The sequence below is a fragment of the Gavia stellata genome, chromosome 5 (assembly GCF_030936135.1).
Source record: "Gavia stellata isolate bGavSte3 chromosome 5, bGavSte3.hap2, whole genome shotgun sequence".
NCBI lineage: Eukaryota > Metazoa > Chordata > Aves > Gaviiformes > Gaviidae > Gavia > Gavia stellata.
In genome coordinates this window covers 8,712,692-8,784,433 of record NC_082598.1, presented here as the reverse complement: position 1 = coordinate 8,784,433, position 71,742 = coordinate 8,712,692, and the positions used below count along the sequence as shown (strand labels likewise).

Sequence of the window (71,742 nt, the reverse complement as noted above, 5' to 3'; positions counted from 1 at the left end):
GGTCATCTTGGCTCTCTCTGCCTAGGCTAGAAGGTTACAGGAAAGCTGGAGGCACCTGGCCAACTGTAGACATGTTACCAGCATTAGGAAATACTTTAAATGCTGTCCAACTGACCTGTGAAACTTGCTGCTACAAGGCATTACGAAGACTCTGGGTATAAGCAGATCATGGCTTGTTCCCTAGCACGTTGGATGATGTTGAAACAGCGTCTGGTGCTGGGGGAGATCCTACCCTTCTGAAAATGCGGGTTAAATCTCCGTTAAAACTGCTGCTGAGCTCTGCTGTGCTTTTGCAAAGAGCTCACAAACAGCCATTGACCACAGCTCAGTGGAGAAGTGGTAATTCATTATGCCATGATAATTGAATTGCTTGTGATTTTCTTCCCATAACCAACAAATCTAGCTGGAATCCAAAAGATAATTTCTTGCATTTATGGCTAACAAGATTAGCTGGTCAAAAGAGCCAATATTAAACAAACAAGAAGTAAGAGGTTTGGAAGAAATAGAAATCCTCAGGGTTTAAACCAGTGAATGGGGATTAGGAGGAAATTTCTCTGAGGTTCAGTTATTCCTAATCTCTTGCAGTTTGTTACATCTCCTGCCAGAGCCTCTAGCCTTTGCCCAAGAAGTACTGGCCTAGACAAAGCACCATCCTGCTTCACCGTAGGCAGGCATGGGTCTGCAGAGCACAGCCGAAGGAGAACACCTTGTTCCCATGAATCCCACAGTGGTCCTCGATCACTCGATGCCATCTCTCTGCATCCCGTTTTTGACTCATCAGCATTTGGCACCGAAGCTCAGGATTTACCCATCAAGGTGCTCCCACAGCTCTGAACCGCCTTGGTTTTCTCAGTCCCTCTGACTTGCTCATTTAACACTGTTTTTATTGGAGATTTTATCGTCTAATACAGAGCCCAAGTTTGCTTTCCTGGGCCAGCAGCACCATCTACAGCCTGCTCCGACATGTGCAGTCCGCTTCTGCCTGCGGGAACATACCTCCTCCTTCCATCTGCAGCTGAGAAAAAAAGAGAGACAAAAATAATTTACACGTGTTAGGGTGGAAAAGAGAGGGTGGCAGACTGAACAGCACCTCTGGGGCTAGAAAAGCTAATATACAGTCATATACAGCTGGTGTATTGTGTACTAAAAGAAGGGAGGTAGGCTTTGTACAGTTAGAGGCAAAAAGGATGGGATTGGTAGCTAAACATGTCTGCTGTCATCTCGTTCTCAGGTAGCACTGTACGTATTTGGAGCAGAAAGCTCTTCAGCCAGGGGGTATATGAGCCTTGCATACTGCTTCCATGATGTAAAATGGAGGAAACAACTTGGGCAGAGTTATAAAAGCAGCTAGTGACAGAGCCAGGACCGGAGCCTGCGGCCGCTGCTTACAATTTCCCAGCCAACAGCAGGGTCATTGTTACTTTTCCAAAGGCAAACGAAGAGGGTCACTGCCTTCAGTGTCCTAAAAACATCCACCCAGTTCAGAACAAGGGCCCATGGCACAGTCCCTCCATGCACCTTGACATGCGGTGGTGCTGTGCAGTGCTTCCAAGGGCCACTTAGGGGGCAAACTTATAACCTGCAGCAGAAAACAGTGTGAAATCCCTCTAACACGCCACTGGAAGAGAGCTAGAGAAACCCAGGGCATAGTCTCTTGCAGGTCTCTGCAACAGGAAGGAATTTGTAAGATAAAGCTCTGAAATAATGCTGGCAAGCAGAGTGTGCCCCATGCTCAGAGGAGAGCAAAAGTGAAAAACCCCTACGTCCCTCTCTTCCGGACTAGGGGAAAACCCTTCCTCATGACCCATCACTTTAAACTCACTAGGCTGTCCTTTGAAGGACTCAGATGGATAGGGGACCCAGTACCCTAGAAATGAGCGTGGGGTACTGTGCTGCCTTCCCCAAAATGATCTGGAAACGTCATATCCTGAAAAATGGTTAGCCAAAGCACTGAGGTTTGTGCAGGAAAGGGCAGTCCTGCATGGCCCCGGTGCTACACAGCACCACTGAGGACACTACAGCAGCTGTGTACATCTGCATCATGATACACACAGAAAGGCGGGAGGAAGAGCCGGGTGCACAAAAAAATGGAGCAAAATGTCCTAATCTATCCTGTCTCATTTTGCAACAAACCTATGTTTTGCTTTGCTGTTACAGGAGCCATGGACCAGAGAACCCAAGGGAACAGATAGATTTCTCCCTCGTCTCCTCTTCCTTCCTCTCCTTTGCAGAAAGCAGGATCTGCTGTACTGGCAATAGCCGAGTTAGACCCCACCAACACTTGTTGGACAAAGCTCTCTGGAGCACAGATTGTACCTTGTGACTACATCCGTACTAATAACTTAGATGGGACCAAGACACAGTCCATAGTCCCATGGGTGTCCATGGCCTCCCACAAGATGCTGGGGCACAACAAGGCAACATGGGCCAGGAACAGCTTTCCCAATAGGTAATTTGGATGAAACTCTCTGCCACGCCTGAGGAATTGCTTTGAACACTTTGGAAAAAGCCGCTATATGCAGTAGGACACCGCAGTCTCGAGTACCCAGGAGTTGCAACAACCAGGTCCCAGAGCCACAACTGCAAAGCAAAAGTTTCCGGCAGGAGGGAGCAGAGATTTCCCAGGAGATGCTGAAGTACCAGGACCACGCGCCTTTGATCTTGTTCACTCTGTCTCTCTTTCTGAGCAACAAGGGACTGTATGGGAATAAATTAGCATATTAATGGAGATGCTAATTGCAGCTGAATCTGGGATGGACTAAAATCTGCACGTTCCTTTTAATTATGAATTCTACAGCCCAATTTGAACCATGCTTGGAACAATTAATGAGGGCAAGTATTATTTTAAAGATCAACCAACCTGTCAATGGTTTTGATATTTAGATTAAAATATTAAGGCAGATAACAGGACAGATCCCAATCGCTATATCACAGCATAATCCAGATTACCTCCCTTATGGTGGAGGAGCCATTGAAAGTAACTGAGGTCAGGATAGGGCCTGGTATTTGAAAATGTGTCTTTTTAATAAGAGGCAGAAATACACTTCTGTTCCCATTTCTCCTTGGCTGAATAATGCTGCAGCGATAAGTAACTGGCATTTCAATGCCTGTGTGCAGTGACCACATTCTTGAGTGAACACAGACCTATAAAGTGTCTGTAACTACAAGCCCTACAAACTGGTATATATATGTATATATACACACATGCACACACATATATGTGCTGCTTTGTTACCACTCCTTCCTGTGCAGACAAGTTGCGGGGGGTTACCAGTTTTCTCATTCCAGTTTTCCCAGCCCAGGAGGGCTTCACAATGGGGTTTAAACCTCTCTGGCTTTTTCTTTTATTTTTAGGCAGCTTAATGAAGGAGGTCTAAAAGAATTGAAACGTTCCCTTGCACCCACAGTGTTATACATGGCCCAGAGCTTTGTCTTGCACCTGCTACCACTGAAGACAGCAGCTGTGAAGCAGTATCAAAGATGGGCACTGTCTTCCTCCTTGTCCATCCTCTTGTTAAAATAAGCTACCATGGATCTCCCAGTTCAGATAATGGGAACATAATATGGGGGGTCCACCTAGTCCAGTCCCCTTTGGGAGCAGATACTTCCCAGAAAGGGATAGGAAAGCCTGTGGCAGGCAGCAATGAGATAACCTTCCTTGTAGGAGCCTGTCTCGGGAGGGGATGATCTGCAGCTACAGTTATGAAGGTTGATGTCTCTGAAGAACTCTTGAGGGCAAGAGGAGAGGTAAGAAACCAGGTGCTGGATCTTCCCCATCGCCTTACAAGCTCTGCTCCTTTGCTTCTTCAGGCTGAGCTTCCAGCCCTTGCAGTGTCTTACAGCAATGAGTTCCACAAGTCATACCAGCGCTCCTCACTACATCCACTATTTTGTATGAATTATCCCCAGGCTTTGGTTATTTAGTGTAGTCTAAGTGTCCAGTCTGCCTTCTCTTGTCAGTCCACCCTCTTGCCAGTAGCTTCCCCCCTCCCTTTTTATTGGTTATGGTTGCCAAAGAGTGAGGGTGTACCCCACTGGAGACCAGTCAAGCCACCCGAGTCTCACGTGTCAATGCATAATTTCAGAATTTGCATTGACTGAGTCTTTCTTGAGCTTGAGATATTTCCAGTGACAGAGAAGCTGTGATTGCCCTTAGGAAATCATTTTAATTAATCACACGGTTTCCTCTTTTTCTACTGTCTTTCCATTAAACCCTCTGTAGGTCCCAAAAGCACTTCACTCGGTTCCTCTTCAGCCTTTGGCTGCCTGAGGTCTCAGCCCCAAGGCCAGACGCTGGTCTTACTGGCACAAGAGCAGTGTCTAAAGCTACTACATCCGATTTCTCCAGAATGCCACCAGCAAGAGGCTGGTCCAAATCTCTCCTTTCCCCATCCGCACGTGGTCTTTTCTTCGTGGCTTTCTGTATTCGTCCCAGACACTTCATACCTTCATCCACCCTGAAATGTTTGCCTGGAAAGTAAGCAGTTTGGCAAGTTTCCCCATTATAGCCTCTTCTCATTTCTTTCTGGGGCTTTGTTCAGGAGAGAGTGGAAAGCTCCAGGGGCTTCTGTCTTGGATCACAGCTCAAACATGAAGATGATTTAATTGTGGCAAAGCCCAGAGCCCTTATAGCATCTTAATTTGGGATATTGCTCTACTCCTAATAGAAAGGCTCAGAGACTAGGTCCAGGCGTGCACATACTTCCTTATATACTGAATTTAATTTATGGTGTGTTGTCATATAAAGAGCTGTTAAATGGAGTGCTAATCTTCTTCGTTAAGGGCGAGCTGTAATAACACTGGGGTATGAACAGGCTTGTGCACTTGAATCAGCTAAGTCGCATCTCTGCCGGCCTTCTCCCCTGTAGAGAGTCAGGGTGGGAAGGTATAGCACTGCTGATGGCAGTGTATGAAAATACGTGTTTTCTGATACATTAGATATTGCATGCATAGGAAAACTTGCTTTTCAGTTTTGTGATACACAAGTATATGCAAAGTCTGGCTTTGTTTCTTTGGCAGAAAACTTATGGCTGGCTGAAATCTCCAGGTGGGACTGGAGAGCCCCCAAGGACCCCAGGACCATGGTCCTCAGAAGGCACTGCTCCGCAAGCTGCAAGCCCCGCAGTTAAGTACACAGGTAAGACGCTCAGCTCGTGAGCAACAAAACAGCAAAAGCCTCAAGACATCACAGTGGGGTGGAAAAGCTCAAAAAATACATAGTAAGAACGCCAAATTGATTAGTTTTTTAGGAGTTTTTAGGTACATCTGGAAATTTCCTGAACCACGATACAGATTTAAACAAATGGGCAATCTCTCCCGGAACAAAACCCCCACCAGTGTGCCCAGCGCTCCCTTTGGGGAGAGGCTGAGAGATGGACCAAGGCACGAGCGGCTGATTCTGGTTGCATCCTGGTTGCAGCGATGGGAAATGCGCGCACGTGAGGAGGGCACTTTTTCCATAGGTTGCAGTTTTAAATATTCATGGGTTGGCAGTTTTGGATTCCTCAAAGCCACAGACCTGACCAGGTGCTGTTTATAATGTTTATCAACATAAACACACAAGGGTAATGTATTGTACTGTAGGATATTATACCTCTTTAAATGAAAGTCAGTTTAATTTCTGTCTGCTGGTATGTCTGGCCCTGTGATGATGATCTCTGTGATGAAAATCAGGGCTTCCCTCTAAGATTTCCACACTGCTGCCATTTTACCACAGATACGCTGGAGGGGGCACAGCAATGATGCTATTTGAACACATATACATCCCATCCACCACTACTGAAAGCAGAAGTACCAGTATACAAGAATACCAGTCACACAAACCTTTGCTGGTGAAGCTTTTCTCATGACTACTGGCATTTCTGCAAGAAGAAACACAATAAATACAAAGAGGCTGCCATTTACTGCAAAAGCAGAGCTTTTAACCAATGGCAATACGCAGCACACAAAAAAATGTCAGAAGAGCTAAAGATCCTAAAAAATTTAGCCAGGCCCAAGTCTACACAGCAAAGCACCATGGGATTTTAGTTCCATTTAAACCTTTACCAAAGAGGTATAGAAGCAAGTGCCTAAATTACAGCACAGGCCAAAAGAAATATGACAAAAATATGTGAAAGTCAATGGAAACATGTTGGGAGTTGAAGGGCTCGTTGCCCAACATTGGCTGCTCCCTAAGAAATGGTTTCTTCTGTTTTTAAACGTGCTGCAGAAGCAGCCAAAGAAAACCTGTGGATTTTCATAAAGAAAACCAATGAGAGCAAACGTCTCTCCTCTCCTCAGTGCTCTCACACGAGAAGAATTTTGCATTCAAGGCCTCATGATAAATTTTTCACGTCAGGTGCCTCCTTCACCCTTTGGCTGGCAGATCTCCAGCCAGGCTGCCCAAAAAGACATCAGGCTGGCCAGACATTTGTGCCCCATCTTGTCTAAACAAGCCCTAGGTGAAGGTTTAAAAGAAACTGCTGCTCAAGCCCAGGAATAACAGGAGTCTGCTGAGCCATAAACTACTAGCCCCAGTTCCTCTGCTCTCCTGGCCAGGTTCAATGGACAAGAGGCGTCACGGGCTATCCTGGAGCCCTGCATCCACTGATCGCCTTCCTGGCGGCTCTCACTCAACATATGTGGACACAGGGTGCTCCCTGCTTTCTCCTGGGTGGGTCCTCTCGTTCTCTGGGCACCCGGACACATAACAAATCTCCTTGACCAGACCTGCCAGCTGCATTCACAGCGTGGTCTTACAGCAACAGAGACACCTCTGCATCTTCAGAGAAATCCCATTAGCTACGACACGTGAAGACCTGACTGTGCTTTTTGGTGGCTTAGTAGATGCCGTAAATGACACAAAAACACACCTCGACAGAGTCTGGTCCTGTGGGCTGCCTGACTAGGTGTGCTGCCATTGACCTGGGAGGGAAAAAGACCAACTCCACACATCAGCATGACAGATCCAAAGTCTGGAAGCAAAATCCAAAGAGTGGTGGAGAAGAAAGGAGGAGGGGAGCTGCTCAGTGTGCAGCGCAGACAGACCAAAACCAGAGGTCACCAGTGTGGCAACAGCTTCCTCTCTGCCATGACAACATTGTAGATAGGTGAGGGGGAGAAGCATCGGGACGTGACCCTGCTGCAACAGGTCTGTGAGGAGGGCTGAAACAGCCCCCTTCCAGCCCTGCAAGCCGTGGGTTTTGGAGATAACCAGGAAAGATGATCTGGCAGAACTGGGATATTACTGGAAAAGTAAAGAGGTGTCCCCAAATGTCGGCTGCAGCAGCCTTGGTTAGCAAATGGATGGTCAGATCCTGCAAACCACAGCTGTCTGCCCAGAAATGACAGGAGGAACACAGGCTTCCCAAGGGAAGAGCTCAGAGAAAGGAGCAGGAATTCAATGTGTCCATGCCTTGAGTTGTAGCTACAACCAGCACCTCTGCAACTATTTCTCCTTATAATGATTTGGCAGCATTTTTCACGGCTCAGAGTCCTTCGACAGTATTGCCTACAGTCACAGGCTGACTGCGTCATTGCAGAGCCCTGGAGACCAACACACTCAGCCATGGGGCCGGATTGGATCTGGCGACCTCGCTTTGTGCCATGCCACCTCTGAGTGATAAAACACCCCAACCCAAGGAACATGGTGCGACCACACAGACCTCCCTTCTTTTCTGTCCTGAACTCGATGAGACCAAATGCTGCACCAACAGAGTAAATATATTGCTCCTAGTACAGAGAATAAGGAGAAAATGAATGCAGAGGCTGCTAGCAGGATATAGCAACGGTGACAAACTTTTATAGACTTACTTTTTAAGTTAGGTCAAAAAGAGAGGCCGAGGGATGAAGTGACAAGGAAATGGGTATAGGCAGAGGGAAAAGAAATGAGCTTTCCACCTCTACAGCTAGAAAAGACCACAAAACAAGGTGAGGTCAGGTCAGGTAGCCTAAGATATAAAAGATATTAAATTAAGGTAAAATCAGAGTGGAGTCTGCCCAGGAACAGAGGGATAAGCACAGCCATTCCCTATTTGCAGTAACACAGGTTTATATGAGTGTGAGCTGATGCGGGTGGGCTCTGCCCCGAGCAGCGTCCTTCCCACTGACCCCCTGTCCATGCAAAGACCTCCACATTGCAATTGGACCCCATCTCCTCACAGCTGGACCCCTGAAGCTTGGGAAAAGCTCAATCCTAACCCACTGGCACCCCACAGACAGTCCTTAACCTCTGCTTATCATGGAGTCACAGTGCCGCTGTGGTGGGAAGGGACCTCTGGAGACCCTCTCATCCAGTCCCTCTGCTCAAGCTGGGTCAGCTGGAGCCGGTTGCTCAGGACCTTGCTGGCACTCCAGTTTGTCTCACCAGCACAGGGTGTCCACCTTTGGGGATGGGATGACTCCCTTGCTGTCAGCAGGGAGTTTACCGCCCTTGGGGAAGCTCCTGGTGCAAGGACGGACCTACAGCCCCACACAGAGTGGTACTGCTGTGCCCAAGACACATGCAGAAAGGCAAAACATAGCCCTGGTTAAAATCCATACCTCCACCATAGTTTTTACTCTCTTTCTTTGGATTTAAAATGAAAAATCTCCACTGTAAAGAAAACATAAGTTACATCAGCCTGTGCGTCTGTGAGATGTGACGATGGAAGTCAGCCCAGAGATGCTCTGGAGCAGTGTGTTAGCAGGCAAACCACATGGAAATGAAGCAAACCAGTGGCAGGATCCCTGGGAGTGATGGATTTCTAGAGAAAAAAACATTCAGACCAATGCGGAAGCAAGCACAGTATATATAATGGGCTGATGATGGGATAAAGTGGAGGAAACAAACGTGCAACTGATTTTACTGTCTCACTGTGATGAAAAGCATATGAATTGAGTGGGATATTGGAGAATGATGTCCAAAGGAATGCAAAGGCTGAGGAGTCATTTGATGAGCACCGAGATTCCAGCAACTGGAAGAATGAGAAGAAATACAATTGGTTGTTTTGGGTTTTTTTCACTTGAAACCGAGGGATGGAGGACGGAGTAAAGACTTCTGCTCCACAGCTGAGAACTTTGGCATCTGAATGTGAACTGGGAAGCACAAATGCTTCCTGGCTGGAGAGAGAACTCTTCATGGGACCCAAGATTTTCAGGAGGAATTACTGAGGGCAGCAGAGCTAAAGCTCCAAACAGCAAGGCCAGTGGAAATGTCCAGGGAGGGGATGTGATCGCAACCGCTCAAGCTGAGCAAGTACACAGCTTCAGGCGAAGGGAAGCCGGGAATCAGGACGGAGATATGAACAGGGGAATCATCTATCGGAGGGCAGTGCAGTGATGTAGAAAAGAAAAAAGCACTTAAATTCAGGACAACAGCACAGGGAAAAGAGGCTTACTTTGTGTCCCCAGCTAGTCCTTCCTTGCCAGAAGTCAGGCAAGAAAAAAGCAGTTTTGGTGACTGAGGCTGTGGGGCTCTCCAGTGTAATGGCTGGGTGGAATTAGATGGGATTAGAGGATTTTCCCCTCCAGTCCTCTCCCTTCCACGTAAAGATGTTTTTACTCCAGGACAAGGATAAGTCAAGGGAGAGACAATCCCGAACTGTGGTCCTGAAGCTGTGCTGCCTCCCCCATGGGAGGGAGCAGAGCAGGCCAGGCTGATCCTGGTTCTCTGATGTCCCCAGTATCCCTCGGGCACTGAGGGAAGACCCTGCACCTGACAGCTCTTCTTCTGGTTTCTGAACAGTAATTCCCAAAGAGACATCATGGAGACAGCCAGGAACCAGGAAAGGATGTCCTAAGCAAGAGCACAGCCCTAAACTACTGCAACAGTGCAGAGCAACCAAGGACCAGAGTGGGGGAAGAGGCACAAGGACAGCTCAGTGTAGAGCCAGCAGCCCCCCGGGCCTCAGGCAAGGATGGGGGACATCCCATGACCGGGTCCCATCTGTTGGCTTCATGAACGTGGACCCATGTTAACTCCCCACCACACCAAACATGAGACATGATCCTGGCTGAGACAGTTGGACTTGATGATCTTAAAGGTCTTTTCCAACCTAAACGATTCTAGGATTCTAGGAATAACCAAATGTCCCAGGCGCTGCTCCTCAGGTACCCACAGATAACCACCTAAGGAGTCGGTGGTGGTTCCCATCGCTCAGCTGGCTGTCTCCTCCCCTTCTCGGATGTCCCTGCTCCAGAAGACCTCCCAAACCCCAACATTTCACAGCACACAAGGCCAAAATAGCAGGTGCCAATTTCCCTAGCATCCCACCCTAAACTACATCCCACTACAGAGGAGCAGTAGCATTACTGTGGTCACCCTAAAGCAAGAGTGCGACCGTGCCCTTCACCCATTTGCTCCTCATGGCACGGTACGTCAGCTGCGGTACGTCAGACCGAGGACCATGGTCCCCAGCATTGCTCAGCCACTTGCTGGCAAATCTAAGGCAGCCCCATCGTTGGATGGCAGGGAGCATTTAAAAGCATATTCAGCTTTTTTATTTGACAGTGGCTTGCTATGCGCATTACGGTATAAAGGTTTTTATTTGTTCCTGTTGTTGCAATGTTTATTCCCCAAACTCTTTTAATAGTGGGCTTTTGACAAAGTGTTTCCCCAGCAGTGGGAACTACATATACAGCACAAAGCAAACACTTGCAAGATAAACATCCTTCACATCCCGTGCTGGTCCTAACCCCTCGGAGCTCGCCATTACCTCCCTTGGAGCAATTCAGCACAACTTAATCAAAGTTAAAAATGATACTGTGTGATTTTATTTTTTGTACTTGCTCAGCGAGCTTTTATTGGCAGCTGCTGCCAGGATCTGGGACTCTGCCAAATTCCCTGGTTGTAGTGCTCCAGTGTGGACAAACAAAGAAAGCCTATTTAAAGTTTCTTGGATGCAAATAAGGTAAAAACATAACAAAATAAAAAAACAATGTGTAATTATTTGTTTCCTTTATGACTCCTTTGGAGTCCTTTGAAATCAGTTCTGCTTTCCACCTACAGAAGTCACCCCAGTGAATTATTTAATATTAATAGACATTCCTGAACCAGAATGTTCCAACCAGAGGCACAAAATCCAGGGGGAAAAGGCTGTCTACCTTTGCCTTTCATATCACACTTCACACTTCCTGAGCCAAAATAACAACTTTACCTCCTTGCCTTTCTCAGTAATGTTTGCTGCTTCTAATCATGACTCAAAACAATTTTGTATTTAAATTATTTAAGCACCATAATATTAATTAAGAATTTTATATTAATTAAAGATTAAGGCCCGCGTCAACAATGCCTGCCTTTAGGTACACGCGTCGATCTCCTGACCTTCGGTGTTTCTGCATCAGGGCTGCCACCTTCTCATCCCATTTTGCCAGCAATCATTGCTCATGCGTGACACTGAGGGCCTTGTCACCTTGGTAAGGTCACTGCCATCGCACTGCGTCCTTCAACGGTTAGAAGGTCAGAAACACAAACGGCACTGCTGAATGCACAGTCTGAAATTCATCCATTTGCAGAGAACAGCCTCTCGCCCCATATGCTGTATCAGAGGGAGAGAGGGCAGAGGAGGAGAGGGAGAAGAGGGAAGAGGGACAGAGAGAGAGGAGAGAAGGAGTAGGGAAAGGGAGAGGAAAATCTCTCCCTGTTTGACAAGGCTATTTGACAGTATTTTGGAGCCAAAGTGCCTCCTGTCAACAACACACACAATGTGCTTTTGAAAAAGCAGAAGTGTACATGCAGTTCCTTGGCAATTGGAAATAACAGTCAATATACAGACAAACAGGTTTTGGAGCATATGTCTTTTGAACTCCCAAGAAACTGTAGCGTATCCATTTTTTTTGGAGGTCGCCTCCAGTTTATTATGCAGAGTCAGTCACTTGCTGGTGTGCACAGTCCCGAGTCACAATAAGCACAAGAAAAAAACCCACCCTCTCTCCCAGCAGAAGAGTCTGACAGCAAAAAAGCGCTAAAAAAAAAAAAAAAAAAGCTTCTTGTTTCCTCACCAGTGGCTGCAAAAAGGAGATTAGGGAGGAAATAAAATCCCTGTTTTGCTTCTCCCTCTCCCTCAGCAAGTTTTGGTCTGAGAGAGCCTCTTAGAACTCATTTAAGAAGCTTGGAAATTCCAAGTCTAAGTAAAATTCATGTCATTTGCAAGAATTTCTTGGGCTTGGGAAATGTCTGAAGTCCCACCTGTAAGAGAAAGCAAGAGCTGAGATGTCTGCCCTCTTCGCTGGACCACCTTCCCACCCTTACTCCCCCCTGCCTCAGCAAGTCCAGCTGCATCAGGACTTGCTCTGTTACCTGTGGACAGCAGACACGGGCAGCCTGCCCGGGCTGGGAGCCACCCGCCAGAAACTGCCTTTGTCTGTGGACACACCACGCACTTTGGGCAGCCACGGGGACATGGGGACACAGGCTGGAGACCACAGTGCCTCGGTCCCTTCCTGCTGCAATTTGGCTTCCTCCACTCTTGGAGACCCCAGCACCTGCGGTGTTTCTGCAAGGGGCATACCCCAGGACACGCATGGCTCTATGGAGCCGTTCTGCGGCTCATAAAGGTTCTGTTATCTTATTCTAGCAAGGCGGGTTTCTTAACTCCATTTATTTCTGTGCGAGGAGGTGTTGGCTCTTCGTTGTTTTTGTCAGGCTGGATGTGACTTGGAATAAGATGGAGGGAAAGAATTGGGACTTCGCCCCATGGAGCTCATGGCTCGTGTCAGATCCTCAGTCAGGTGTGAGGAGTGAAAACTCCTGGGTGTGTTCTGCAGGCCTTTAACATGGCCCCAGCCTGCCAGTCTTTGAAAGTCACAGTCCTTAAAACCCACCGATTCCTTCCTGCAATTCATTCTCTGCTCCTGCCATGACCCATCAGCAGCCCTAATCCAGGAGGGTTTCTTGTGTCGCCTCCCTAGTTCTCTTTGTAAAGGAGAGATCATCTCCCCACTGGCCTAAAAAGAAAGCTGAGAGTTGAAAGTGGTCTATTGATCCATCTGCAGAGCTGTGAAGGGGGAGATGAAAAGGAAAGAAAAGGCAATTTGCTGTGACACCAGCCTCCCGCCCTGGAGAAGTGCATTTTGTGCTGGAGGAAACGGCTGGGACGCAGGTTAGCTCTTGGCCAGAGGAAACGTTTGCTTCCACTGGAGTGACACCAGTTTGCTTCAGCCATGTATTTTTAAAGATACCTTTAGAATCATAAGTTATATTAAAATGTATTTCAGCAGAGGGAAATTGCAGCAGAGTGCAGCTTAGTGGCAGAGGGTCATCTCAACTCCTCCATGTCCCCACAAGCAAACCACAGCGCGCAGAGGAGGAACAGCGCTCAGATCTTTGTCGTGAGTAGCTGCCTCATTCCCATTGAAATCCATGAGAATGATATGTCTAAACCCCTTTGAGGATCTGGCCTTATAGCACCAGTGTATTTCTAGCTTCCCATGCATGAGAGTCATGCTGAAACGCGCCTTGGATCTATTTGTCACTATTATTGAGACGATGCTGGTTTCTGTTGGTACTAACCCAGTTCTGTAAGTTTTGCAGTGGGAATAAAGCAAGTTGAAAGGATACAGTTTTACAGCCAAGACAAAAACCTAACTCCTTCCCACATCTTGCTGCAGTTGCTGTGGATACATGGTCTTGCATTTTGGTCTGTCTTGTGTTGATTTTTCCAAGGGAGGAGGAAGAAGCAATCTTGGTTTCACCTTTTCTTGTCTGTAGACCTCTACCAGCTCACCAAAGCAGGCATAAACCAGTATCCAAGAGAATCCAAGCCCACTTACAGCATGCACTTACCTCTCATGGAGCCCCAACCCTTTGCAAGCCACAGGCTGAAAATCACGCTGGCTCATTCTGCCCTGCGCCCAACAGACAGCAGACTACCAGTGGCCTTCCCTGAGCTCTGGGGTCTATAACCATCGTCTACCATGAATTCACGACTCAGATCCTTCTTGGCATGCTTGTATAGGCCTGCGGACAGGCTCACTGCTAACACAGGGACCCACAACCCCACCTGAGCCATACCAGAAGACCTGGAACTCGAACTGGCCCATCCAGTTAATTTCTCCTGCAATCTCTGGGTTACAGCCCTTCCCTTTATATTTTACTCATTGTTAATCAAACTAAAATCCAGACTGCAATTCATTTTACCTGCAAGAATCTGCAACATAAATCCCTTTTATCCATTTCTTTAACATCCTCTGGATTTCACAGCCACAAACCACAGCAAAATCCAACTGAAAGACGCAGTCTGAAGTAATTACTTTGTTGGTTGCCAGGAGGATAAAGTTCCCATAAATAATATTCCTTACAATGCTGAGAAACTGAATATCACTGTGAGCAGAGCAAGTAATTAAGTGCACAGCAGTTTCACACCTGGACAGGCAGTACAGGTAGCATAATTCCTTGTCTCCAGCAATCAAACTGCTTTGCATCCATCCATCCGTGCAAATCAGCTGAAAAACACCTGGCAGCCATGCAAAGTGCTTTCCTGATGGTGGATCAGGACTCTTGTTTAGCTACGGCAGGACTTCTCCGAGCTGGTAAGACCCGGGAGAGCTGCAAGGGTGACTCCACATCCCCAGCAGTGCAGGGCATTGGTAGCTGAGACCAGGCTGCGTGACAGGACTACTCCTGTTTTGCAGTGGGACCTCTGAGATAAACTTATCATCGACTACCTGTGAACTACTCTCTTCTTCACAGCTCAAGGCTGGTGGCTTTCAGCACATGAAGATTTCTGGATATCACCTCCAGGGTCAAGAAACTTGGCCACCTGTACTCAGAACACTGACTCTAACTGCAAAGAAATAAATGTTGCATGCCTTTTTCTCACATATGGCTTCGAAGACCTCTCTTTTGAGTCAGTTATGCTTCTTGTGCAAGGGCGAATAGTCAGTTCTCTGCAGTCATGCTCATCCTTATAGATCCCCTATAGAACAAGGATAACTGGGACTACCAGCTCCAGCTCTGCATAACACTTGCCGCAACAAGCAGCAGCTTGCCTAGCAAGTGCTAGGATAAAAATGAATCAATGGATATTAAAAATAATCCTTAACTGTGCTTCCCAACAGACATATGCAGGCATCATCTGTAATGCTGCCAATGTCCTACGAAGCTTTGATCAGAAAGCAAGGAATGACACTTAGAGAGATGCATGTATACATACAGACACATGTGTACCTTTATACATATATGTCTGCAAATAGAAAAAGAGAAGTATGCTGCCAACATTTTTAATTGCAGTTCTTTTCCTTCTCAGGTTAGCATGGATGCTCAGATTAGACCTAACCCTGGAAATTAGGATTAGGTACCCCTAACTCCGAAGGGCACTGGGAGACTCATTTCCTTCCAGATGGGACTCTTTCCCTTTCAGGAGCCAGCCAAACACAACCAATGTTTACTCTCGAGTATAGACAGATACTTCCTAATTTTTTTCATGCAGTCTGAATGGACACAATATTCTCAGTCCATGCCAAGGACATTTCATGGTACATTCACAGCTGGTCCAGCTGTTGATCAGTCACACACATTTCTCAGTCACCTCATCCCACATCACCAGCTGGTGTCACCACCACTATCCTCCTTCGGCCTCTGCACTCTGTCGTTATCTAAACCGAGAGCACAAGCGCTTTCCCAGGGCTCCTCGGATGGGCTTTATGGTAAAAGATGAGAAGAGGAATGAAGAACAGATCCCTGGCAGACAAACTGACTCCAGGCTCCGCTTTGCATAATTGTTTCTGGAAGGACCTAGGGCACCAGAAAGAAGTTAATAACACTCAGTGCTTGTGTTCAGTCACTCCAAGTATTGAAATGTCACAAGTTTGAGCAATGGATTTGTCGGTGCCAGCTAAATAAATGGTGTGCGACAACGCACCAGCTGCTGCGGGATCTGCGATGGCCAGTCCTCCAGGATGCATGTGAGGTTCTTCTGCCTCGCTCCTGGCACTGACCGCTCGGGGTCATAACAGCAGCCACCACCTACAAACTTCTTAAAAGCCCTCGTCCTACAGAAAACTTCGGGCTATTTCTATTTTTATTTAGAAGCAGCACATTTTTCTCATTACAAATGGGTGATGTTTACTGCGCTGTCTGGTTTAGAGGTACCACTGCGCTATGAACAAAGACAGCTCCTACATCACTTGTCATGGGTAATGCAAAAAGAGCCAGATCAGTTTTAATTGGTTTTCTATTTGGAAGGGGGAGTTCTTGTACATCACCTACATTAAAGAGTTAAATCCACAGCAAATCCGCCAGCCCTGATATCCTGGATTCCAGTGGGACTAGATCTCGACTGAAGACTTCAGATTTGGGACCTAGATAGAAGTTCCATTGTTTGGAAACAACTGCTGATCAAAACACTGTTTTGGAAAGGATTTTATTTATTTACAGAAATCTCCATAGAAACTACAGCAGAGATTTTTTGACCAGATGTGATGCTTCATTGTTAATTAGTTCATTTATCGGAACAACGGCTTTTCTATCACGAGATCTGGGCAGCTAAAATTTGAAGTGCTAGCTCCAGGCTGCCCATCAGATGGAAAATATTAGTAACACACTTGGCTTTTGGAACTGACAATCTCCAAGTGTGTTGTGTAAAAGCAGCAGACACTATTAATCTCTAGCCACCACCGTGGAAACAGGCGCATAGAAACCACCACCAAAGTGGTTCCTCCAAGAGCACGCTGCTACTCAGCTCTCAGATCCCAGCACTCAAATTCAGCTCCCATCACCCAGACCATTAGAGATATATATATATATTTACAGACTAAGCCTCATCTTTACTGCAAGATCCAATAAACAACTTTATTGATTAATATTATGGATTATATCCAATGACTTTCTGCATCTAGGCTCTGGGGGCCATGGTGAATAGCAGCAATAAAACCAGGGTAGCAGCAGATGATACCGTGATTAGAAAAAGAAAGCAGCCGTTGCATCTCTGTCTCCCTGGCTTTGCTGAGCACGGTTTAGGAGCTAGGTTGAGGATCTATTTTTAGACCAGCATTTATCTCTCTTCCAACCCAAACATAGTTCTCCCTTGCAATACCGACGATGCTTTCAGACAGAACAGTGAATCATGGTGCCACGATTATAAATAAAATTATCAGCTGTCGGGCATGGGCTCCCGCACAACTCCTGAGTGCAAGCCAGGGTAACACTTGTCTCTTGCCTCCCAAACGCAGTCCCGTTGGGTTTGCTAATGGAAAGAAAGGCAGGGGATGTTGTTTTAAATGCCAAAAGACAGACAAGCAGTGGAACTTCCTGCATGATGAAACGCTGCATAACTAACTTCCCAAAAACTGTTCAATTCCTGCGTCTACCATCCAATGGTGGGTTTTTTGTTTAACAGTACCTGTTCACTTAAACTGAGGACAAATCCCAGACAAGAAATTAATGTAAACATTTGTATTCTCTTCCCACCAGGGCCTGACTGGCACCCTCCTGCCTTCTGGGACACACAGCCCATTCACACCGATTAACATGTGCTGCTTGGTCCCCAAAGCCAGCATCACCTTTCTGTTAGCTTTCTTCTCTTTTTGGCTGGTGCATTCCCGACAGTGAATAAAAGAGAACTGGCTTGAAGAACTTGTACAAAAGGAAATGGGTTGACTGAATTTGAGAAGCACAACATTTACTTGTGTCGGGAGGAAGCCATATAGGCTCTTGATTTGGAAAAAAATAAAAATTAAAAAAAATGACATGGCACTGTAGGGAAACGATTTCTTTGAGGATCAAGTTAGATCAGACAGTAGAAAGCAATCTTATTTTTAAGACATTAAAAGAAATATAAAAGCAAAAATTAAGCAGTTAACTGGGCTCAAGTATGCAATATTGCTCAGCAAGCTTGGAAAACAGAAAGAGAATAAAAGGTTTAAATGATTCATTAGATAGCTACATGCCACCCTGCCACATTTCCTCCACAAGTGTCTGAAGTCAACCCTGGCATTGTACAAAAGGGCTAGACAGCAGGTTTGGGACTAAGGTAATACAGAAATAAATACTGGAAGAGTCTGAAGATCTTCCCCCAGTCTTGCACTGCAAGTCTAAGTGGATTTAAAAAGATGCAGGAAGGAAGATTCACCACAGGTTTGTGTCCCCCGTGGCTCTTTCCTCAAGCCTAACAAGCCGTACGGCACATGAGCACTCTTGGTGCTCTTCTGCAACCCATAACATGTGTTAGCCCCATTAAATGGTCACAGCTGCTTCTGGGCCACTGAGACCTATCACACAAACATAGTCAGACAAGCTGATCCCCAGCTCCATCAACTCTTGTAGTGCTCTGACAAGTGACACTAGCCAAGGGACTGTCCTCTCACACACCAAGAGCCAGGAGAGACTCTCTGGAGATGGATAAAGTTACACCATAACACTCTTAAGGACAGCAAAACTTCACCACTGGGAAACTCTCTCCCAACAGAGAGAAAAATCAGGGTCTGACACAGGTTCTGAGTCTGCAAACTACTAGAGTGACTTTCAACCAGCAAGACATCGTTGGCAAAAACCTGGCAGCGAGTACTGAAAAGCAAATATCTGATGTAAACTGCAGTTAATTTTTCTGGCACTATCATCAAAAATAGGATGAAACGCGCAAGGAACTTCCTTCCCCTTCGCTCCTGCGGAGGATTTAGTTTGTCTGCACTAGGTGTACTGGAAAGGAAAAGAAATCTGTAAGAAAGTAGATGCTGTGACTGATCCATTTGACAAAGTCAAAACCACACGGGTATTTCAAAACTGTAAAAAGAATGGTCATGTCATGGTCTAATGACTTCTGAAAAGATGGAGAGCTCCTCACACAGCCAAAGACAGCATGCTGAAGTTAAATGTTTTAAAAGTTTGGCTTCTAATGGAAAAATAGTATTAATTTCCCTTTTCTGCTTTAAAATACTCTGTTGTTTTCTGGTTCAGGTAATAATCCGTCCTCCAAACTGAGGAAAAATAGGAGATGGTCCATTATTTCTCTGGTTTTCTTCTGTGCAATTTAAATTTTTACAAGACGGAGGGGAAAAACGATGTGTTATACCTGCTTTGGAGGTATAAATTGCAACCTTAGAAGTGAAGCTGTATGTTTAGATGTCCAGCTGAAGTCACAGAGTTTGATTCAGCCCTTGCCTGGTTCCAGTTTCACACCAGGATGATTCTGTTGAAATTTCCTCATGTCAAACTATGGCATTTCTTTGATTAGTCTGTGCTGTCAGAACAGTGCAAAAGGGCTAGGAAGTTGGTCAGAATCCAACCCACTGACTCTAGGATCAATCTGGAGACATTCCCTGAATCCAGCAGGGTTTAAGCCACGGCTTCTGAACCAGAGTCTTTAACTATGCAAGAGACTACAGTCCATGCTTGGACCACAAGAAGCATTCTGCTGAAAATTGGTTTTGGTGGAACAGGAGTGGAAATGGCTGGAAAAAGGTGACTTTGGACCATGTAGGCAAGGCTACACAGTTAAATGTGCTTTGAAAGCCTAAGAGAAGAAAAAGTCCCATCACAAAAGAGATTGATGAATATCAGTGCAGGTATATGGCACAGATTGCCTGCATGGCAGTACGGCCATGAAAAGGTGTTAAAAGCACAGACCTGTGGAAGCCCTTGATATAAACACACCAATGCTGTTAGAACACGCAAGCAGGTTCAGTACCTTTGATCCACCCCGATCAGGTCTGAAATAAAATACATCCTCCCATATACTTGAACCAGGAACAGGCTGTCTGGAGCAAGAACTGTCATCCTCTGTTTGTACAGCACCTAGCAATTGTTCATATAAATAATAAATAAAACCAAGCAAGCAGAGGCACCAGGCAGTAGCAATTTTCCCTCCTATCACCTGCTTGCAGAGAGGCCAATTCACATCAGATGAGGCTCGGTAAGTAAATGGCAATAAGGTAACAAACCAGACAGCTTGATTCTTATGTCAGTAAGCATACACTAACTGATCCCACTGAAACACACGTGTTTTGCATACAGCAGCTCACACAAGTTCATTAATGTGTATCTGGCCACCAATATTGTATGCTGTAAAGGTGAATTCTTCTGAAGAAGACTGTTCAGCATTAGAAGGATAGTAACAAGACCGATTCTTTACAATAAGGAAGGTAACATTTAAACAATACTTTTCAGCTAGTAATTACAAAGTACTAAATTCTTACAGAAGGTGTGAGCGTTAAGTTGGAGGCACATATTGTACCTGCAGAGAAAAATAAGCCATCCCTTCTGAGCAGTTTAAAAATGCAGAGGCTCCCCTGGCCCCCCAGCCTTTGGCAAGCAAAATACAGTTATCCAAGCTGAAAGCTAGGCAATGCCTTGAAGTTAAGCCTTGGGGACTCACACATTCAAAAACTGCTCACTCATCCTCTTCAGTGCTCAGGCATTTATAGCAATCTCCATTCGAGCATCGCTTTTCACATACTGTCAGTTTTCTCCTAAGTACTGACACAATCAGGAAACAGGAGAGCCCCAGGCAGATTTCACAGGCTGGGGTCACAGATTACAGTAGGAATGTGGTATGCTGTCTTTCCACGTTAAACTGAAGTGCAATTTCCCTTATCTAGTATCAACAGGCAACAGCTGGCCACACAAGGTGTGATTCTTGACATGGTCAAACATTGGAACAGGCTGCCCAGAGAGGTGGTGGAGTCACCATCACTGGAGTTGTTCAAAAACCATGTAGACGTGACACTGCGGGACACGATTTAGTGGGCACGGTGGTGTTGGGTTGATGGTTGGACTTGATCTTAAATGTCTTTTCCAACCTTACTGATTCTGTGATTCTGTGATAATAGACCAAATAAGAATTGTCAGGCACTGACACTACCCTAGCATCTGTATCTGGTATGCTGGTCTCTACAGCGCTTCTTCCTCTGTACCCACCTCCATCAGCGGACTGGGGACAGTGTCGTCTGAAAGGCCGCTATACCCAAGCAACAGAACAAATAGGTTGAAAGTCTCCCCTCCCTTCTCTCCCAGCAGCTCTCCTCCCTTCATCCAGCAAGCTACCGGACCAGAGGTATTGAACATAGTAGAAAGCCAGGGGGAATAGTAGAAAGCCATTTTACCCTGAAGAAATAAAGGAAGGTGTTGCAAATGAGTGGTTTAGGCCGCTTAAAGAATCACCGTCAAAGATATTGGCAAAAGCGATTTTAATAGTAGTTTATAAAAATGCGACTTAACAGAATTCGATGGCAAGGCTCACTCTATTACTTACTAAAACATACAAAGGAAAATCAAATGAGGATTGAATCAGAATGATATATACAGAGAGACCAGAGAAAGAAAAGGGTAAAGAGGACCCTCCCGTTGAGTCACGAGGTTCAGAATGGACCCCCTTGCTTTCTAAACTTCTCGGAGAGGAGTTCAGGTGCGGGTCAATCCAGACTTAGTCCCGGAGTTGGTCAAGGGTTCATGCCTACCTGGCACCTGCCAAACGGCATTCAGTTCATTCAGTTCAAACATTAACCCTAACCTTGCTGAAAATCAGGAGGCTACAGTGTGTGTACTCTGCGTGGCCCCTGCACTCCCTGAGTCAAAGATTACTAACGTACTGCAGTATCCAACTTCTGCTGCAGCACCAACTGGAATTTCTGAAGTGATAACAGACTTGGAAAAGTGACACATTATTTCCAGACCCACTCCCCATATAATTCACCACTCTGGCCAGTCTGAAAACCACATGGGAGATGGCATTTAACAATTGATTATCGGCGCTTAAATGCCAACACAGCTCCACTAACAGCTGCAGTACTCAATATTGCAACTTTAACAGCCACACTACAGGCAGCCGCACACCCACGGATGGCAGCATTAGATGTAAAGGATATGTTCTTCATGGTCCCCTTACAGGAAGAAGATAAAGAGAAATTAGCTTTTACTTGGGAAGGTATACAATACACCTTTAACAGACTCCCACAGGGATATAAACTTTCACCTACAATTGCACATGCTGCGTTTGCCAAACTCTTACAAACAGTCTCATTCCCTCAAGATGTGTAACTGTTCCAATATATAGATGATATTCTAATCAGAGGGACCTGTCCTGAAAAAGTGGGGGAAGCAGCAACAGCAGCGTGGCAAGCATTACATGAAGCGGAAGTTGAGATCCCACCTGAAAAATGTCAGGGACCAGGTAGAGAAGTAAAATTTTTAGGTACTTGGTGGATTGCAGGTAGTGCAGCAATTCCACCGGATACTATAAGTAAAATAGAACAATTGCAGATGCCCCAATCTAGGAACAAATTACAACAGCTTATGGGTACTTTAGGGTACTGGACAAAACATGTACCTGAATTTTCTATCATTATTCTGTACTCACTTTACTCACGCTCTCAGGAATTCCAGATAGGCCTTGGCCTTTGCCCAATGAGATGGGCAGTTAAGCATCCCTTGACCGTACCAGGAACTCTTGCATGGCTGAGGTGGGGAGCAGCACCGACTGTACCAGGCACTCCTGTTACCCAACTCAAGGTGGGTAAAGAGAGCAGGAATAATCAATCATCCCCTGACAGCCTTGGAACATCCCTTACCTGGACTGTAGCCTGAGTGGAATGGTACCACCTTTACCGGAATTCCAGTAACTTTCCAGTAACTTGCTGATGACTAAAGCAAATCATGTTATGAACCTATAAACAGTGGTCCCAAGTGAGACACTTTGAGCTCTCCTGGACCACAGCAGGCTGCAACCAGCATCTCCCTCTGAGTGGGACGCCTCTCAGACTCTCACGAACTCTCCAGTTTGTGAAATTTGGAGGACCGCCGCCAAAAGCTGGAGGTGGGATCTGGGCTGAAACCCTCTCCTCCTCGAGGCTCAACCCTCGCCTGTTGGGAAATGCTGAGACATTTGAAGTTAATATTTCACGGAACTCGATGCAAATTTTTAACAGGTATACCTTTATCTATCTATCTTTGTGTTTGTGTGCATGTGTGTGTGAATCAATCTGAATACTCAAGAGCAAGTATAATACTATCATTCCAAATGTGTAATCAAGCCACCGCTGTGATTGTAGTAAATTCTGTCAACTCAGTTTGCAAGTGGTAAACTACTCTATGATTAAGTGCTGCTAAGATTTTATGATTTACCTTAAACTGTGAATGAAATTTAGATTGCTGCTAGATACATAGAACCCTTTCGATATAAACTGTTGACCAAGTCTGAGACTAGGATTAGATGTAGCCGCACCTAGACCCTTCTTTGAGGAGTTTAGAAAGCAAGGGGGTCTATTCTGAACCTCATGACTCAACAGGAGGGTCTTCCCTACTCTTTGTATTTCTTCCACTAGACATAAACTGTTGCACAAGTCTGGGACTAGGAGTAGACCCAGCCCATCTTTTCTGAACCTCGTGACTCAACAGCAGGCTTTCTTTGTCTCTTGTACCCTTTCTTTCTTTAGACATGAACCATTGACCAAGTCTGAGACTAAGTCTGGATTCAGCCACACCTAAACTCCTGAGAAAGAGTTTAGAAAGCAAGGGGGTCTGTTCTGAACCTCATGACTCAACGGGAGGGTCCTTTTTACCCTTTTCTTTCTCTGGTCTCTCTGTATAACTCATTCTGATCCAAATTCTGGCAGGAGGGTTGGACTAGACGATCTCCAAAGGTCCCTTCCAACACCTATCATCCTGTGACTCTGTGATCCTAATTCAATTTTACTTTGTATGTTTTAGTAAGTAATAGAGTGAACCTTGCCCTTGAATTCTGTTAAGTCACATTTTTATAAACTTCTATTAAAATTGCTTTTGCCAATATCCTTGAGGGTGATTCTTTAAGTGGCCTAAACCACTCATTCGTGACAGAAGGTAAGGAAGATCCCAGTGTTCCTTGATGTAGCAGTTGCCTGAAGGCACACCCAGTGGTATACTACTACTTTGGTAGTTGTAGCACAAAAATGCCAGATAGCATTGTCACTATTGACGTGCTGTCCGTTGGCGTACTCTCATTTGACAGCTTTCTACCTTTTCCAACAGGAATTTATCAGAACAATTGCCTTATCAAGCATTAAGCACAACTAGAGAAGAGAGGGATAATCTCCACCTCTGCAATGTGCACAGCCCAGTCTAGTACAGCCGGTATTTCAAAGAGCAGCAGCTGCATCTTGTGGAAAGATTTAGCATTGCAGGCTTTTTCCTTAATAATGTGAGTTTATAAAGTTAATAATGCAAGTTCAGCTTTATATTAATCTAGCCAGAGATTCTGCTGAAATGCTCTGCCCTTTTATACCCCTCTTTTTGTGTAAGATGCATAAAGTGAAACTGCACAACACACTGATCCACTGCAAAACAGCAGTTTTTTCCAGTCAACACCCTTTCCCCTAGACCAGTTTGGCTGGCTCCTCACACCGCTGAGATGATCCAACACCAGGGGAAAAGAGCAGGCCCACCCTTTGTGGCTGCATGCTTAACCTTATCTAACCCTAAGCTACATCAGCTTATAACCTCAATACTGATAACTTTAATACAAATCAGTTTCCATAATTACACACATGTGCAAGACAGTTCACAAATTAGACCAAGTACAAGATTTCTCATCTGCATGGTTAAGCCTATTACAAAAGAACATTCCAAGACCCAGCCTTGAGTAATCCCTGGTATCCAAAATTGAGGCAGGGAGTAAACTTTGGTTTTGTACACTCTGTTTTATGACTAATTTCTTCTCTGCTACCATCTGGCACTTTCCTAAGCAGTAAGTTAAGGAAAACATAGAGCAGAACAACTTCTGCAGGAGCTAGGCATTCAATATTGCTGCTACTGTCTTCATACTGACACTCTCAGGCTAGTGCATAAATCACAAAGAAAACATCACATACTATGAACTTGAAGCATGTTAATTTAGATCTGCTCTATAGGGTGTTCCTGCTACATACGGTTGCCAATAAATGTAACAATACTGATCAGTAGCTACCTAGCCAAACAGTAGACCCGGAATCCCTTAAGCACTGCTACTCATTTTTCCACCTGCTCTGGCAGACAACCCTTACATTTAAGGGAAGGGCTCCAAGTACAGCTAAGAGCACACCCAGCAGCAACAGCTCTTCCAAGAGGAAAATGCAGCTACTAGTCAGGCAAGTGGAGTGACCTCCGGTAATATTAGAAATAAAAAGCTGTAGCTCACAATGAGATGATCCCATTAATGTCTGTTAGGTAAGAACAGCTTATCTGAGATGTCTGCTATTGCCCTGATTAAAGCTGACTTCATTATAACCTGTGACCAGCAGCCTGAATCTCTCAAGGCTTTCCATTACAGGCAAGTGGCAGTGGTGACTGGAAAGTCAATAGCAGACAGACTAATGACATGAAAAAAATAATGGGGATAAGAGTAGCAATCAATCTGTCCTGCTATTCAGTACTCTGCTTAGCTTGTCTGCAAGAACAGAATTACTCCAGCTCCTCTTAAAAAGAAACCTGAAGTTCCAGATTTTTTTTACATCACTAAATTAAAAAAATCATCATCCCACCCCTCCCTCCATGTCCTGTTTGCAAATAAATTACAAGACAACCATATAACATATTTTGCTTATTAGTCACTTTCAAGATTAGTATTTGACTTGGTTTACTGCAAACATTTAGTAAATCGTCTAAAGGTTAACCCCAAGAAGCAAATGTCTCTTACAAAGAGGGATTAGAGGTGGCTGTTGCCAGGACATGACATCCAGTCTGCTTAAACTTTCAGCTTTTGCTTCATAGCATTTGTGACAGATTAAGTTTTATTACAATCATGCAACTCTGGACTGTTGATTTAAGTGAGAGAGCAAAAAGTGCTAAATAGAGATAAGGCCGATGCCGACCCTCACCAGCAAAGCCAGGTCGTGAGTACAGAATGTTGGTGTTCTTACACAGGGAAAAGACTAACAGGGAGATTATTAAAAGTTTTTCCTTTGAGTGACATGTAAAAATGTTACGCAAGACATTGTTACCTACTGGAAGCAGCAACTGAACGTAAGTATTCATGAACTCATGAGTTTATTGACACTTCCTACAAAAGATACAGCCAATAATATGCAAGACAAGTACACATCAAGAGTTTTATTTTTTCCCACATACATAATTAAAAAGTGAGTGAACACACAAGACAGAAAGTCAGAGAGACTAGACATATTTACAAGACAGTTAAACTATCAAATTTTTTCCATCTTCAAGATCAAGTCATCACAGATTTTTGTTAGTTCGTCATTTTCTTTAGTCTGTTGAAGACAGGAAAAAAAAAGTAGTGAGTTTCAGGTATGCCTAAGCTATTCTACATCCATGTAGTGAGCAGAGTTGCAACATGTCATGTTTGCTAACACCTGGAATAGAAATTCCATTTACATGCTAGTGACTCATGCAAATTTATTCTAAAGGACAGTCTACTTTGTAGAAGGTCACATGGCAACCTTAAGAACCTCAAGAAGCAAGCCAGAATCTACTATACTGTCCCTACTTCTTCTACAGACTTTCCCATAATGTGTGGAGACCAATTGATCTAGGGAAATAAGACTTTTCAGACTCAGCCTTTTTGTTAGATACACTGAAATTCAAGATAGTGACAGTTTAGATATTAATCTTCACAAGACAGACAACTCTGTAGCATAATGCTTTGATACTTTTACTGACGTGGCAATAACTTCCAGTTTGTGTAATTCCTTATATGGTCAAACCATTTTAATAAGAGTTCTTAACATAAAATGTTAATGTATTTATAACAGGAACAAAACTAGTTCTGTGTTAAATGGCTTGTCTCATCTCTTGAGCTAGAGGCCTACTGTTTCCCCAGCTATGCGAACCTTAGCCATAAGCCTGAAGACTAAACACAAATATGGGACACTTCCCTAACAGGAATGTGTCGGCATTATCTATTTGTGATTCTTCAATGCTGGCAAAGATACAATCATGCTAGAGTAAAACTAATAGCATGCATTTCCAGCAATGTGACTTTTAGCCCTCAAAAGCTTTTTCCTTTGAAGGGTTCTAACAAAGGAAACTGATGTGCCTTTACAAAACTTTCTAAGACTATCTATGCAATATGAAACACCGCAATCAAATACAAGGATTAATGGCCTGAACAATATTGCAAGAGTTCAGTCAATACAAAAGAGTCTGTATTAGCAATAGCTTACAAATCATGTATTTATGAGCAAGCTGACCCAGACAGCTATTCAACATTCATTCCCAGATTCTGCTCTGGGACACGTTTAAGTTTAGATCACCATCTCCTTCAGTAGTTGAGAGAACCTCCTGACACAGTAGCCTAGATTGTTCCCATAGGTGGGCTGCAGAATTGATCAAACCTTTTGCTCCAGAAAATCTAAACATACAAATGAATCTTGACATAATAGAATTGTGCCTTAAATTTCAATGTCTATTTCCCAAAGCCTGTCAGGACAGCAGCCATCAAAACCAGCAGAGTTAGCCTGGCTATTTCTAGCACTGCTACAAGGCACTTCTTGACCTAGTCTAAGGCAATAGCTTGAAGAGACTCACTCAAGGCATTTTGACTAACCTTTTGTTCAAGGCTCCTCTCTAGAGACTGGATCCTCATTTGTTCTTTGCGGAGACTGGCTTGTAGTGCTGCAGTCTCTGATTTAGCTTTGCTTCGTACCTGGGCAATTTCCTCATTTGCTCTGAAATGGAAGCAAAATGGTGTTTACATCCCCTTCAGACAGCACAGCAAAACCGTTCATAGAATCACGCTAGGTTCTTGTACTTTGGATTAATCACCAAACTAAAAATGTTTTAAGCCAAGCTTCGGTGCTAATGAACCACATTCTGCAGTAACTGTGAAAACTGTATTTTTCACTCCCAGTACTTGGCTTCTCAACACGGTACTTACTGATGCAGCTTTTCTTCAGCATGTGCCTTTAGTGCCTGGTATCTTTGCTCCTCTTTTTTAATTCTAGCCAAGTATTCTTCAGCACATTTTTTCAGAGCTTCTTCATTCTGTGCCAAGAACAAGCAGCTTAGTTAGCTTATGTGATAGTAGATAGAAGAGTCTCTCCACTTTACAAAGGGGCTATTTGACTACACCAAAGTAGCAGTATTTGTTCATCAGAATAACAGGAACAACTGTTAAGCCCTACATACCTACATAGGGACTGAAGTTCCCCCTTTCAACTCTTAACATTTATTCACCCCATTTCCCTCCCAACATATGTTTATTTAGTAGCAAGCTTTACTAAAGGGGAAAGGTCATTGAAATTAAGGTCACTAATCAGTTTTGTGTGTTTTGTTTTGTTGTTTGTTTTGGTTTTTTGGGTTTTTTTAAATCAGCTTTGTCTTAGCTTGCAATTGGCCTAAGAATAGCTAGAAATTCAATTACTTCACAGAATCCATAGAAAGATTGAGGCTTTGGACCTTGACGTAAATTAATCCAACATTAAAAGCAAGAAAGTTACCTTGGTAGGCACAGGCACTAAGACACCTTATTTTATTAGCTATTATAGCAAGTTGGAACTGTTTGAAACAAGTGCTAAGATTCCCTACTAATTCCAGCTCTTGAATTTAGCAACTTTATTTCCAAGTGATGCTTCACCCCTGTGCTAAGGAAAGGGCTTCTGAATTTCATGTGGAGCAATGGAATGGACACAAGATGAAGGAAGTCTGACATGTGTTAGTAAAACAGAAATTTAAGTCTTAACACAGATGTTATGCCTGTTTCTCAAACCTAGACTGCCAGAAACTTTAACAGGCTAGTTCTAAGCTTGAGTAAATAGGGGACATTAAAGGATAACTGAAGGGAAAAAATCTGAAGGCACTTTATAAACACCAACTGAATCGATTTTATGCATTCCATGCAATAAGGAACCATAGCTTATGCTCCTCATTAGCTTCATTCCTCCAGTCTCCGAAAATGCTGCAGAATGAAGGCCTGACTTTAGCTTAAAAAACCCAACTTGGTAAAGAACACCAAATAAAGGATTATCATTTTGACTTGTAATAGCAGATCATCTTCAGCATCCATTCAACATGATGGAGGGGAAACAAGCTGTCCTTATGCAGCAGTTGCTACATGACAGTCTGTTTCTATGATTAACAGAAAAACGATATGCATGCAGGAAGAAACAGCTCATTCTTCTGTTTGAAGAAACTTTGGCTTCTAACAGAGAGATCATTATCATACTTTAAGCCAGCCACTAAATACAACAAACCAGTAATTTTTTAAATCTAAATAAACAACAACTTCACACCTCGTTTTACAGGTAATGTCTACACTAGCTAATTAATGGCTGCTCTAGAAATTCATCATTTCCTCTCCATTAAGTCTCATTTATCTTGGAAGGATATTATTTGCATTATAGCATCTTACTTTGCGGTAACCCTCTAGCACTTCTTTCTGTTTTTCAAATCGTTTGAAGAGTTCAGAGAAAGATTTCTCCATAGAGTTCAGATCTGAAATAACTTGTTGCTTCTCTTCCACCATCCTCTGCATTTCTTTCTTTGAAAATTCCTTCTGCTTCTGAGCATCCTCTAAAGAAAGTGGAGTTAACAGGGTTACACTCATGATATTATTGAATTAGCATAAAACTAGTTTATGCATTAGCATAAAAGTAGGTCCATAGTACAGACAGATAACGCTCACACCCTCAATTCTTCCTCTTAAGCAAAAAAAGGTTTCATAATGTAGGCTAGCCTCTGAAAGGACACCATATCTTTGCTTTTAAGGAAGCAGTCATACTATCTTTATTTGCTACATACTACCTCACACCAACCCTAAGGCCATTAAAGACCAATTATAAGGTGCTTGCCCAAAGCATTCTTTTTCCTGCAATGTAGTCAAAATACTACACCTGACTTTACCATAACAGGAGCCTCAAACGTTGTGATAGAAGCAAGGAATCAAACAATATTTGTTTTCATTAAATGTACACAATAGCTGGAAGATCTGGAGGAGACTGGGGTAACAAGCCAAACTAGCATAGCAAACTCTTTCAGGACAAGTTTTTGTTAGCACACCTGAGCTATGTTTCCCATAGGCTTAAAGAAGCACAAAAAAGCTGACATAATGTTTAGTCTCCTTGAAGGACTAAGTTTAAGCACGGTACAGATTTGGATATTCAGCTTTGAACTAGGAGAATGCACCTATACAACAAGAGTTTCATTTAATGTCTTCCTAGCTTTGAAGCCACAAACTTGACTGAAGCAAAGGCCAAGTCTGTTCAGCAAGAACTCCTATCGACATGTTATCACTTAAATGAGGCCCTCACTCACCCTGGAAGCACTTGAAATATTAATGCCATCAGAAGTGAAAAAGTACTAACTTCAGTTAGTAACCTTAGGCTAAGCATGCCCCACCCCTCACAAGCCATTCAAAGTGTAAATATGGAACTTACCCATCATTTGTGTTATTGTACCTTCAAACTCAGCAACTATTTTTCTGAAAAACAATGTTGAACATAGTTAGAAAAAGCAGCTGAAGTAAATAAGCAGATAAAAATCAAGAGAGATTCATACCCCATTTCCTTGTATTCCATATGAAGCTTATCATACTTCTTTTTCCATTCCTGTGTCTCCAACTGTTTCTCTTGAACCTTTGAGGAAAAAAGTAGACCTTTATTTCTTGCACAGGAAGAGATACAACATTTGATACTCAGAACAGTCTAAAGGGCACCTTAGGCAATACGTACAACTTGATATGGAGAAAAATAAGTTCTAACTGCTTAACCGATTAAAAATTAAGTGTTTCATTACAAAGTTGAGTCAAATAAGATATAGATTGATATGTAGATTCCGCATACATGATTCCCACTCTATGTTACCAGTATCCCTCAAACGGCAAGATCAGAGCCCAACTCAGCCAACCTCTTGGCTACTCTTACTCATCCTATATGTAGATTGTTGTTCCTTGGCCAGTAATGTTCTCTCAAGGAGTAATATTCTCTCAAGTGACATATATTTCCCTTTTATTTAAAAGGCAGACAAAATAAGCCACACAAATCCACTAATCTTAACAGAGGAAAAAGCAAATACCAGAAGGCTATTCCAGTCAAGATCAAATTGTTATTGGGAGTCATTTGTACTCAACACTCAACACAATCCTCCCCCTGCCACGTTTCCAAATTTAAAGACACCTCAGTTCATTTAAGAATAGCCATACGTATTTCACATCAGTTGAATTAAAGCAGAACTCACAGTCACAGTATTAAGCATTATAAGCACTCTTTGCTAAATGCTTTGTGCAAGCTCTATGAACTTTATTTTGTCCTGGTGTTTTATTAAGAACTAACACTAACAGCTGAGTGCAGTGTGGAAGGCCTTCAATGACAGAGGCCTCATATACATAAAACAGCCTGGAATTTTAAACAAGAGAAAGTGCTAGCACATGATTACTGCCGATTTCCCCTCAAAGTTGCGTGATATACTGTACTACAGTGATTTTTGGTATTTGTTTTAGAATAAAATAATTTTAAATATATTGTAATGTTTCAGATGACAAGAGCGGAGCAACAAGTGAAAAAGGAATGTACCAAAATATAAAGAGGAAGAATTAATAATAGTTAGGCTAGAAAAAAATGTTACAAAACCAAAAATGTGTGAAGATGGAAACTGGTTAGAAACTTTCATTTGCAAACTCAGAAATGGTTCAGCAGACCCAAAAAAGCATGCTTTCACAAAGTGTTGTATTTGCCCAGAAAGAAAATTTTTTTTTCCTTTCTTCTTACTCTTGAGTTGTTTCACCAAAAAAAGTTATCTTTAAATTTCATCTGTCTTCCTTTCAAGTTAAACAAAAATGCTTGGAATTACTACATTAAGTGACACACAGCTGGAGTTATCCAGTCACACCTGTCTTGCTACAACTATGTTTGCATGTTTAAAATAGTTCTTTGAAATGAGAGATTAGAGCACCAATTTTAAGATATTACAAGCTTTACCCCCTGTTATTATATAAATTTTTCATTTTAGATCAATGCACTAGGAGCTGTCCCCTGTCAAAGCTGCACTTGTTTTCCTGTACTAGACAATATGATGCATGAAAGGTGTCCTCCTAAATGACAGAAAGCAAAAGTTACTCCTAGAAAAGCTAGTATCTTTGTACTCTAAAGGGAAAGAATAACTTAAGCAGCAAATAATCACAGGTCATCTTCGTTTGGTGTCCTTAGTCTGCAGTATAGCTAGTCCGGAATTTTGAATGCTCCATTTTCTTCTGAAGTTAATTTTGAAGTGACAAGACTAGCTTTAAGGACATTTATGCTTAAGTACTCCTATTACATTATTTAGTATTTGTAATGATACTTAACCCAGAAGCCATGACTCAAGTACTCAGATTTTTTTTGAATGGATACATAACTCTTCTTGCATCATTAAGATGGGAATTCAAAAGCAGTTTCTGTAGTGACATAGTTACAGAATATACTTGAAATCCCACCGACTACTTCTTCCCTCCTCCACTAGTGTTCTTCCCCCCCAGAGTGAGCTCCAGATCTCACTTGTTTTATTAGCTGAACATACTGTCGTTCCTCCCCATCCCACAGGAAAATTATCACTGCACTGAACTGACATTACAGTTTTATCTTGTTTTAAGGAAATAATTGTATCAGAAGACGCTGCTCTGTCCCATTGGCAAGAACAGGTACTTCCTGCTTAGTTTAATAAAGAGTATTCACATCACTGATATTAAGCCTAATCATTCTATCTGATTTTATCTGATTCTATCGGCTTTTTAGTACTGACCAGTTTTAAGGCAGAACCTGACTAATAGTGAAGTTTACCATATTTCCTCAGATACTAGCTCTGAAGAGTTCTATACCTACTGCTCCTATCAAGTGCACAGCAAGCTTTTCAGAATGAGATGCTTATGTCCAGTACAATGGAAAGAATTACCAAGTATTGAGATTCATACCAGACAATCTAAACAAAAGGGACTTTCAAGGCTATGCAAAGTTCTGCTTTGGAAGGGTCACCATACCTCTCTCTCAACCAGTTCAACAGCTGCGTCCATGTCTTTTTGGCTATATTTTAGCACATCTATAATAGCATCCACTGCAGTGTTTGAGGAAGCAGCAAAAGGGAGTGGAGGAACATCACTAGTCAGGGAGTCTGGAATTAGGGGACCTGTGTCCTGTGAGAAAAAAGTAGAGTTTCAACAGATTCCTATTTTCATGCCATTGATTAGCTGTATGCAGATTATTCAATGCTTAGTCAACATTTTACTTAAACACCCAAAACAACTCCATGACTTTGTTACCTACAAAGAGAGTAAGTTATGGTATCTTTTAAAACTAGGTAGTTATCTTTATGGTGTAACAGAAGCTACTCTACACCAATTATAGCTATCAGAAACACAGCAGATGACACCACGCTGCTCCCCATCAGTAAAAAAGGCACCATTTCAGGATGAACTGCTGTGTGCAGATCTGTTCATAAAAGGCTGTTCAGACTATAAACCTTAGACTGTAGAGCATCAAGTTTAATCAAAGTAGCGCTTTTCATCCCAGCAATGCGATTAAAGTAAAAGCTTGTCATATTTTTGTGGCTTCAGCTGCATGAAAAAGATTACTTGATTAAAGCATTCTTAAAAAAGTTCAAATTCTCCTAGACTATGTGCAATGCCACCAGTTTCCACAAAAAAGATTTTTAGTACTTAAAAAAATTAAGTCCATCAAAAAATTCAACTTTGGTATAAGTGAGTATCCAACCTGGTTCTTAAGATAACAGTTTAAATAAGCATTACATATTCTGTGATCCTTAGAATATCTGCACAAGTCTTAAGTCCAGAACCTAGCCCATCCCTTTCCCAAAATACCAACATGAAACCTGACACCCTTCCGGACACCCTTACAGAAGTTGTAAATGTTCCCAGAAGATCTAGTCCTTTTGGTTTTTCTTCATTTTGAAGACTCACTGCAGGCTTTTCAGCTTCCTCAAGCAATTTACTTAAATCGGCAACAGGGCTAAAAATGAACAAACATACACCATTATATTCAAGCACTGCCTTTCTTTGTAAAGCTATTACCACAACCTAGACTAAGTCAATACCTACCCATGCTGAAGTGGAGGCTTCATGATATTCATATCTGTTTCGATAGTACCAGAAATTGGTTTTTTTGGACTGTCTCTCAATAGAGGGTCAAACTTCAAATACAGCGACTGTTTCCTCAAGGCAGACTCTTTGAACTGAAGGGAAAGAGGCATAAACTGGTAGATATGCTATGAAGCAGCATAACACACATTCCACATACACACATAAATAATCCTCTGGAGAGAGGGTGAGCCTATTCTTCAGTGGCCAAAGCATTGTTCTCAGGAGAAAAATTATGTAAGAGAACTCAGTGCCCACACACTTAAGTCCTTATGTAATATGAAGCAAACTCAATCTGCTCACAGACAGAACCAAAGGGGCAAACATTTATGAACTATTCAAAACCAGCAGAAGACACTAACATGGAAAGTTAGTATTGTAAGCTGAATGAGCAGTGCATGTCATTCTCTGTCTTCGGTCATACAACAATAAGGACAAACACAGCATGATCAGAAAAACTTCAATTCCATATATTCACTGTATATTCAGAGCCACTCCTACTCTGGACCAAAGTAAGAGAAAGAATAACTAAGCTGAACTGATTACAACATGACATGCCCAATTTAGAGACAGATTTCCTGAAACTGCCCATAAAATTCAAGAGCTTAGAAAAAAAATATTTTCAAAACAATGATCCTGCACTTTCAAAGCATTATGTTCTTGCAGTTTTGGCAAACAGAGAGGTGAAACATCATCTATCTCTGTTTCACCGCTATTGAAGGAAAATAGCACCCTTAGCAAACTGAAAGCAAAAGATCTCTGATCCTTAGCAGAATTTCTTAAAACTACATCTCCTTCTACCACCACCCCCTGCCCAGCCTTGCTGGCACATTCTTTTGGAATAGAACCTATATTTCTGCGGGCAAGTTCAAAGTCAAGTTATTTCATTAAAACAGTTATTTCATTAAAACATTTAAGGCTTGACAGTTTTGTTTTCCCTTCCTCTCCCCTCTGCCAGGGAGGCAAACAAAACATCTCAATGTCATACTTACTGATGAAGTCCCAAACTGTTCCAGATAGTCTATTTCTATGCCCATTCCTAGAACTGGAAAAGGACATTACATAATGAAGATGCAATATTGTCATATTGTCTTACAGTGACACACCCACAGACAGAAAAAAATAGGTATGTGTATAAAGCAAATAAATCCCTGCTCTCATCTCATGATAGGTTTTTCATTTGCAAAAAATACTGTATTTGGACCTAAAAAAAAAAAATCAGGCAAAGATTTTTAAGCTAAGTGAACTTACAGCTTCCATTTGTCCCCAAATACCTGTAAGAATATGCAGAATTTAACACATAGTTGAAGAACTTCTGTTGTTCTATGGTTAAAGTGGCAAGCACACTCAGATATTCTACTCCTTTATATAATGCTTCGTAAAAGAGTAGGATCAGCGATCTCACCGTTAAAATTAGCACACAGCTCAGATTTGAACAATGAAGTTATAGCCATTTCTCAATATACTGATTCCACTCAATTATTAAGATAAGTAATAGACTGCACTGCAGTCAAATTACTTGCTCATCCTTCCACACCATGCTCCTACAAGGAATAACCCCTCCAGGTGGATAAGTCACAGCTATGTAGTAAGCTTTCAAGACAGGCATGCAAGTGCAGAAAGACCATCCACACTGCAATATGAAATCAGTATTCAAGCAGTGCTAAGGCCTGCAGTAATCTAGAAGATTCACAAATACAGGCAGTTGCATAGCTCTAGTGCTCTCAATTTCACAAGTCCTTAATACCAGAAGTGATTTTAAAGGAGCATTTTTTCAGCACAGTAAGCTGCCACTGAAACTAAAAGAAAGATTGTTTCTGTACCAGCCTAAATTTCACCCTTCCAGGCAGCTGAATGCTAATAGCCAGCTTTTTGAATTTAGCTTAATCCAGAGAAAGTTAGAAATATGCTTAGGTACATTTCCCAACCCTGCTAGTCATTGTAGGTTTTACAGTGCTTTCAGAAGAGCGAGATGAGAGACAAAACTAGAATCAATGCCAAAACTGAAGTAGAGAAGTACATACACAGAAGTTATTGTAACACTATCTTTTCAGTCTGTTCTAAAGAAATGCCCTTACCTTCTGATGATGGTCTGAAGAGCTCTTCAGGTTCAGTGTTAGCTGTCTGCTCATCTGCTGTTATTTCAGTTCTGTGGGAACTAGGTTTAATTTCTTCTGCAGACATTGACTTTCTTCCACTGTCAGCAGAAACCAAATTATCTTGAGGGGGGACATTAGCTGGAGACATTTTAGATGGGCTCATTTGCTTCTCCTGATGAGAAAAACACAATCCTTTTTACTGTTAAAATAATGATTTAAATGCAATGAAAATCACAATAATGATCAAATTGGTTTTTCATAAACTAGCTGGGCAGCCAGCATAATAAACCAAGAGTAAACAGGCGTAGAAACTAAACTACCAACACTGAGTACAGCTCATATTATACAGGAGTCACTTTTTTAGAGTCCACACCCTTATGTTTGTCCTTATATGTGACTGCCTGATCAAAAAAAGATACTAAATACCAAGTTAACAATTTGGCTGTCTCTGATGTTACCTTCAAAAGACAAGTCTGCACAGTCGATATTCATTCTAGAGCTGCTAAAGATGCATAAAAACACTAATACTTAGACAAAAATATCAAATGCGGGTTTGACAAGGTTAAGTCAAAGAACTCTGTTTCATGGAACACTTTGTAAAAACTGACTATCTTTCCTATACTTTACCATGACTATCTCTCCTGGAAGTTCAGCTTCTGCTTGAACTCCTGGCTTGTCTTCTTGAGTTCTTGGCTTGTCTTCTACCACACTCTGCTTGCTGATTTCCATAAAGAAAAAAAAAAATCAAAATCCAAGTCACACAGACAGTTCTGAATTCTATATTACCAGATATACCGAAGCATTGAACAAAGTAAGCTTCTTTGAGAGTTTCTACCGCCACAGTACAGGAAGCTTTATAGAGGGTGGGGATGTAAATTCACTGTCTTGCCTGGTGACAACTTAAATGACAGAAAGCTCTCCCTCCATCAGAAGCAGTGTTATATGGGAAGCAGAAAGTCACAACAGTATCACTTATTCCTATTCACTTAACACTGTTCTCTTACTTCCATTTGTTAAGCTCATTTTTTTTTTAATTAAAGATAGGCTTTTTGTTTAATTAAGAACAGAATTACAAGCAGCCTGCTACTCTTCCCAAAGTAATGCAGTGATTATTGGTGTAAAGCACAAAACTTCTCTAATGAAGTCCAATACTTTAGTTACTGCTAACAGGACAAACTTAACTTTTCATCTTGGTAAACAGTAGCTGATCACATTACACAGGGAGCAAGAGAGCAAACATTTCTGTCAAATGAACAGCTTGTGCCAGTCTAGTTCTGGTAAGCACCTGGCTACCTATATGCTGACATTTTAATAGTTAGACTTTCTAGGAAAGGCAACACAAAATCTCAGATTCTCAAATAAAAAGCTTTATGTGGTGCCAAAAAAAAATGCAACTTCAGTGACAGGCCTTTTTATTGGAGAGAGCCTTCAGATACCAAGCACACACAAGGAAGAAACAGCACCTCAAGAGTTCAGCCAACACACTAAGCAGGTAACAGAATTGCCTAGTCCCCTCACACGCTGCATGATGTGCAACACTGCCGCCCACTTACCTGTTTTTTTGAAAGACAGCAGCAGTCAGCTGATTCTCCACATTTTACTCTAATCTTGGAGGAGTGGGGAAAGCGACACTTGACCAAGGTACTAATGTAATGCTCTTCACATATAAGCCTGTTGCCTCTCACTCCTCCAGATTTAAGAACACCTTTTGCCCAGAGCTAGTCACCTCCGCATGGTTTCCCCAATGAGATCTTTGCTGTTGCAACATACTGTTTTAAAGGCTACAAAGTGCAATTGACACAGCCAACCTCAGAGGGAGGAAACGGAGGAGGTAGGAACGAACTAGTTAAAGATACCCTCTAACTATCTTTCCCTCACATGAGTTCAAGGTGTTTCTACATTCAGCTACAGATTTACTTACGGATTTTGGGGTTCTCTTTTCTCAAGAGTTTCACAGGTACTTGGTCTGTTGTGCTGCTCCACTGAAAGAGGCTCCCTTCTTGATGAAGTACTATCCTGCTCCTCTTGCAGGTGAACTTTCTGAAGGCTAGGTTTAGAACACTTGAGGGAGCTGGAAATTTTAGAGCCTCCTCCAAATGGATTAAAGTTTGGATCATCAAGTTTGTCCCAGTCAAACTTATAAGATGCTTTGGGAACAGGAATTTCATCTTCCACATTACTTTTATTTTGCACTTCAATATTCTCTGTTTTTGTTTTGGTAACAGGAATTTTTTTGGAAGGTGGCTTAATTCCAGGTCTTTTACCTAGTTTCTTAGGAGGTGGCTTTCTAGCCATGGTATTATCAAAGTCAAACTCCAGTTTTACCGGTCCAGCCTTGGTGACACCAGGCTTTTCTGCAGGTACCCCTTTGGAGATGGCCAGCTCTTCTGCAGGCTTCAACTCTTCTGCAGAGGCTTTTTCTGCTACTGAATCGTTCTGCAGCTTCGATTCCCCAGTTTTAAAAGAATTAGTTACATCAGAACTACTGGGACCTAAGTTGCCAGATAACTGTACAGGTGGTGCAGGTGCTTCTGCTAATCCCACTGAATTATCAATTTGGGTCACATCTGTGGAAGCAGACTTCACATCCTGCACAGAGTCTCTGATTGCTTGCTTAGGGGACATCTTGGATTTTTTAGGCTCCAACTCTCTCAATACAGGTTCTTTTCCACAGAAAAGAGTCTTCTCCTCTTCACTTGAGCGCTCTGTACTTGCTGTGGCTGAAGCAAAAGGAGCTGTATCATCCAGCAGAAGAGAATCATTACTTTTTTCAGAAGTTTTCTCAGGGCTGCTAGATACTCTGACAGGAGCCTTTTGCAGATTTCCAGGAGAATGCTGCAACTGCACTGAACTTTGAAAAGGATTGATGTCATTTAAGTTATCAAAATCAAGATTGTAGGAACCTCGACTTTTCACTGGCATCTCATCATCTGGGTAAGGAGTTGTGCTGGCCTTCTCTGGCATTTGTGTATTTATCACTGTATTGTTTGCTTCAGCATCAGTCTCTTGTTGACGTGTGCTGCATTTAAAAAAAAGAGATCACACATGCTATGGCTTTTTTTAGACATCATTTGAAATCATCTTTAGAAAGATATTTGCACAAGTAGCTTTGCATGCTCAGAGTAATCTGATTTGACATAAGGCAGCTGACAGCGAAAGAATATCATTAACAGCAAGAATTCAGTTGCCAGCTAAACAGTCAGAAGTTATGAGCTGTAGTACATACGAACTATAAGGAGATCAATCCTTGAAGCTAGTCAGTATTCTTAAGCTATCTGTTCTACACAGCTACGTTACCTTACACCAGTCATCACCGGAGACTGCTCTACTCACTACAGCATATGGAGATTTCCATTTCACTAGATAGTGAAATATACATTGTTTAGGAGGAGTTATTAATAGTAAGCAGCTCAAACACAGGCACGACTAGTAGTACATCTTCATGTGGATTCATCTATGAGTCATGACAGACTCACAAGTCTAGGACCAAACTGAGCTTGGTTCTCCCATTCTAGTCATTACTTTGTCTAGTCATTCTGGCAGTTATTTTTCCCCTGAAAGTATGCACCAGCATTTCGTCTATGAGGGCCCACATACCAAAACAGAACCTGGACTTCAGGTACAATAAACTCTGTACAACAGCAGATCTGAAGAGCGAAGTAGTAAAAAAGAAAGTACTTCTCCAGTAAAAGAAAGATAAGATTCTATAGCAAAAGAAACAGGTTAAAGAGAGTTTGTGTACTCACTATTGCTAAGTATTCTACAAGTTATCGCCCTCCACTTTATTTCCCCAAGCTCTACTCAACTTTTGAGGCTTAGCCTCAGACTACAGAGAGTTAAGCCATTACTTCCTGAAACAGGATTTCCTCCCATTGTTTTGTCCCTTCGTAAAGTTATTATTTCTATGTGCCATCCATATCTGCTGTAGAACAGAACACGATTAAAAGCCACTCACTAAAAACACCACTTTGATAAACCCGAAAGCAAAGGCGGGAGATAAGAGTTCAGGAAGTCCTTCTCACCCGGTTTGAGTGCCTCTTCCCTGCAACAGTTCAGCCCCAGGCTTGTTCAACTACTCAGGCCCCTCCCATTCTCCTTCAGTGCTTAACCTAATAAATGCCAGTCGAGAGGGAGACACCTGCTTGAAACTTAATTCCTTGAGACTAGTCAAAAGTGACACCCTTCAGCAACACCCAGTCCTTTAGCTTATTTGCTACAAACAAATGCTTACATTTTAAAAGTAGAAAGGACATGTGCAGTAGAAGCTGTATCTTGACACGTACTTATGCCCTAACGAAAACCAATTCAGTGCTAGCTCTTTTAACTCAATTGAACCTTGTATGTACTAAATCTTCATTTATTTGTGTGAGCAGTAAGTTTGGGGCATAAATACAATTAAGCCTTTTAATTGCAGTGGCTATCTCAGAAGTACTTTTCTAGAGTATACATGCAAGTTAAGAGTTGAAGAAAATCTATACACTTGAAGAACATTTAAGTGTTCCCATCTTCTTCCCTTCTACCCTTCCCAAAAACAAGAATAGGGGTCAAATGAAAGTATTGGGTAGTTAAAAACAAGCAAAAGGACGTATTTTCTTGCAGAAGACAAAGCTAAGATTGAGACTTCTTGCCACTGGGAATTATAGATGTCATATTTACACAAGTTTAAAAAGGGGCTAAAAAAGTCAGTAACTAAAATATGCATTGAGGCCTATTAAATAACATTGTCATAACATTATTATACCATTATAACAATATTTCTAGTAAAGCAGAGTTGCAAAACCTCTAACTGGAACACTGTAGACTTTTATGCCCTTCTCTACACAGCTACCATAAACCACTGAGACCCAAGCCGCTAGACTGTAAAGGCGCACAAACTTGTTCATGCTTGGGATTGATGTTATATTCACTTTGTGTTGCTAAATATTCTTTAATCTTAATACTCATTGACTCAAGGTGTCAATTCAAGCTAACCCTTCAGAAGATGCATCTTAAGGAGAAAAATCTTAAGAGATAAAACTGTACTTAACATACAAGAGAAGAAATTAAGGCTTAGCTTTAAGGATTAGCTTCAGAATAGCTATAGTCTCACATGAAAACCTTATTATAGGAAGCGGTTTTGTACGTTTTGCCTAACATCTCTTTTCTCTTAAACTATTTATCCATATCATAAGTCACCTCTATGAAATCAGTTACTGAGTAGGCAAAAATAGAGTTCAGTATTCAACATTACAACCAAGATAACTGTCATTACTTTTAAGAAAATTTTATCTTTGAAAAAGAGTTCATACAAAGTCAGCATTAATTTTGGTCCTTTTGTGCAGTTTACATCTTGTTATAAAATACAAAATTACATTTTAACCATACAGGTTTATAATGGGGAAAAATTAACTTGAGTATGTCCCACATTGCTAATACTACTAGCAGTGAACATGTTACTTACTCAACATTGACAGGTGCAGATAAAAGATCATCCACCAAGGCCTCACTGCAATCATCAAGCGTGAATGTAGTATCAAGTTTGTCCGACATAGTCGGACTTAAGATTTTTCGAGTCTGAGGATCTCTTAGAGGAGTTTGAAAGGTTACCTTTAAGAAAGGGGCAGGGGGAAGAAAAAGGAAGAACATAAACACCACAATATTTTCAAGCTCCAAATAGCATATGCATTCAGTAGCAGACATCATAGAAGGCAAAAGAATATAATCAATACAAAAGCAAAAGTTTACCTTCATAGCTTTTGCCACGCTTTTTGGTGGCAAGTTTTCTTTCTGGGACAGGCGTAGAATAGAAGGTCTCCCTGTAGGTTCCGGTAGTGCGAAGAAAAAGCCACAGTCTTCCGCTGTTAGATCATCATTGATGTTTCCTCCGTTTTCTCCATTTTCTGCATTTAAAATCTGCAGACTCATTCTAGAACATCAACACATACAACATCGCAGCATGAATGAGAGGGTGTGGTCAGCCAGATGCACTTTCAGATAATCAAAGAAGTTGGAAGCCTGGCACTGGCTAGCAAAGATTAACAGCTTCAAAAGAAGTTTTAAAAGTATTGAAAATCTTCATATGAAAAGTTATATCTCAGAAGACTCTGAAAACATCTAAATGCAGCACTGCACAGCCCCTCTGCTTTTGTTAGGGGTCTAGTAAGTTAATTGTTGATATTACACTTTCCACAGTTAATGTTATAACCTTACTAATTAAGACACCTATCCTTTAAGGCGAGTCTGTCATTTGCAAGTTTCTTCGTTCCCAACCCCTTAAAGTCAGTAGTGAGGTATAGTCACATCTCTTGTAATAGGGCATCTACCCAAGCAAAATTACAGCTTTTGCAAGGGGCTGATGACAATAATTCCTCCATTTTATTCACATGGTTTATTACTACATTGTACATCAGCAAGCAGCAAAAAACAAATTCAGTTAGTTAGGGTGTGTTTAGGATCAGAGTCCTGAATAAAAGTATTTAGCTTTTTCCTGCACTGTCTGAGCACGTGCTGCTTTTGTAAGACACATGGTACTCAAGAATCCTTTGCAGCATAGTCATTATTGGTATGGAAATCTGAAAAAATATAATTAAAAAGGTATTTCTTAAATATTGTTCTTACATTGGACATAGACAAGCTTTAGTAGACCATATAGGCTGATCTAATCTTATAGTGGATTTCAAGTGTGAAGGACTTTAAGCTCAAGCTTGCATCACATCTAGGATTAAGGATGAAAACAAGTTAGAAATGGAGAAGGAACACATTTCAAGTATCCCAGACAAGCCACCATGTTATAGGTACTTGAACTCTGTCTACCTTTTATTCCCATTGGAGTCTCCACTGTTCTTACAGGATTAAGATTTAATACTCAGTGATGCTACTGCTGTTTCTTTAAAAGAGAAACAGACAAAAAACAAAAAAGACCAGAGTACAGAAGGCATGTTAAGCAAGATCTAGGCATAACCACTGTCCACGAAGATGACCCCTGAGAAGCACAGTTAGTTATCGTTCAAACCACTAACAAAGCTATTTCTTTCATAAGAACTGATGTGTTATCTTGTACCACCTATGCAAGATAATCAGTATCATCAAGTGGAGGAGATGTTGGCTTTCTGTAATGGATAATCATTCCAGATCTCAAATGCTTGATTTGACCAAACAGCCAATCCTTAGCTTACTTCTCCATCCCCCATCATGCAGTCAAGATTAATCCAGAAAAATCAGCTGAAGACAACTCCAAATCATTGTCTTCATTGTCATAAGAGGTAACAAGAACACTCCCACTGAAAATTTTAAGTCATGTTTTCAATCTCATTGCCTTTATATATTCAAATTTCTGTATTTAAGTCTCTGCACACATTTCATCTCTCCACTGAGCTCAGCTGCTTTGTCTGCAAGCCCGACAACAGCACTTTTAATCAGCAATGGAATGCAAACAATGGCTACAGAAGCAATGGCAAGCAAAGCACGGCTGTATTAGCTATTTTTTCATTCCTTCTTTATTCTTCATCATATTCATACTTTAGCTTAAGTTATTTTATACATGAAGTATTTTTACATAAAAAAACTTGTAGAACTTGAAGCGAACATCACTGCTTTCCTTCATTCCAAACTAAAACTGAGTCAACAGATCAAGTGGATCTTTACATACTATAGTCATTTAGCATAATTACTTTAGAAATGAAGCCTAGGACATGAAAAAGTTGGCAACACCTTCTAAAGCAAGCTCCATAAGCATGGGAGGTTTGTTTGGAGACTTCCTCAGGTTTTTCATGGAGCTACTTGTGCACCATTGCTAAACCAGATTCAGATCATTACAATATCCAATAAATTGACATCATATACATACACACACCACATTTGCCCAGCATTTTAGACATTAAATTTAAAAATCAAACTCCCTTCTAGGATTAAATGATTTAAAGTAGTTCAGCATTTACTTAAAATATTTGCAGCCATGATTTGATCTAAATTCTATTTCACAAGTTCATTAGCTAGTAGTGTGATAAAGTGAAAGGGGAATGGAGGCTTTATTAAAAACATCTTTTTGTTTAAAGTAGTCATTGTCCAATGCCTGCGAGTATTGTGAAAGGCAGCAAGTTTTCCCGCTATGGCCCATCAAATCTCACAAAAATGAAACTGCTCCACATTTTAGAAGACTATTTATCCAAGCAGTCTGTCATTCTGTATTTGAGAATGAACATAAATTCAATTACATCAATAATAAAACCTCAGGTACCTATCATTTGTAAATTGAGGGCTTCATGGCAATTACCTATTGTTTAATAATCACAAGGGCACAACGTCCAAAACACCAGTGTGATCTCAAATACCTAAAAAGCCACTGAACATGCAGGGCAAAGATGGAATTTTTCTACTGAATTATCTTTCTGAACTCCTCCAGTGTTAAGCTGCAGAGCATTTGCTCACCAAGTAACTTACTAGGTGCTGTGAATATTTCCATACAAACTGACACAGAGCTGACTGCTATGTATTTTTTTAGTGCCAACACCTTAATTCAGAACAAATAAACACTATTCTGGCTAACCTACCCCTTCATAATCACAACCTTCCCCTGACTACAGAAGTCACCCAGCTCTCAACAGACCGTTTGAGGAAGGGGAATGGGCAGCAGTTTTAGTAGAAATCAAGCTTGGGAGGCAGCAGATGTGGAGCCCCGGCCCAGCCGGCCTCGTTAACGCCCGGAGCAGGCACTCGGGGCCCGCAGCTTGTTGCAGGGGAACAAAAGATGGCCTTGGCCTTCGGCGGCTGGGTCAGAGGCAGCTGCTGGGGGCGGGAGCCGGCGATGTGGGGCTCCTCCGGGCCGGGCATGGGAGAGGAGGAGCAGTAAGGCCGGGGAAGGCTTTACAGGCTTTCCAGGAAAGCACCGTCCCTGCCCATCATCGCACCTAGCCATGCTTTAAGTAAAAAAAAAAAAACCCCACACCAAAACCCCAAGCCCTCCCCCAGCCCCCCAATTCACCGGGGTGCCCCCAACACTCCTGAGTCACCCTATGCCACGACAGCCCCACATCACCCACCTCGAAACTCAGCGGGGTGCCCTCAGCAACCCCCAGCCATCTGAGCTGCCAGAGCCTCCCTCAGCCCCATACAGCCCCCAGAGCCACCCACATATCCTCGCCCCCCCACACTCAGAGGCGACCCGACGTCCCCCTCTGACCCCTATCACCCTCAAAACGCATAGAGAAGCTCCCAAGATCCTCCTGAGCCCCACCTCACCCCTAAACTCATGGGGGAGCCCCTGACCTCCACTCCCCTCACCCCCGACCCTCCTCCCCATCACCCCCAAGCTCTCAGCTCCGCTTCATCCCCAAACTCACGGAGGATCCACTCAGATCTCTTAGTCCCAAGCTCACAAAAGCGCCCCTGAGACCCCTCGACAGGGGCTACCTCAGCCCCACATCCCCAAGCCTGTCGTCGTCCCCCAGCCCCACACCACTCCCAAGCTCACAGAGGGGGTCCCCGAGCCTGTGTTCCCCCCCTCCCAGCCCCACACCACCCCCAAACTCACAGAAGGGGTCCCCGAGCCCCCCCCCCCGGCCCTCCCTCACCCAAACTCAGCGGGGCAGCCCGCAGCTCCGTAGACGATCGGAGCTGTCCCCTCCCCAGCACCCCAAAGGACCCCTACCTGCCGGCGGGGCCCGGGTGCGAGCCCACAAGGCGCTCGGCTGAGGCAATGCTCGGGACCCAGCAGGCGCAAACGCCCCGCCGCTACAGCCACCGCCGGGCAGCGCCCCCTCCACCGCCGCCACAGGATTTCAAATTTCAACGGCAGCCCCGGTCCGCGAATGAGGAAGCAGCATTCGGAACCCGTCCGCCAATCAGAAAAGCGGTCTGCAGAGGGGCGGGGACAGCCGCGACCCTTGGCCGATGAGCCCCGCGGGAGTGCGCTCCTGCGCGAGGCATGTTGGGAAGTGTAGTGCGCGTGGGTTCGCCATGGCGTCGCGCTGCCGTGAACAACGGTTGAATGCTTCAGCCCGGGGGCGGCCGGCAGCGAAGTCCTGCTTCGGACACACGCTCGGGGAAGCGCATACCGGCTCTGGGGGTAAAACTGCGTGTTTGGTGTTCTTCGGGAAGAACCATGTGAAGTACCTGTGGTATTGCCAGCAGCGCGAGGTCAGGCCCCACAGGACTTAATTGTCTCTGCGGGCAGAGACTTGTGTCTGCAAATCCTGAGGTAAATAATTCCACCTTTTGGTATGAAATTTTAGAAGAGCAAATTCTCAATACCTAAAACCCTTTTGCCATGGAAGGAGTGAAGTAAGAGAGCAAGGGACAAAGCGCTGAAGTCCCATATGGATTTTTACAGACCCTACTGTACCTCCTGGATGTCAGCCTCTCCCTCACCTTGCTTTGCGGCCAGGGGAAGGCCAGGCAGGTACTTGCCCATTCTCACTGTTCAGTGCTACACACACACACACACTGATTTCCATGCAAAGCAAAATTGGGCCAGAATTTGAGTTGTAGACTCCAATATTATTCTTGTAGGTGCCTGCTATGGAGGAATTAGGTCTGAGGCCTATGCTGGGCTGGGCTTTGTAAAAGAGGTCAGTATAAGTAAATCTGGCATGTCCCGTGAGACTCGGTCCTGTGGTGAGTTCATGAAATACTGTTGATACCATCAGGACTCTTTGAAGGAAATGAAAGTTGCTGATACCCAAATTAAGGCACGATCAGCTCAGAAGCTGGAAAGCTTTTGGAAGAAGAAGGTCCACATTTAAATTTTAGTTCCATTCAGAGGTCTGAATGAAGGGTTAAATCACTGACGGTCCCTGGCTGAGACCCTGCTGCGATACATAAAAGCTTTACTTGCATAGTTTTAATTATTTGCTGAGCAGAGTTGATAATAGGATGTTTCAAGACGTGTAACTCCCTTCCTGGCAAGATCAAATGGGCCTTGAGGTAGCTCGTTATGCCTCCTGAGTATATCATTGATAACAGGGACTCGAGACGTTTCTGTCAAGATAAGTGCTAAAGAACTAGTTCAAACTGACCCTTTTGTAACATTCTGAGGCCAAAGGATGGATGAGCCAATTCCATGACCATGTATGGACAATGGAAACCCGAAGTTCAACTAGCGGACAGTGTGAGGAAGACTATGAACGACCACCGGAGGGTGAAAAGACCCTAACCCTAATTTTACTGCGCATGCTTGGACTATGCAAATGAATTCCGGGAACTCATCCACATAAGACCGCCCTTTTTAGAATTCTGATGAATATGTATGATTTTTCTGTATATGAACTGAGGTGCTTTGCTAACCTGTTGGAGCACTCGTGGTGGACGAATCCCCAGTGCTGCCCAGCGCTGTATTAAAGAATGCCTGCTTAATAACAAACTAGTTGTTATTGAGTCATTCATCTCGGAAAACCATTCCGATCGCGGGCTCGGTACCGACTTCGTTGTTTCAGGTCCATGTTGACAAATACATCCACATGAACTTCCATCATCTTCAGGACTTTTGCACAGCTGTCCTGTGTGGCTGTTAGAGTGTTTTGCCTCTGTTCCCCCCTCACAACATAAACCCATCAGTCCCCTGTAGCCCCAAGTACATCCACAACCTCTCAGTTACTCTGCTTCAACAATCTTCTGAATAAAACCACAGAACGAAGACTTGCTGCTTCACAACCTGATTTTTATTATTGAACTTCATAGTCCATTCTGCAAATTAAAACAGTCCTTACAGTTGAATCATTAGGCAGCAACAATGAAATGATTGTTAATAAATTTTCTAACAATGAGGTCTTTTAGAATGAAAACAGATGCCCATAATCCAAGCATAATTTTACTGATGCAACTGTCTTACTCGAGACTCACTAAACCACCATGAATTCCCGATCTCCATCAACAACAGTAAGACGTCAGCCACCCGCCAGCGTAAGATTTCACATTCCGGGGCGGCATTTCCTATGGACTTAGTTCCCCGTCACTAGTCACGTGTAACATTGCATGTTGCTTCCTCTGCCGTGCTTCTCCCATTATGTAATTTCCCCTTTCTCTAAAAGAGACAAATACTGCAGTTTACGTTATTACAGGGTGCAAACAGGGGTTTTGTTGCATTTTAAGAGAAACAGCAATTCTTGTGGCTATTAGTTATTGTTTGTACTTCAATAGTAACCAGAGATCCCCGTCAGGCCTCTCCCTTTACTGTGTTTGGGAATGTACAAAGATATCTTAAAGTGTATCTCCCTTTAAGGCCTTTTGAGATCTTACATCCCTGTCTTGATCATCCTCTGAAGAAAACATTACATAAAACACACCAGGAAAAGCACAGAAAAGTTTTTTCAGACCCTTAAGTAAAACAAGCCTTTTGCCTACTTCAGAAGGAGGCTGCCCTCATCCAACAGAGCTCGTTCAGGTTTAGAACTGGGATTAGTTTCTTTGGCCAGGCCCGTGAAGCATGACCTTACAAGTTTATAAAGCCTGAGGCCACGGGGAGGGTCGGCTACTGGGAGATTTGAGTCCTGGGCAGCTCTGGGGAGACAGGGAGTGAGTCGGTTGGCACCCGGCGGGAGTGGGGCCGTGGCCTCGAGGGCCCCCCCCGGGGAGGCCGGGGTGGAGGGGCTCCGCGCCGGAGCCCACCAGCGCCACGGTCCCGCCTGGTACTGATATTCGCGGGGCCGCGCCTCCACCCCGCGGACGGCCGCGGCCGGCTCCGCCCCGGCGGAACTGCCAGCCCGGCAGCGCCCAGGCCGGGCCGGCCCCTCCCGCGGCCGCGCCGTCCATCCGGGGCTGCGGCGGGAACTACCGCTCCCAGGGAGCCGCGGGGTGGCGGGTCAGGTCGGGCCGCGGCGGGAGCGGGTCGGGCCGTGCTGTGCCCTGCCCGGCGGGGCGCAGCATGGAGAGCCCGGCGGTGACCTTCACGCTGGCCTACCTGGTGTTTGCCGTCTGCTTCGTCTTCCCGCCCGACGAGGTGCGCTCGGCGGGGCTGACGGTGCAGAGCCTGCTGGCCGCCTGGCTGGGCAGCGAGGACGCGGCCTTCGTGCAGTACCACCTGCGGCGCAGCACCGGCACGCTGCTGGCTCACTCCCTCCTGCCCCTGGGTGAGCCCCGGCCGGCGGCGGGTGGGAGGGCCCGGGCGGGGGTCCCCACGGGCAAGTCACCGGGGGGAGACGGCAGCCGTCAGCCTGGCGAGTGTGACAGGCAAACCCGCAGGCGGGGTGAGCCTGCACTCGGGGACCTGCTGTGCCCGGCGTCATCGCCGGCCGGGCGGGAGCGAGGGGGTTCCTCAGCAGTGTCTGCATGTGGGGTGCACGCAGGTGTGGGTGAAGCAGGTTACGGTATACATCTGGGAAATACAGTGTTTTAGTATCTCTCAAGCTTCTTTGTAATGTGCACCCTAAGCTTTATAACTAGTTAGCTGCATCGGAGTACATGCAATTACAAAGGAATAGCATTTTATTTAACCAGCAAATTCAAATCAGCTTCCTTTAGCCATACAATTCCGCTAAAAGTAAGTGTCATCTTACAGGCAATTTTATTTAACCTGCAAATTCAAATCGGCTTCATTTAGCTACATAATTATGGTAAAATTCAGTGACAAGTAAGAATTTACCTCAGATTGCTTAGGACAAGAGGCTTGAATTTGACTTATCATCCAGAAGTACAACAGCTCCCTGGAGGTGAGCTCACTGGTTAGATAACTATATGAGTCAGGGGTATGTGTTTATGCATGTACTTAATTGCTTTCTGAAAGTATGTCTTCTTCCTTGCAGGTTATTACCTTGGTATGTGCTTTGCTGCACCTGAAAAACATCTTTGTTTTTTCTACCTGGCTTCAAAAGGATGGAAAACTTTCTTCTTCTTCGCTGTTCTCTTTCCAGCAGTCACCAGCGCCCTGGCATATTACTGGTCACGGAAAGGTTGGAATAATCATCCGTTAGCCCGAACACTCGCTGTTCATGCTCTCCCACAGTCAGGTTGGAGGGCAGTAGCTTCTTCCATCAATACAGAATTTAGGAGAATCGACAAATTTGCTACCGGAGCACCAGGAGCGAGGGTTATTGTTACAGACACGTGGGTGATTAAAGTGACCACCTACTGTTTACACGTTGCTCAGCAGCAGGACATTCATCTGACAGTGACAGACTCCAGACAGCATGAACTCACCCCAGACTCAAATATGCCTGTGCAGTTCCTCACCATCCGTGTTGCCAGTATTAATCCCTACGTGAAGGCATTTGATATACGGTAAAACAACTACCCTGTTATGTTACATATGTGCTATTTGATAGTGCTAATGGAGTGCTTTTGTGGCAGATCTGAAGACTCCTTGGGTCTCATCCCTACCCATTTTTCTCCCTGCCTGGTGTTCAGAGAGGCTCTGTGCAGTTCTGCCATGCAGCGCAGTGAAAAAAAAGTTTGGAAACTATGGTATTGAATGCACAATGGTTAAACAGAGGGACTGCTCTGTTTGATTCATTCTTAGGAAGAGGATTGTGCTGGATGCCGAAAGAAGTAACTGGGAAAACTTAGGTGAAAGGTGGCTCATAATTCCATCGCTGCTCAGAAGAGTTCTCACAGAGCTGCTGCAAGCTAACGGCCCTTAAAGCAAGGAAGTAATTTTGGTCCATTTCTGATTTATGCATTCTTGTAACAGTAAATCATAGCAGACGTGCTGTGAACTGTTAGGGCTTGTTTTCCAAGGACTCGTGTATTTTTTCAGCAGTCTCTCTGTGTAGCTAGGCAAAAGTACAAGTGCTAAAGTCTTTGTTGTCATTGTGTCATTAAAAGGAGTACACAGAGCCATGCTGGTGCTCCTACAACTATATCTTTGAAAACGCATTTGGGTGTCTGTTTGCTGCAAAGTTGTGTGTCAGCAGCATTTATTTACTAGGTAACTAAAAGTAGGCAGATCACCAGACTTGTAGGTGAGCAGAGGGGTCCTGGCAAGTATGAGGAAGGTACAGAGGTGATTGTGTTAGATATCCAGGTGAAGAGAGCTCAGAACGAGAGGTTCTGAGTTAAGTTACCTTAACTCTCGTTAAGGTAAGCGTGACAATCCTAAGAAAAGGGGAGACTTTCGTAGACCTGTGAGAGTGGTGACCAAGTAAGTATTAAACAACTAATGATTTTCTTCTGTAAGTGTTTCAGTTCCTGAGTTATAAAACTACATCCCCAGCTGAGAAAATCATGGCTTCTTTGGCAATTCCTATTAGGGGAAAAAAATCCAAATCCCAAAATTTTATTTTGTGGCTGAACAGAACAGCACTGAGAAGAGTATTTAAAAGTTCTTGTAATAAGATGTGTCAGAAATAGCAAATCTCTGCTAGAATGCAGTCATACAGGATTTAAGAAAAGTGCCACAGGACAAATTTCCCCTATTAAGGATATGGGATCATTATATATATCCAGAATCAGAATTAGATACAGTGGGATGTTTTTGAAAGAAAAATGCTTTTGTGTAGGCAAGGCCAAGTTTCCCTGCATGTTCAAGGTGAATTTTTCCTCTGGATACAAAGGTGTCTGTTATTTGCACAGATATTATCGGTTAACAAGCAACATTGTCCTATAGTAGTTAAAACAATCGAGACCACTGGGAGCTAAAGCTAAGCCAGCGTTGCATTGTACTGGGCTCCAGTGGGCTCGGGGAGCTCAGCAAGTGGCAGGAAGAACGAGGCATTTCAGGGCGACGTTCCCAGGGCTTCTCCATGAAAGCTGTTTAATGAGTGGAAACATCAAGCTGGGGAGTTCTGAATCTACAGTTCAGAACTGTTACATTAAAAAGTGGTAACAACAGTCATGTGTCACTACAGGATCTGCACAAGGTCTCATGTACCACTTGAGGTCTGTGGGCCTCGCTTGGAGAGACTTACTTTAGCAGAAGCAACCTAGTGTGAAATGCAGCTTGTTACAGCCTTAAATCAAAGTGTAAGTCACATTCAGCAGCTGTTTGTAACCTTTGAGATTTCAGGTTTTATCTGAAATTGTATCATGAAGTCACAGAAACTGATACTGATTGACATTCTTCTAATACTTACATGTGCTATATCACTATGTGATATGTGCCACATGATATAACTCTTAATCTCTGTCCTCAGGAGTTTATAAACTAGAATTTAGATATGGTGTAAGTAAATAGGCATTAAAAAGGTGGACAGAAACTGTGCATGCAATATTTTACAGTTCATGCATGATTTATGTACCTGCACTGCTTTTGTTCATGCTGATTACTTCAAAAGCCTTCATTTATTTTTTTATGATATTTTAGCTAATCTCTGGCATATCCTGTCAGCAGTCTGACACAGATATGAAGGAGGACAGCGTGTTCTGTTGTCTAAGTTTTGTCAAAACCACCAACAACTAAACAGCAAAAGAAAGCAAAATGCTCACCATGTATTTACTCTGACTAGTATGTGCCAACCTAAATAGCTTTTCTGTGGATTCACTTCTCTGATGTTAACCTCTGCAATGTACTATCAAGGTATTTGAATGGATAATCAAGATAACACTTTGTTCCATCTTTTCTTCTTCAGGTTGAACTCTGCAGAGTATGGGGAGCTCCGAGAAAAGCTCCGTGCTCCCATCAGCAATGCAGCTAATGTTGTGATCCATCAAAGCCTTAGTGATTTGTTTCTAGAAACCTTTACATCTCTGGTGGAAATTAACCAGACATACCCTGTTCCAAGCACTCAGGTGAGACTTTCTATCCACTGTAATAATTATACTTTTCAATATAGGTGAGCCTGTGACTACTGTGTAATTGATAACTGTTTACTAAGGGCTGTCACAGGCAAATTACTAAGAGAAGTCATCATTGTGGGGTTAACCAAAAGGTTTTATTAAACACTGATTAAAAAATGATTGAATGAAAATTATTAAACAAAGATTATTAATGGTAATTAAATTGTAATTAAACAATTATTAAATGGCAGTCAAACACTCTACTACTTACTGCATTTGTAATAATTAAGCTAGCTTGTATACAATGTGCTTTAGATCTAATACAAAATGTCACTTACCTCGCTGTAGATAACAGATGCCAGGTAAGGGATCTCTCAACCTCAAGGAGTAACCTTGAGAAGCATCCTACCCAAGGGGAAGATCACTGCCATGCAGCCCACTGCCATGCAGGAGAGCTCAATGGGCTTAGGGGCGTGACAGATATTTATAGCATAAAGTGATTGACTTGTAGTCAGACTCCCCTTTGGGGAGCGTGTGCAGCTGTAGCAGTTTTAGCTTCATCTAGCTCCAGCACAGGCTGGCACCGTTAACTCGTGATAAGACATAGCTGAAATTCCTTAACTTCCTGAGAAGATATGGCCAGCACAATTTCTCAAGGTCTGCACAGCAGAGCTGACTTCAGTCAGGCCTCCTTGTTGGTGATGCCTGAACCAAAGTGCTGTTCATTCAGTCAGGGTGGGTCCATCTGTCACACTCCACCCAGTGACTCCAGTCAAATCACTTTACTTCACAGAGTGGTGGTACGGTCACCTCTTGCCTCTGTACTATAAATATGAGGTGGTAATAGCATCATGTTGTCTACTGGACGATTAAGCGATAAATACAATATTAATTAAGGTTAATTATAAGATAGTTCCACACAATCAGTAGCAAGATACTCTGTACATTTTGCAATGAGATATACTGATCGGGCCAAAACCCAGACTTGAATATATAAAAAAACAATAACAGCAATATAAACTACCAGAAGGGCAAACATTACCACAGGATGTAACATGGCGTACAATACACCTGTTGCTGTTGGAGACCATCCTAATAGGGTTTCCCACCAGTGGTGTTGCACATCCTTCTTCACTCTTCCTACTATACAGTGTATTTCTTCTCCGTCATGATGTACAGTTATTAATGTGTTTTTGCTTTGTTGTTGTACTTTTTGTAATAAGGCCTGAAGTCTTCATGTTTCAGTAGCTTGTGAAAGAGCATCAAGTTCATTCTGATGGGGGAAGGTAAACGGTCTTGATACAGCGTGTAGTTTTCCTTTAACAGTCTGTATGAGGTCACTGGGGCTCTGTAATTAAAGTTGCATCCAGTAATGTTTACAAAGTTACAAACACATACATTTGGTTGATTGGACACATTATTGGTAAAATTTCTATCAACAGTTAAGTCTTCACAAAGGGTTCTTTTACAGATCAGCAGACATGGACAGTTCTACCCCTTTCCGGGACCAGGACAGGTTAAATATGACTTGTTGCTGTCCTGTACATTTAACAGTGTAGGGTCCAACTGTAGAAATGTGTGGATATGTAGCTTGGTCGGTTGTGGGAGTAATAGGATAGGGAGTGGGTTGACAGGTAGTAGGGGTAGTTGTTGGTATAGTGTGAGGTCTGGGAGTAGACTTTAGCGTGACCTTTAAGGATAGTCCATTTTCACTGTCTCTCCCTTTATCTGTCCACAGGCACACTGCTTCTATAGTTGTGTCATTAAAGAGGAAACTAATTATAAAATTGGGGCATGAGGGGCAGCCTACTCTGCTTTTTGATTGAGTTAGATTTATCTTTCTGACACATGTAGGTGTTTGCCTTTCAGTCAGCTGGAGGGCTGACTTTGGCCTGTTTAGGAGCCTGGTGGACAGAGTCCCTTGGGAGGCAGTCCTGAAAGGCAAAGGAGTCCAGGAAGGCTGGACACTCTTCAAGAAGGAAGCCTTAAAGGCACAGGAGCAGGCCGTCCCCATGTGCCGGAAGACAAGCTGGTGGGGAAGAAGACCGGCCTGGCTGAAGAGAGAGCTTTGGATTGAACTCAGGAAAAAGAAGAGAGTTTATGACCTTTGGAAGAAGGTGCAGGCAACTCAGGAAGACTGCAAGGATGTTGTGAGGTTTTACAGGGAGGAAATTAGAAGGGCCAAAGCCCAACTAGAACTTAACCTGGCGACAGCCATAAAAGGCAACAAAAAATGTTTCTATAAATACATTAGCAACAACAGGAGGGCTAAGGAGAATCTTCGTCCTTTACTGGACGCAGTAGGCAACACAGTGACGAAGGATGAGGGAAAGGCTGAGGTATTTAATGCTTTCTTTGCTTCAGTCTTTAACAGTAAGACCAGTTGTTCTGTGGATACCCAGCTCCCTGAGCTGGAAGATAGGGACAGGGAGCAGAACGAAGCCCCCACAATCCAAGGGGAAATGGTTAGTGACCTGCTACACCACTTAGACATCCACAAGTCTATGGGACCATATGGGATCCACCCAAGGGTACTGAGGGAGCTGCTAGAAGTGCTCACCAAGCCACTTTCCATCGTCTACCAGCAGTCCTGGCTAACCGGGGAGGTCCCAGTTGACTGGATATAAACAAATGTGACACCTGTCTTCAAGAAGGGCCGGAAGGAGGATCCAGGGAACTACAGGCCTGTCAGTCTGACCTTGGTGACAGGGAAGGTTATGGAGCAGATCATCTTGAGTGCCATCACATGGCACGTACAGGACAACCAGGTGATCAGGCCCAGTCAGCATGGGTTTATGAAAGGCAGGTCCTGCCTGACTAACCTGATTTCTTTTTACGACAAAGTGACCCACTTAGTGGATAAGGGAAAGGCTGTGGATGTTGTTTACCTAGACTTCAGTAAAGTCTTTGACACCATTTCCCACAGCATTCTCCTGGAGAAACTGACTGCTTATGCCTTGGATGGGCGCACTCTTTGCTGAGTAAAAATCTGGCTGGATAGCCAGGCCCAAAGAGTTGCGGTGAATGGAGTGAAATCCAGTTGGCAGCCAGTCACAAGTGGTGTTCCCCAGGGCTCAGTTTTGGGGCCGGTCTTGTTTAATATATTTATCGATGATCTGGATGAGGGGATTGAGTGCTCCCTCAGCAAGTTTGCAGACGACACCAAGTTGGGCAGGTGTATTGATCTGCTGGAAGGTCGGAAGGCTCTGCAGAGGGATCTGGACAGGCTGGATCGATGGGCTGAGGCCAATTATATGAGGTTTTAACAGGGCCAAGTGTGAAGTCCTACACTTGGGTCACAACAACCCCATGCAACGCTACAGGCTGGGGGACGAGTGGCTGGAAAGCTGCCCAGTGGAAAAGGACCTGGGGCTGTTGATCAACAGCCGGCTGGATATGAGCCAGCAGTGTGCCCAGGTGGCCAAGAAGGCCAACGGCATCCTGGCCTGTATCAGAAACGGCGCAGCCAGCAGGAGCAGGGAGGTGATCGTGCCCCTGTACTCGGCCCTGGTGAGGCTGCACCTTGAATGCTGTGTTCAGTTTTGGGCCCCTCACTACAAGAAGGACATTGAGGTGCTGGAGCGTGTCCAGAGAAGGGCAATGAAGCTGGTGAGGGGTCTGGAGCACAAGTCTTAGGAGTTGCAGTTGAGAGAGCTGGGGTTGTTTAGCCTGGGGAAGAGGAGGCTGAGAGGAGACCTTATCGCTCTCTACAACTACCTGAAAGGGGGTTGCAGAGACGTGGGTGCTGGTCTCTTCTCCGAAGTGACAAGTGATAGGACAAGAGGAAATAGCTGCAAGTTGCATCAGGGGATGTTTAGATTGGATATTAGGAAAAATTTCTTCACTGAAAGGGTTGTCAGGCATTGGAACGGGCTGCCCAGGGGCATGGCTGAGTCACCATCCCTGGAGGTATTTAGAAGAATGTGTATGAGGCACTTAGGGACATGGTTTAGTGGTGGACTTAGCAGTGCTAGGTTAACAGTTGGACTTGATGATCTTAAAGGTCTTTTCCAACCTAAACAATTCTATGATTCTATGAATAATTTGTCACGTTATATTCAATAGAGATTCTGTCACATGGTGTAGCAGAAATAAGGCGACTCTTAGTTGCTTTTACAATTGTGTGATTACCAGTAATTGTCATTGTTAGTTTTTTTGCTGGTTCTCCCAATATTCCTGTACTTCCATCAATTTTAAACATGTATGATGCAGAAATTACTACATTTACCATATGGATTAGCACAAATAAAAGAAGTGAGGGCCTCCAACCTGTGCACTGGGCTTTTTGAGGTGTAGACTGGATCTGGTCCACATTGGCAATGATTACTCCTGCAAGAAGGATAAATATTCCTCTGATGACCAATCTGATCTCCAACGGAGGCATTCCAGTATCATTCCGGGTACCGTTCCTGGAAAGAGAAAATAACACAAGTCTCGGCAGGGTCACTCCAGACTGGTTACCCCTTTTAGTTAGTAGCTAGGATATATCTGCCTAGTGGCCTCTGCAAACAACTTGATCCTATTAATTGAATCCTGGGATGGAATGCAGAAAAATGTTGCCATTTTAGAGGCCTTTTGCAATCTGACAGGCCTCAAAACACAAGGGGAGAAGTGCCATGTATTTTACATCCAGCCTACGAAGGACTCTTACATGGTCGATGGCTGTCCGGCATGGACAATAAATGGCACACCCCTCAATATGATTGACCCAGGTAGTTTGGAAAAATAGCTGGGACTTTGTATAGACCCATGGATTGGAATATCTAAGTTAGAAAAAAACTGAACAAATGCTTAAGGTGGATTGGGCAGGCTCCACTGAAGCCATTTCAGAAAGTTGACATCTTAAAGGGATATACTATCTCACAATTGATTTACTTAGCAGACCAAGCCTATGTGAAAGCCATGTAACTACAGACCCTTGATTTGGCAATTCAAGCAGCCGTCAAGGATTAGTTACATCTACCTGCAAGTACTCGTGATGCGATTTTGTATTCCAGCACTTGGGATGAAGGGCTGGGTATTACCAGACTCTCTGGACTAATTCCTAGTGTGCAGGCCTGTAGGCTGCACCAAATTGCTCAGTCATCAGATGACACTATAAGATCTGTTGTGTGGGAAGAAGGGATAGAGAAAGAGTTTGAAAAGCTATGGATTGCGGCAGGTGGGGATGAAGAGAAAAATCCATCTATTTGGGACCCCAGAGCAGTCATGGTCATCTCAGAAGTTGTGAGTGGTGAGGAACCAGTCTTGGAATGGGAGATGTCCACTCCAAAGGTCATCTTTCTGAGACCCTGTGACTGGCAAAAGCAGGAATTTTTGAATTGGATCAAGTTGCTGTCCCAGGGCCATGGGATTACTAACTTTGGAAAGGATAAATTAGGGATTGAATATTACAGGGACATTCCTCGCAGAAAGCTCATTACTGCATTACAGTTAAGAGCTAATGCCTACCTCACGAGAGAGTATTTGGCAAGGGGTAGGCAGGACACTCAAATTAAGAGCTGTTGGCATTGTCAAGCAGAGAGGAACTTGCTGACATATTATTCGATACTGCCCTGTGGTTCAAGATGCTAGAATAAGAGAAACAAGCAACTATGTGAACTGTTGGCAGAGGAAGCTAAAAAGAAAGAATGGGTAATATTTCAGGAGCCACTTCTTTTAAAAGATCATCAAAATTAATTATATAAACCTGACCTGATATTTGTCAAGGGAGTTCAGGCTTTTGTGGTGGACTTAACTGTTAGATATGAGAGTACCCCAGCATCACTTGCTGATGCAGTGGCTGAGAAAGTTAGGAAATATAAGAAAGATGGGGACAAACTTTTTAGTAGGGCCTGTTGTGAAAGGACAAGAGGTAATAGTTTTAAACTAAAAGAAGGTAGATTTAGACTAGATATAAGGAAGAATTTTTACTATGAGGGTGGTGAAACACTGGCCCAGGTTGCCCAGAGAGGTGGTAGATGCCCCATCCCTGGAAACATTCAAGGTCGGATTGGACAGGGCTCTGAGCAACTTGGTCTAGTTGAAGACGTCCCTGCGCATTGCGGGCGGGGTTGGTCTAGATGATCGCTGGAGGTCCCTTCCAACCTAACCCATTCTATGATTCCTATAGGTGCACGAGGGAAGTGGTATGAGGGCAATTATGTACTACTAGCAGAATTAGGACTCTCAAGTTTCTGGCAAGAGAAGGTTGCCCGTTGTCTTTTGTATTGGGCTTTATTTACATCTATGGACATTGTACATATGTATTGGGTCTGGCTGAGATGGAGTTAATTTTCCCTATAGCAGCCCTCATAGCGCTGTGTTTTGTATTGGTAGCTAGAAAGGTGTTGATAACACACCAGTGTTTTGGCCACTGCTGAGCAGTGCTCACACAGCATCTAGGCCGTCTCTCCAACATTCCCCCCTCACCAGTAGGCTGGGGGGTGGGCAAGATCTTGGGAGGGGACATAGCCAGGACAGCTGACCCAAACTGACCAAAGGGATATTCCATACCATATGATGTCTGCTCAGCAATAAAAGCCAAGAGAAAGTGGGGGGGCATTCGTTATTACAACATTTGTCTTCCCAAGCAACCGCCTACATGTACTGAAGCCCTACTTCCCGGGAGGTGGCTGGACATCACCTGCTGATGGGAAGTAGGGAATAAATCTTTCATATTCCTTTGCTTCCGCATGCAGCCTTTGCTTTCGTTTTATTAACCTGCCTTTATCTTGACCCATGAGGTTTTTTCCCGTCTTATTTTCTCCCTCCCCTATTCCGCTGAAGAGGGGAATGACAGAGCAACTTGGTGGGCACCTGGTGTCCAGTCAAGGTCAACCCACCACAACATATATTCATGAGCCAAGCAAGAGCTATTGTGAAATCTTAATTGACTGTAAATAAATTATTTTTTTTCTAAGGCAGGAGCTGGACCCCAATAAGGAGTGAAGGGGAGAGGTGGGAGAGGCCTGATAGTATGTAGGGATGAAAAGGGACTCAGTATCATGATGCGTCATCTTTCCTGCAGACACCAATTACTGGCCTTACCTAGGTGGACAGGCCACCTTTACTTAACCCAGAAAAGGACCATAAGTTATATATGTTTGAGAAATAGCTAGGATATATCCACCTAGCGCTAATACAATGTTTAGCTCCACCGAGCTATAGTGGGTGAATGCTTATAGCCCTGAGGAAGTCTATTAAAAGTAAATTGTATCCCATCCTAGGTAAAAGCAAACTTTTTTTATCCTCCTCCTGCAGCGGCACCATAAAAAACCATATCTTTTACATTTAGTACCACTATCCAGGGGTGAGCGGCACCCTGGATGGTGGCCATGAGAGGGCCAGTGTTTGCATTTAACTTTCTATAGTCTATGATTAGGTGCAACCTCCTGTCTGTTTTTTTAACTGGCCACACTGGGGAATTATATGGGGAGTGCATCCGGGAGATAAAGTGTCTGTTTTTCTAGGTCACCTATGACCTCCGCAATACCCGTCCGGGCAGCAGCAGAGCTAGCATACTGAGGGAAGTTAATTATTTTCGAGTCAGGCAGCGTGGGTGCAGCTCGCAGTAAGCAAACTACAGCAGTTCACTGATGCCTGTGAACAGCTGCTAATTTTCACTCAGCTAACCAAGGACACTCCAGGCAGCCAAAAACCAAACACCACCGCCTGGCAATTTCCAAACTCATCCTTGTAATACATCAACACCTAACACATTTTCTTTCCCTGAAACTACTGCTAATTGTTGCCTTGATATCATTTTCTGTCCCGGCAATAACAAGTTTATTTTAGCTATGGGCCATGTTTTACTTTTGCTGGTAAATCCTGTTATTTTAACCCTCCATTGACCGGGCTTAACGTAAATTCTTTGGGCATTCAAACTTGAAGTTACTGAAATTTGAGCTTCTGTGTCAAATAAAAAATTTACTAGCTGTCTTTGGGGGCTGATTGGGACATAAATGTGAGGGCTGTCTGTGTTATCCCATTGATAAATTTCAATCCTCTGGACAGGCAGCCCAAGTTGCTGTCTAGGACTTACTCTTTGCAAGGTTTGCAATTCCTCCCTAAGAGGTCTAAAAGGGTTATTTGCAGGGTCTTTGGGGGCAGACGGTTGTTTGGTTTGTTCTGGATTCCCTGATACCCCTTGTTTTTGGAAAGCCTTGATCAGACTAAGTATAGTCCCCGTCGGTTGGCCCTGTATGGCTACCTGAGGTATGCCTAGCACTAAGGCTTTTCTCCATAGTTCATTATGCCTTTTTTGGGGGTCCAGTACCTTACCAGGACGTTTATGAGGTCGGGGAAGGTGTCTGCTTCAGCTCGGGATTGCCCAGTTGATGTCGGTTCATCCCACCCCATCTCTCAGCTATGACTGACAATGCCATGCAACAGTTCTGCCCAGGTCAGGATGGATCAGAGGCACAGTTCACTGTCCTGACCCTCCTGGGTGTTATGCTCTATGTTTTGTCTTATTTCATCCCTTTTTGCAATGAGGTATGGTTTTAAGATAGCAGGGGCTCCCCTTATTAGTGGTTTCATAGCCGGAGGGTCTACAGGGGCAGCAATAGGGTAACTACCATGTGCACGCCTGTTGTTCATAGCCTGAAGGCAGGCTGCTTTTGTAATGGCAGTAGAAAGTTTGCTTAATGATCTTACTTGTATAGCAGTGGGCTCCCCTCTATCCCGAAGGTCTGTGCCCCCTGCCCAATATGCCATTCATCGCGTGACAGAGTGTCGCTCAGTGTTAGGGTCTGGTCCCTCCTTCAAGAACACTCCTGGTCCCCAAAAGCCATCCGCTTCGCCTTGATCTAACATAATATGGTCTCCTTCAGTTAAGGAGACGCGCCACAGATACTCAGTCTCGCTCTTGCCAGGCTTCCACTTGTATTTTTCTTGCAGACTGGCCAGCTGAAGGGGGTCCCATGAAATGGTCCTTGTGATGTTTTTCTGGTTGCCCCCTTGGGATCCAGCAGATACCTTAGTCTTAATATGAGGGGCTACCTTAAATTCTGATTCATCTAATTCACTCGCCTCGCTAAGTTCTGGATCAGGGTCCTCCCAAATATCTCTGTCCCAGTCTTCCGGTGATATGATTAGTTTACAGATTTTTTACAGGATCTGGGGGCTTGCAGGCCCAAGTAATCATGAATTCTAGTTCATCCTCTACCATCCTTCATTTCTCTTTTCCCTCCCCCAGTTCTTTCAGCAATTGGTCTATTTGCAGAGATAACAGCATTTCTTGTTGCTTTCTTTGTTCAACCTCATCTTGTAACATTTGCATTTCCCTTTCCTTGCATTCCTTATACTGACAGGCTGCTTCCAAACGTGTTCCCAACATTTTGCATATTATTCCCTTTTCTTTTCCCTCTTGTGAGGTTTAACTGCTCCTCTGTCTTATTCCAATTATCCTAATTTTCATGTACCAAATCTTCTGAAAACTTCAGTGAAGGGCTAAGTCCGTGCCCCCGTAAGTAGTCAGTGATTGAACCTGCTATCCTGCTGACTATGCCAGTTTTTGTTGCAGGTGAATTACTAGAAGTTGTGAGGTTAACCAAAAGGTTTTATTAAACAATGATTAAGTGATAATTAAAAAATGATTAAATAATACTTATTAAATTATTATTAAATGCTAATTAAACAATAATTAAATTGTAATTAAATGGCAATCAAACACACTACTACTTACTGCATTTGTAATAATTAAGCTAGCTTATATACAATGTGCTTTAGATCTAATATAAAACATCACTTACCTCGCTGTAGATAACAGATGCCAGGTAAGGGATCTCTCAACCTCAAGGAGTAACCTTGAGACGCATCCTACCCAAGGGGAGATCACTGCCATGCAGCCCACTGCCATGCAGGAGAGCTCAATGGGCTTAGGGGTGTGACAGATATTTATAGCATAAAGTGATTGACTTGTAGTCAGACTCCCCTTTGGGGAGCGTGTGCAGCTGTAGCAGTTTTAGTTTCATCTAGCTCCAGCACAGGCTGGCACCGTTAACTTGTGATAAGACATAGCTGAAATTCCTTAACTTCCTGAGAAGATGTGGCCAGCACAATTTCTCAAGGTCTGCACAGCAGAGCTGACTTCAGTCAGGCCTCCTTGTTGGTGATGCCTGAACCAAAGTGCTGTTCATTCAGTCAGGGTGGGTCCATCTGTCTTAAGAGATCACGTTCCATTTCAGTAAACATGTAATAAATGTAGTTCTGGCTGCTGCTTCTTTTCCTTCTATGAGGAGATGAACTGTATTGTGAACATTACATTTTTGAGACATGAGAAATAGCAGAATGGAAGAAAGTCCCCTATAATCATTTCCATAAAAATTTTACTTGAAAACATTTGGAAATGAGGTTACATTTCCAGAAAGTTTATGGGGAGCTAGAATCACAGCTCTCGTTACTGTTCTTTTGGCATATTGCTCCATTACAGCTTGCTTTTCTAGACAGCCAGGTTTTGCTGGATCTTCTGCTGAAATAAATTAATGATTCTTAATTAGGGCTTGCTTTAATTGTAAATAACACCATGGAGTCCTTCCTTCAGCAATATTTGTGGAGACCTGGTCATTATTATACCTGTGCTGCAATCGGAAGTGTGACTAGAGCACTGTTCAATGTACCAGAGGTAACTAATTACACTAGTTCTGGTGACCTTGCAGTGAGTCTGTGTCAGATGTTCCAGCCAATGGAGTGAGTACTTGATATCTTTGGTAGTATCATGCAGCTTATATGGTGTCTTCACTGTATGGTTACATGAACTAGCTAAAATAAAACTGGATCAGATATGTCTGCACCTAATGTGATTGCGCGTTCTGATTGCAGTGCCAGAGTACAGTGAAAAGAGATGTTCAAAATAAAGAGAAGATACTATTTATTTGAGAGAGTTGCTTTCTTGCAGGGCTTTTAATTTCTGACACATTTAAGTGTCAGCTAAGCTACTGAATTTTGGTTTGACATTGAGTGATAAATAACATCAGAAATTATGATACGGACATTAAAAATACAACATGGGATTTTTCCCTATTCTGAAGTTCCATGAATAAATTGAAAAAGTTAGTTAACCTTTCCGTGCTACAGTTTTTCCTGCCTAAATACTATGATAAGCCCTAATTTCGCAAGTTAAAGCTGATACAGCTTCTGAAAGGAGTAGTTCTGCTTCCTGCTCTCTCCACATCCCCATGTTGACACAAGACACTGTCTGTGGTGAACCTGATTGGGGGAAATGATGGGGGTGAAAAGAGACAAAGAAAGATGATCCACTCCACAGTCAAGCTGCCAGTGTGGTTCAACAGATGCTTGAGCTGACAAGGGAGGAGACACTGGAGGTGGGAACTAGAGACCACAAAGCAGAGCTGCTTTTTGTTACACTGACAGCAGTATGAATAGGATTCAGGTCTCCATGCCTGTGTTGTCTTCTGAACTTTGTCAAGTTCTTGGAGAGCTTTGACAGGAAGACACATGGGAAATGCTAATTATTGTTTATTAATTGTAAAACATTTCATAGCAAGATGATCTCCCTATATGCAACTGCAAGTTCATGTGGCATAATTAACAGTCGGGAAATATAAATTATTCCAATATTATCAAAGAAAAATTAAGTAAATCTCTGGTCCTTCAAGATGAGTGCCCACTGTGTTCAGTAGAGCCTCGATTTCCTCTGTTACTTATAAAGATGGAAGATAGGAACAGCCATTTGCTGTAGTAAGTGGTAAGAACTGTTTGCTTTGTTTATTTTTCTTACTTTATATTGGTATGTTTTTTGAAAAATAGTATGTCTGAATGATAAAGATGGCTCACCTTGCTCTGGCTGCGGTGCTCTGGAAACAGAGCTCTTCAGAGAGAGAAAGAATGTTTATTTTCAGTTATTTTTGTTTAATCAGTCTCATGCAGCAGTTCTGGGTTTTCTGTTTAAAGAGATACTTTGTTCTCATTCATTAGAGGGTGTTCTGTAAAACAGGGCTCTGGAGATTGAAACCATTTGGTATCTTCTGGTGGGGCAGTTCTGCCTTGAGGCTCTACCCAACTCAGGTTCCTGCTATGCTTGTGCGCAGATAATTTTCTAAAAGCCTTTGAAGAGCAGTAACAGAAACCATTCTGTGCAGTTCATGATTTTGACGTTTTTCTTCTCCTTTAGGAGCTGGAGCCATGCATAGGGTGTATGCAGACTATCGCTAACATCAAGCTTATCAAGAACTGCCAGGAGCCAAACGAAGGGGAATGCCAGCAATGCTACTGTCGTCCCATGTGGTGCCTCACCTGCATGGGCAAATGGTTTGCCAGCCGACAGGATCAGCAGCACCCAGAGACCTGGCTGTCGAGCCAAGTGCCTTGTCCGACTTGCCGAGCCAAATTTTGCATTTTAGATGTTTGCATAATACGATGAATAATACTTGGGTATGTCTTAACTTTTTAAATTTGAATGTATTTCATAATGGATTTGGCTAAAAGGCCTGTTTGATTTGTTTGAGACTTCACGTTCTACAGGGGTGCAGACTCCAAAGCTTTCTTTTACAGTGTTGAAAACAGCTGTAAATCTTCTCAGTTCCTCTTAACTTTTACTGGTATCTTTGGTTTTTATTCACCAGATGTCAGTTTCTGGATTTTTTTTTTAACCCATTATTTTGCTTTCTTATGTCTTTAATGGAATAAGGGCATCCCTCTATATCTGCAGTACTATTCATTTTTCAAGTTTTAACGTAGGTTAAATTCTTTAAATTTTTAAATGAACTTGGGGTTTGATTCTATAGTAAAGGGCTAACTGAGGCTACTTTGGTTAGACTTCACTGATACTTTTGTTCTTCTTTAATCCATTTGTAAAGTTCTTACTAATCTTTGCAAGTGTTCACCAAGCAAGTATACCAGTTGTGTTCCTTCTCGTGGTCCCCTCCACTTATAAAGGGGATTGGTTTCTGTAGGCTAAGGAATTTAATCCCTGAAGATGTACAACTCCTGTAGGGACCTTTTATTTCATTAATCTGCCTCTAGCTTGTTTTTTGATGGATGTATTTATTTCAAACAACAGAAGGATTCACAAACATACCCCATTTACCTACACTGCTAGTGCTATACATAGTTAACTCTGTTGGTTTCCAGAAGCTACATTGCTTAGGTTTTCAATGCTCTTTAGGGGATGGATTTTTTTTTAATACATTTGAAAGGAGCACAGCAAACATCTGAACTGCCTAATTACTCTGACAGAATGCTTAACTATTTCAAAGCCTGTGAGCTTTTTCCGAGGGTAACCTTTCCCCTGAAAGAGATGCCAGGATCACAAAGGTGTAAGTTGCCATGCTCGATGGCCCAAGAATGACCATCATTAATGGAAGTTTTTCAGGCTTGCACTTCAAAGAGTGATCATAAGCAGTAGTCACTGTTTAAATATTTATAGGGTACTGATGCACACTTCTTGATCTGCATCAGAATAATTTGTAAATTAAAATCAAAGCAATTTCCAGACATCTAAGAGAGCCCTACTCATAGACCTAAATGCAGTGCTTAGTGTTATAGCTGTCCATCACATCCTTCATTGAACAATCATTTGGCATACTGCTTGGTGGAAAGCCTCAAGCTGCTGGACAATGTGTGAGTTCTTACACTGACCTGTGCACTGCAGGGGCTGAGATGCAGGTATTTGCTTGCTTGGGTTGTTCATTGTAGAGGGGTAGTAACCTCTGGCAAACAGGTGGGTCAAACAGCGAGAGAAAGCAATATTTTAATGCTTTGGTCCAGGAAAATAAAAGTCCTAATACCTCCCACCTGTGTAATCAGAAGGATCTTACCAGTAAATCACTAGCATAGATGACATGCCAGTGGTTAACTGAAAACATCTTGATTACCATGCTAGGGAGAACTGCTTTGAGCAGAAATAGGTGGCAGGATGTTAAAAACGGTACAAGTACTGGAAGCACAACCATGAAAGATTGCATTAGTCTGAGCCTAGCTACAGGTTGCGTGGTGAATGCACCACACTGCGCTTAGAGCCAGCCAGCCAGGAAGTGGTTACGAATGTGGCTGCAAGCTGTATTTTGGAGAAGGATAAGGAATTGAGAACAGATTTGACAGCATCATTTGAGGACTAACGTATATGTTATATTGTTGGTGTTGGGTTTTTTGTTTGGGTTTTCTTAATAACATGCGCTGACAAAAGTCCAGACTATTTGGGTTTAAGGACACTGATTGCTTGAGCAATATGCTTGTTACATATACAACATTTACTATGCAATTATCTGTACTACCTATTAATAAGGGTGATTTTTCTGCTTTTCATTACCTGTTGTTTTGCATTGTATAGCGTGAAAATTTGACACTGAGACTGGATTAATCTCTCTTTCCCAAAGAGATCTTAAGAGGCATCTGAATAGGATTAAATTGAGTTCCTGAGTTTCAGTCAGATTTGTTGACAAGTCTGAAAACTAATAAAAAATCAAGGAACTGATCAATGACTGAATTTAAAACATTTTCCAGTACTTCTGTGGGAAAGTTATTTGGGAGTTTGAAATGGTCTCTGCAGGATTTTGTAACCTTTGGAAGATTCTTACAGGGGCAGGTGGTGTCATCTGACATGCACCTCCCCACTGCACAGCAGCCTTTACAAATAACCATTTTGTACCATTTACTTCTGGAAAGTTTACATAACATAGCACAGATACAAGGGATGCAGTCCTTGAAATAGTTGCAGAAGAGAGGGTAGGATTTTGGAGTTGTGGTTTTGCCACTGACAGACATTCAATTTCTACAGCTCTTTTCCTGTTAGGAATAAAAATATTTATTGTAAAGATGGGTGAAGTTAACATCCTAAAGGCCTTGAGAAACTTAGATAGTAGATATATGTAGTTGCAGATGGTTTTATACCAGAAAAACAGGTCAGTTGCCAATAGCATCTCATGTAATAAGAGCTTTAGTCTCCTCATTGCCTGTGCGGTGGAGTTGTTCTTTATAGAAATCTACTTTGAATTGATTGGAAGTTTTCATTTCAGTGGAATTTTGCTTTTATTAATCTCATTTCTTTTGCCAATATAAAAGTACAGCAAAGTAACAGTCATAAATGTATAATACTCTTGCATCTTTTAATGGTAGTACTCTATCCACAGAAGTGCCTCTTAGAAAACTTAGTAATAATTACCAAAATAAAATTATGATTTATGTTAATAATAGTGCCTGGCTTAAATTCCTTTCAACACGCATTTTTTTTTTCCAAGTTTAAATTCTCAAAGTAATCTGGCATGCCTCCAGAGTTTGTAAGCTTCTTAAAGGCTGTGTTAGAGAACCAACTTGTTAAAAATCCATATGACGTATTCTTCTTAGAGACAGTAGAAGGAGAAACTGTGACCGTGAGTATAAAAATAGCCATTTGTCTTTGTGATAGCTTCAGGTCATCATCTGAAGAACCACATGCACGTATAGGGCTGTTTCTAGAGATGATCTCTGTTTGCAGTAAAAAGAAATACATTGCCTCCCACTCAGTCTTGATGCATTTCTTAAACAAGGGTAGCGTTTAGAATCAGTCTTTTTACAGCACTTTTCTAAGAAAAAAATTAACCAAGTAATGTGAGGGGCTAAAATATTTACTTAAAGACTTTTCTTGAATTATTAGTGATTTAGCGTTGCTTTTTCAGCTGGCTGTATGCTCTTTTCCACATCACTGACTTGTGGGTAGCCAATGTTAGTAAACTGAAGTACGTTATATAAATGTAACGTCATTACAAGAAGACAATCTATGTGTGGGTGCACAGTGTCAGTATACCCCATATGTATGTATACACGTGTAGCCCAAATTTCCATATGTGCTGCAGCTGAATAGGTGTTTCTGAAAACACGGGCTGTGGCTATATTATTTATTTCCACAGTTGTGTTATCTCTGTAATTGTAGCATTCCAGAAAAATCTTGGCAAAATTATGTTATCCGTTGATTTTTTAGGTTAGCATAGTTTGCTAACCCAAAAAAGGCATTTTGTCCAAGCAGGATATATTTTGGATCCATTATATGAATGCATCTTTTTACCATGAGGCTTGCCATAACTTGAAACCAAAATACCAGGTTATTATGTGATCTCTTCAGTATGAGTGTTTTTATTGTGTTTAAACTTGGTAGACTGCAGCTATGTACCGTTCCAGTCAGGCTAAACCTCAGTAAGACATAATTGACTGAAGTTCTGAGTGCCATTTCTTAAGAAATGCTAACTTTGAGGTATTTAAGGAGTTGAGATATAAATATTTAAACTCTTACATGCATTACAGGACATTTTTTTCCAAAGATATACCACAGGGTTTGCTATTTGTGGTTGCTTTTTTTTTCCCCTAGATAGCTTACCTGTTTTAAAACGGACAGTGTTATTTGGATAGCCTTTAAAGAAAAGGCTTAATGAATACATGTAGTTAATCTTAAAACTCTCTGAAGAGCTGAATAAAAATACAATTGCTTTTGTGTAAGACTTCTGGTTTTCATTTTAAAGTTATGTTTACCAGTTAAAACTTTGTACGGGTGGAAATCAGTCTGACTTATCAGCTGAGAACATGTGAATACAAAGAGAGCTTAAATTCTCCTGAAGATGCATCTGATAATTCCTGCTTTGATTAATTTTTCTACTATAACCTGAATGCAGAAGTTTGCATAGATGAAAAAAGGTGCGTAAAATCTATGTATCTCAGGAAAAAAAAGGCAAATACTTTCCGTAGCTGTCAGGGCGGAAGGAATGACACTGCATGTCGTGAAATCAGCAGTGGCAATGACTAGAGATTTGTCTTTCCAGGGGAGCGCCGGCATGTGCACAATGATGTGCTCTGTACAAACCAACTTTTTTGTTGTGGCATTCCTTAGGTACGTTAAGAAGCGCAGGCAATAGAAGAACGTAGTGCATTGTATTAACGGTAAGAGACGCGGGACAGGTTTCTCCGGCGCGTACGTTGTGGTGCCTGTCATTCCCCTTTGGTGAGCTGATTTCTCTCATCACACCTAGCAGAAGCCTAAGTTGGCCAAAACCGACTCGTTGGCTGATGAGTGGGGTAACGCCCCGATGTCAGGCCGGGTTTTTGCCAGGTTAGCTGAGAGGGCCTGGGGGTCCTGCCGCCCCCCGCGCTGGCTGGGGGCGAGGGAGAGGCGGCGGGAGAAGCCGTGCCCTTAGCGTGAGGGACGCTGCGCTCTGCCGCCTCACAGCAGCGCGGGCTGCAGGACGCGACGCTTTCCTCCTTCCTCCCGCCTCCCCGATCAGTTTTTTAACAGGACAGCATCTTTCTCCTCCAGCCTTACTAACGCCTCGGGCCCCCCCGCCCCTTCCAGCTCTCCGGCTGTAGCACCGTGCCACCACCTAAAGGAAGTTTGTGCGCATGCGCAGCCCCCACCCCACTAGAAAGCCGCACATGCGCGCTACCTACAGCGCTCTCCTCTCGGGAGGAAAGGCAGCGCCTGCGCGCTGCCTCGCGCCGCGCCGGGGGCGCAGCCATGTTCCGCGACGGCAGCGGCGCTCGCCTCAGCCATGTTCCGCGGGCAGCGGGGCCTGCCGCGCCACGCCGGCGGCGGGGAGCCGGGCGGGCTGCGCAGGTGGGAGCTACCGCGGAGGGCTGGGGCGGCTGGGGCGTGGGGGGTATTGCTCCTCAGGGCGTCTGTAGAGCTCCTGGCGCTCCGGTGTGTGGGCGGGGCGGGGGTGTGGTGCTGCCTGTCCCAGGACGCCTCTTGTGGGGGTGGACGGCGGGGAGGTCGCAGGGTGGGCTTCGTCCGCCCGTCCTCTCCTTCAGCCTCGTCCTCCTCGGTACCCGCGAGGGGTAGCGGGGAGAGGCAGCTGCTGGCAGCTTGCCGCCCTCCACCAAACGTCTCCTCCTCCTGCGCCCCGCGGGCAGGCGCCCTCGCTGAGGGGGTGTCCTTGCCGAGGTTGCTTCGGTCTCTTCTGGCAGCGGGGAGGGAGCCGGGCTCGGGGTGAAAGATGCGCCGCAGCCCAGGCAGAAGCGTGTGGGCTCGGGTGAAACGCCGTGAGTCCGGCTGGGGCTCGCTGGGGCTTGCCTTAAGGCTGATGCTGAAGTGGGTGGGAGTGCAAAGCACTGGAGATAAAGAACACTGGAGTACTTCTAAAAGGCATAATTTTTGGTTAGCATTTTTCCCTAGATTTTCAAATACTATTGTACTTAAGGCATGCTAGGTGTTTTGCTTCTCCCCGCCCCCCTTTCTTTCAAGTCTTTAAATTGAGTAATTGTTGTTGAGGGTGGTTAGAGAAAGATTTTATCCGTTCACTGCCTTTGCAAAAACCAAATGTGTTGAAAGAGTCCTTTTGCTTAGATCCATGGTTAGAAGTAAGCTATTTGTGCTCTGTGTCAGTAACTGAGCCCTCTGGGAGCAGGGAACTCCCAAAGCCAGTCAGAGTGGAGGAGGAAGGGAAAGAAAATGTAGGTTGTTAATCCAGGATTAAAAACCTTACTTCCCTCTCACTTGTTGACTTAAAAGCGCAGAGACTTCGCACGTACAGAACAGTATATTTACTGTTTACTCACACATACCGAACAACAGTGTGTTTACTGTGTGGACTCTGCAATACAGGATCATTCTCTCAGGCTGGTGGTGGCTGATCTGCAGGTGTGATCCTTAGCCCAGAAGCCAGGCCTAATGTTAGTAGATGCTGTGACAGTGTTTTGTTTAGTAACCTATCATTTAAGATGTCAAAGCTGCCAGAACTGAGGAAGAAAGAGTAGATAACTCTTAATCCTTAAGCAATCTCTGACTGTCCTTCCAGCGTGTTGCAAGCACCCCACTCTAGCTCCTTGTCCATTGCTTACTTTTGAGAACTCCACAGCAGTGTCTGGTAAAGAAGTTCCTGTGTAAAAGTGTTTTCACATAAATGTTTGACCTACTTCTCCTTAGACATGCTGTTTTCCTGTGTTGAGGTAATGTTTCTGTATTTGCCTCTTATGTGAGTTTAGCGCTGGATAGAATGGTATATAAATGCCAAATAATGCATTGCTGACAGAGGACAGTCTATGAATGTTGGCACATGTCAGCAGTTCCATAAACACCGGTGATAGTCCTCAGTTGTTTTTTTTTTCCTCCTTGTTTGCAAATAGAGAAAGGATATACTTTTGACTGTCTAAATATTAACGGTTTATTTTAAAATTCTAGTATCTTAATTGCATTAGTCAAAGAC

General features: G+C 43.4%; 2 protein-coding genes across 3 annotated transcripts; one reads left to right on the top strand and one right to left on the bottom strand.

The window, feature by feature from the left end:
- Positions 1 to 25,888: 25,888 nt before the first annotated feature.
- TACC3 (transforming acidic coiled-coil containing protein 3) lies at positions 25,889 to 41,920 on the bottom strand. 2 transcript variants are annotated; one of them, XM_059817692.1, is made up of 15 exons: positions 41,741 to 41,920; positions 41,457 to 41,602; positions 37,938 to 39,035; positions 36,644 to 36,734; positions 35,996 to 36,188; positions 34,910 to 34,962; positions 33,879 to 34,012; positions 33,678 to 33,789; positions 32,805 to 32,957; positions 30,353 to 30,429; positions 30,232 to 30,275; positions 29,208 to 29,368; positions 27,735 to 27,841; positions 27,405 to 27,525; positions 25,889 to 26,109 (listed from the first exon to the last, which is right to left on the bottom strand). In XM_059817692.1, exons 1-15 carry the CDS (start codon positions 41,918 to 41,920, stop codon positions 26,044 to 26,046), a joined length of 2,736 nt encoding a protein of 911 aa, XP_059673675.1. In that variant the 3' UTR covers positions 25,889 to 26,043. The 2 variants fall into 2 exon arrangements, with proteins under 2 accessions (XP_059673675.1, XP_059673676.1); XM_059817693.1 differs by lacking the exons at positions 41,457 to 41,602; positions 41,741 to 41,920 and adding an exon at positions 40,039 to 40,042.
- A 6,931-nt stretch (positions 41,921 to 48,851) lies between these two features.
- Positions 48,852 to 67,960, top strand: TMEM129 (transmembrane protein 129, E3 ubiquitin ligase). The gene is made up of 4 exons (XM_059817643.1): positions 48,852 to 49,056; positions 49,729 to 50,203; positions 52,489 to 52,648; positions 64,752 to 67,960. Exons 1-4 carry the CDS (start codon positions 48,852 to 48,854, stop codon positions 64,998 to 65,000), a joined length of 1,089 nt encoding a protein of 362 aa, XP_059673626.1. The 3' UTR covers positions 65,001 to 67,960.
- The last annotated feature ends 3,782 nt before the right edge of the window (positions 67,961 to 71,742 follow it).

Bases quoted from the DNA above. Each gene is read 5' to 3' on its own strand.
- TMEM129 (XM_059817643.1), top strand. From the start codon at position 48,852: ATGGAGAGCCCGGCGGTGACCTTCACGCTGGCCTACCTGGTGTTTGCC. The intron at 50,204-52,488 runs GTAAAACAACTA...TTTCTTCTTCAG, and splicing joins GTGAAGGCATTTGATATACG to GTTGAACTCTGCAGAGTATG. The intron at 52,649-64,751 runs GTGAGACTTTCT...CTTCTCCTTTAG, and splicing joins ACCCTGTTCCAAGCACTCAG to GAGCTGGAGCCATGCATAGG.
- TACC3 (XM_059817692.1), bottom strand. From the start codon at position 41,920: ATGAGTCTGCAGATTTTAAATGCAGAAAATGGAGAAAACGGAGGAAAC. The intron at 32,958-33,677 runs GTAAGGGTGTCC...TTTTTCTCACAG, and splicing joins TGGGAACATTTACAACTTCT to GACACAGGTCCCCTAATTCC. The intron at 30,430-32,804 runs GTATGGTGACCC...TTTTCCTCAAAG, and splicing joins TTGAACTGGTTGAGAGAGAG to GTTCAAGAGAAACAGTTGGA.